This window comes from Pogona vitticeps, chromosome 4 (genome assembly GCF_051106095.1).
Source record: "Pogona vitticeps strain Pit_001003342236 chromosome 4, PviZW2.1, whole genome shotgun sequence".
Lineage (NCBI taxonomy): Eukaryota > Metazoa > Chordata > Lepidosauria > Squamata > Agamidae > Pogona > Pogona vitticeps.
Window position 1 is genome coordinate 127,025,423 of NC_135786.1, and position 70,206 is coordinate 127,095,628.

At 42.2% G+C, this 70,206-nt stretch overlaps 2 protein-coding genes and 2 long non-coding RNA genes across 7 annotated transcripts; 1 reads left to right on the forward strand and 3 right to left on the reverse strand.

The window, feature by feature from the left end:
• The first annotated feature begins 5,448 nt into the window (after positions 1 to 5,448).
• On the forward strand, positions 5,449 to 29,974 carry ALDH9A1 (aldehyde dehydrogenase 9 family member A1). 4 transcript variants are annotated; one of them, XM_072998307.2, is made up of 12 exons: positions 5,449 to 5,601; positions 6,993 to 7,159; positions 10,281 to 10,426; positions 18,304 to 18,433; positions 22,539 to 22,673; positions 23,603 to 23,799; positions 24,485 to 24,625; positions 25,723 to 25,911; positions 26,998 to 27,085; positions 27,707 to 27,848; positions 28,173 to 28,285; positions 29,412 to 29,974. In XM_072998307.2, the coding sequence occupies exons 2-12, from the start codon at positions 7,045 to 7,047 to the stop codon at positions 29,504 to 29,506; spliced, it is 1,491 nt and encodes a 496-aa protein (XP_072854408.2). In that variant the 5' UTR covers positions 5,449 to 5,601; positions 6,993 to 7,044; the 3' UTR covers positions 29,507 to 29,974. The 4 variants fall into 4 exon arrangements, with proteins under 4 accessions (XP_072854408.2, XP_020668665.3, XP_020668667.3 ...); XM_020813006.3 differs by having other exon boundaries at positions 5,460 to 5,605; positions 6,956 to 7,159; XM_020813008.3 differs by having other exon boundaries at positions 5,472 to 5,605.
• LOC144588914 (uncharacterized) lies at positions 17,262 to 24,286 on the reverse strand. Its single transcript, XR_013544670.1, has 2 exons — positions 23,483 to 24,286; positions 17,262 to 19,097 (listed from the first exon to the last, which is right to left on the reverse strand). It is a non-coding gene; the product is annotated as an uncharacterized LOC144588914 (long non-coding RNA).
• A 2,165-nt stretch (positions 29,975 to 32,139) lies between the features above and the next one.
• LOC144588911 (uncharacterized) lies at positions 32,140 to 34,826 on the reverse strand. Its single transcript, XR_013544667.1, has 2 exons — positions 34,742 to 34,826; positions 32,140 to 32,267 (listed from the first exon to the last, which is right to left on the reverse strand). It is a non-coding gene; the product is annotated as an uncharacterized LOC144588911 (long non-coding RNA).
• Positions 34,827 to 36,272: 1,446 nt separating this feature from the next.
• CRIP1 (cysteine rich protein 1) lies at positions 36,273 to 44,311 on the reverse strand. Its single transcript, XM_020813010.3, has 5 exons — positions 44,139 to 44,311; positions 40,469 to 40,563; positions 39,171 to 39,228; positions 36,700 to 36,747; positions 36,273 to 36,574 (listed from the first exon to the last, which is right to left on the reverse strand). Exons 1-4 carry the CDS (start codon positions 44,176 to 44,178, stop codon positions 36,707 to 36,709), a joined length of 234 nt encoding a protein of 77 aa, XP_020668669.1. The 5' UTR covers positions 44,179 to 44,311; the 3' UTR covers positions 36,273 to 36,574; positions 36,700 to 36,706.
• Positions 44,312 to 70,206: the final 25,895 nt, after the last annotated feature.

The following is a 70,206-nucleotide window of genomic DNA, read 5'->3' on the forward strand; positions in this document are numbered from 1 at the left end:
ATGCTGTGCCCATGACAATTTTTTTTGGCTGAGAGACCTGACATTTAGGAGCAGCAAAGAGATCATAGGATTTAAGCATAATGGGAGTTTTTTAGGAATTATGTAACTGATTGCACAATTTAATCGATTTCTGATGGATCACCTTAAAGAATTTGGCAATCCCAGAAGTAGTAAGCAGTCATACTTATCACCAACCATCAATGAAGAAATTGTTCTTCTCGTGGCAAAATATATTATGAATTATATTGTAGTGGAACTGAAAACTAGCAAGTACTTCTCAGTTTCCACAGATTCAACACCAGACATGGTTCATGTTGGCCAGCTAATGTGTGATATGTTGTTTCTGGAAAACCAATAGAAAGATTTTAAATTTTGCTGCAGATTGCCTCTCACAAGGCTGAGGTTCTGGCCACATCTCTGCTAGAATTTCTCGGGGAAAAAGGTGTGATGATATTGAAGGAGAGTGGGACTTGTAGTCAATGAGGAGGTGAAAAAATGGAGTCAGTTAGGTTTTCAAAGTGAAAGGAGTTGAAGACATGGGAATGTGGTAAAGGCTGAGAGGCTGTTTTTCCTAATTTACAACCAGGCTGGTACAGAGTGAATCCTGATAAGAATGCAAGGTCAAAGAGGCCCCAGTGTGAAGACCTAACAAATTCCCATCTAATTGGAATGGAGATAACACACCTGCATCTCCATGAGAATTGGAGGCGGAGTGGACAGTTACCCCTCTTTGAGTTAATTGGTTTACGGCCATGAAGAGGGAGGTCCGAGGAATGTAGAAAAATGGACAATGGGTTATGTTTGAGAGGACTTTTTTCCTAAGAGAAGTTTGTGATGGATTGAGTTATGTAACTTGATGGATTGAAGGGTACAGGATGTAGCATAGTAAGAAAGAAGGAGGTGGGGCTAGCCCACCTTAGTTCAGCTTTGTAGTGCTTCTTATTTTAATGGGAAGTAGTTGTATTTAACTATGGTAATGCTTTTAACATGTCTTTATGCTAATACTTAAGCAAAAACAAACTGTTTCTATGAAACTGTATTTTCTTAATAAAAATAATTATAAAAATTCTAACTGAGGACTAGTCTCTTGAACCAGTAAGGTTTGGCTAAATTCCAGAAGAGTGGAAAAGGTCATTGATTAGCTACCATAGAGAAGTCCTATTTAAATTAGCTGTTGTGAGTTCTAAGGAATCACAAAGCCCATGTGGAAGTACTTGCAAAGTACTGAGTAAAGTAAAGTGTTCTTTAAGGGTCAGGCTTGTTCAAGACGCAGATGCTATGCACTGCTGGAGGTTGAGAACTTGCCTCAGCATAAAGTGGTAGATTTGTGGCCTGTGGAACTCCCTGCCCAAATGCCATATGCTCCTTAGGGAGACTTGAGCATCACAAAAGGTATTAATTTTGAAGACTAGAGAAGGCTGTCCAACAACAATGTAAGCAATATGTCCAGTAACTACACAGAAATGCAAGCCAGAGAGTAAGAATCCAGAAGCAGTTTTGATTCTCTGTGCTGCTCACTCATCAAATCTTTTGGTCAGTCTGCTGCCTCTTACTATGTTGAAGCTGTTAGTTATTTTGGTTTCATACAAAGATTTTGCTCCTTTTTTGTGCCTCAGTTCACAGATGGGTAATTCCAATTAAATCTCTTGAAAGAAATAAAAGAGTACTAACTGTGAAGTCCTTGTCAGACACTCATTGGTCAGCAAGAGCTAATGCTACTGAAGCTCTTGCAAATGTATGGAATTGCATTCAACATGCTCTCAGATATTGCACATGAGTTGGAGCAAAAACCTGAAGCAAGATATGAAGCTCAGACATTGGTAGAGAAAATGGATTGTTTTGAAACTGCTCTGATAGCCAAGATCTAAAACTTAATTCTTGAACAGTTTCAACAGAACACAAAAAGCTATTAAAGGAGTTGAAGTTGGACCTGAAGAAAGTGGTGGACCTAATTTATTCTCTGAATAAGCTTCTGAAATCACTTCAGAATAGGTGTGAAGAGCTGAACTGGAAGCCTGGAAACTCTGTGGCAACACAAGACTATTCAGCAACTACAGGGAGGCAAAGAAAGAGAAACAAACTTTATGATGTAACGCCAGGCTCAGGCGAAGTTGTCCTTTTCTCAAGAGAAGAATTCAGATGTGGAACTTTCAATGTCATTTTAGATCAGTTGCCTTGAAAAAACGCAGGGTAACATACCTATCGATGTATAACAGGAACAATGTCATAGTCAACTTATGCTGTCTACCTGATACAGTGATAAGAGCTGAAGCTGGGAAACCTATAAATGTTTTGCCCTGTGATTTCAGTAAGGTGTTTCTAGATGAAATTGTCCAGTTTGCAGCCTTTGCCGCTCAGATCATGTCTCACTTTGTCAGAAAGTTCTGGACAGCCTCTTTCAGGTTTTTCATGTATATGTGAAACAGTATGGGGAATCATGGAACCTTGAGACACTCCACAGGCTCATGGTCAAGGTGCTGAACGGGAGTCCCCCAGCACCACTGCCATTCACAAAGTGACATCATGCAAGGAAAATCCCAGAACCTGACTCCTTATTTCATCAGCTAACCAGTTCTTACCCAAACACAAAGCAACTGTCAGGGCTGTTTTTCAAGTTTGAATGGGAGTGAGCAGAAGAGGGTATACTGTAGACAAGGGGTCCCCAACCCCCAGTCTGCAACCTGGTGTCAGTCCGAGGCCTGGGCTGGCCTGGGCTGCAGAGACAAATCTCCCACCCACCCCACATGCACTCCCCCCTGCACAACCCCTTTGCACATGCACGCAAGTGTGTGTGTGCCCCTTGTGAGTGCCCCCCGCCCCTTTGCGCATGCACACGTGCCTGCGTGAGTACCCCCAAGCGCCTCTGCCCCTTCATGCATGCACGCAAGTGCCCCACACCCCTTTGCACATGCACGCAAGTGTGCACGCATCTGAGTGAGCCCCCCAACCCCTCATGCATGCACGTGAGTGCGGGGGTGCCCCAACTTCCCCGCACATGGACCCCATCCTCCCCCCGCTGTGACAAAAAGTTTGGGGACCACTGCTGTAGACCATCTTGACTATTGCCATTGGTGTTGTCAACATTCAGGCTGTCCTTTGCTATATAAAACTTGGCATCCATTTTCTTGCTGGCAACATGGGCACAAAACTGTCCAGTAATACTGCACTGGGCAATTTCCTGGCTTTTTGAATCATGGGTACAGAAGCGCAATATCCCACATTCATAAACCAGAGTAGTTTTTAAGAATTGAATTTTCTGGCTTTTAAAATCAGGGGTTTAAAATGTACACATGCTACCCATAGATTTGATCAGAAATTTCTTTCATATTGATTATAGAATTACCCAGTAGTAGAGGAGTCCAGAAGACGAGCATATGATCTGTACTATGACTACTGGGAGAAGGGAGAATTGCTTGGATGTGGCTGTAGTGTCAAAATATTCTGAAGGCCTGTTTTGGACTTAATGAAATGGTGAAGTAAAGGTGTGAGTAGGTACAACATATACAATGTAGAAACATACTTTTTAATTTCTCGGTCAAACTAAAGAAATGCAGACTGGAAAGCTATGTTCCCATTTCCAGTCCCTTTCTTTGAGTTACGCAAGCTGCAAAAGAAAAGCTGTATTAGACCAAAACCTCTATGGATATGTTGTGTACATGTTTTCCAAAATATGTCCCTTTGCTTTCTGAAATTTAGAAAAAAGAGAGAGAAGACTTTGGAAAAGTGGATGCTCAATCAAGTCAAGCCTGAAATCTCACTTGAGCAAAAATGAGTAATCTGAGTCTATCCTACCCAGCACATACAATAGAAACGCAAACTTTCTAAAGAACTGAACTATTTGCATCAGAATGTGTCTGGAGTTATGATATCTGTGTTGTAATCTATGATCACAAATGCAGTGTATGACTAGACATTGGTTTGGGGATGATCCTATGTAAAAATCAAGTGGATCCAAGAACTGCTGGGCAGCTGAATGGTGATTGGGAGTTCAATTCCTCTCTGTGCCTCCTTGTCAGGGGTTGGACTTGATGATCTATAGGGTCCCTTCCAGATCTGCAGTTCTAAAGTTGTTGTCCATACCCTGAATCAATGTTTTTGCACCAATGCAAAGCCATGCACTCAGGAACCCATGATTTCTGTGTTGTAATCTATGGGCACAAATGGGGCCTATAACTGGACAGCAGTCTGGGGTTGACCCTGCAGAAAAATCATGTGAATCTATGAGCACCTCTGATTTATGTTGCACCAGTAGAGGAACCATGATTTCTGTCTTGTAATGTGTGGTCATTGATGGTCCATATGACTGGACAGTGGTTTGGGGATGATTCTGCAGGAAAATCATATGGATCCATAAGGATCTGTTTCAGATCTGTTTTTGCATGACTGCAAAGCCATGCGCTATTTCACAGTGAATGGGTCTGACACCTTCTCTGTATTAGCTGTCTGGCTACTCCAGACACATTTCAATTGATCAGAGTGTTCTGCTATGCAAATACAGTGCTGTAGTTACTTTGGAATGCTTGGAAGTTTTTTAAAAGGAGTAATTTGAGGTGTTTTCTGGTTTTATAAGGACTAATTTAAAACTCTGAATTAAAGCCATGAATGGCTGAATTCCTGTGTATTAAAAAAAAGGCTAATTCTCCCTTGTTGGGAGAAATAGGTATGGGTCCTTTGTTGGGAGAAATGTGGCACATGAATAAACTAATAAAATAAGCATAATATGGTCTTATCAAAGTATTTTATCTCTTTTCCATCTACCCTAGCTGAAAGTTGTTTGTTTGTGAACAGTAAAACAGTGCTACCTTTTAAAAATACTGTATCGCAATTCAAAAATTCTTTGCCCAAATGTCCCCAAATTTGGCACAGAGCAAGAGCAGAACTTCTGGTACATGTGTGCCAAATTTGGTGCCGATCAGAGGTCCAGGTTCATAACTTATTGTTTGGGGCATCCCTATTTTTTATTTAACTTACAGAATGCTTTTTTTTGCTCGTAAGAGCAAAATATATGGCTGCACGATATTTTAAAACATAAATAAAAATTTCAAAATTGCAGGGCCATTTTTTAAAAAAACATTCTTTCACAATCATCATGACTCCTGGGAATAACAGCCTGCATTGGAATTGAAACACAAGTACTGTAAACATTTAAAAGAATTTTTTCCATAAGGAATGCAATTTGTGTGTTTAAAAACGCACTGTCTTGGTGTCACCTTCTTTTCTTGCCCGATATCTCCAATCATAGCCGCAGGCAGAGCAGTACCCTTTGGAATGTCTCCGCCAGCAAGTCCTGTTTAGTGTCTGCCGAGCGCCCGCGGCTGCCTCGCGGGCTGCTTCAGCCAATAGGGTGGGAGGCGGATTGCATCCTCGAAGTGGATTGGGCCCCGTAGCAGGTGGTGCGCCCCCTCTCCCTCCCGTGCGCTCGTTCTGCGTTGGCGAGAAAGGAGACGGGGGGGGGGGTTGTTCCTGCTTCTGCACGAGAGAGGCGGAGCGGCCGTCGGGAAGAGGGGCGGTTGGGGGGGGCGGGGCTCTTGCAAATTACCCCAAAGTCCGTTTAAGAGACTTAGCAGGACTCGACTTGGAGGAGCTCGGTGGGAGAGGCCGGCGAGTGAGTGTGGCGAGGGGCAGTTGCGGGCGCGAGCGGAGGGGCCGCCCCTGGAAGGGTCTCCGCTCCCGCACTCAGGAGGGGAGGTTGTCGGGGGGGGGGGGCGCGCGGGTCCCTTAAAATGGAGGCCTTACGGCTCAGTCCCCGGGGAATTGCGTCGTTCCCCCCCCCCCCCAGCGCTTTCCCTCTGCAGCCCTGAGCTGCACTTGCATGCCTTGCACGCAGGTCGGAGGGTTAAGGTGGCTCCTCGGCGACGACCTGCCCTGGAGGGGTGGCCCGTGCTTTCCCCGTGGAGGGTTTTGGGGCGCCGGCCGGGAGAGACGAAGTCCCTCTCCTTGCTCACTAAGGAGAGGGTCCCACCCACCTCTATGGAAAAGGACCTTTTCTTGCCGCTTGCCTTTCTCCTTCCCCCCAAACTTGGTATATACGAGGGAAGAGAGACGAGCTTGCCTCTTGCCTCGCCCGGCGCTTTCTCCTCTCTTTGCCCTGCTCTGTGAAAGGAAAAGGGCACGATATGCGAGGTGGTGGTGGTGGGGCTTCCCTCCTGTGTCCTCAGACTCCATGCTGTGCCTTGTGCCATATTTTGTAATATGTAATAACGTTCTATGATCGTTGCAGTCCCAAACTCTGAATTTGATCCTTGAATGGATTTACATTTACTTGCGGTGGCGATCGCGGCCCAGTTTTCCTTGCCCAGGGTGCCACTTGCTGCATAAGGCTAAGTAGCTGCACAGAGACCTTGTTTTCTTACATATTTGGAGTGTGTTCCTTTGCTCCCTCTTCCTCTCCAGACTTGAACGGGAGGATCACGGTGGGCCTGCTTCCTGGAACATGTAAGAAAAGGGCAGCAGAATAAGGAAAAAGAGACCAAAAACGTTTAGCAGCGTCTTGTTTGGAGCTTGTGGTCGTTTTGCATCACAAGTGTTATGCTTAGCAAAGAAAAAAAGTTCTTTATGTACAGTGGGAGTATGTGTCAAAGGTGCAAAATACTGTACATGGATTTTGTGCAGCACAGATCTAGGTAACAAGCTTACCAATTGTGTAAGACAGGAATGGGGAACTTGTAGCCCTGGAGATATTGTTGAAATCTAAGTACCATCAACCCCCAGCACAGTAGTCAGTGGGTGAAGATGATAGAAGCTGTAGTCCCATACCTGGAGGGCCATCCTCCCCGCTCCCAGTTAAGTAACTTAAAGGTTAATGAGTGGCTTTGACATCATGCAATACTGAGTGCTTTTTCTGGCTCAGATGGGCATGAATGTGTAAGATGTGTGTGTGTGTGTGTGTGTGTATCTGTCAGCTGTATCAGTAGATTCACGCAAGGACTATTGACAGGCATTGCTTTCTCTACAGACGTGTCCCTTTGTGCTAGCCCTCTGATGCTTCTTAGTTCCAGCTTGTTCCTTCTGCGTGGCTTCCCCCGCGGACTTCGTTGTACTGCAATGAGCACCGCCACTGGTACATTTCAACTTGACCAACCTCTCAACTACAGAGGGGGGACCCGTGTCCAGCCCGAAGATGGGGATCACACTGAGGTGATATATGAACCAGCAACTGGTAACTATAGTGTGATTTTTGTTTTATTTATTTTTGAAGTTTGAAGTTCAGAGACTACAGTTCAGCTCCAAAAATAGAGGACAGCTGCCCTTTCCTGTTATCAGAATTACAGCAAAAGCTGAATGGGAATCTGCTCTGGGACTTTGTGTTACATTACTCTGGTTTTATTGTTATATTGTTTAAGCAACCCAATTTCCTAACACCAGAAATGGAAGCTAAAATGAATCTCTGTTGGCCTTTGGAATAGTTTACTGATTTTTATGTTACATTATTGTTATCTTCTATTTATGATACAACCATAAACTTAAATCTGCTGAGATGAACAACTTGGCTAGGAGGGGCATGGAGGACATTGAACTAATGATGACAGTATATTTCTGAGAGTTGTCTAAGCACAGATATTTTTAAGGATGGTGTTTAAAAATGTTCACAGGCAGTTTAATAGATAGATAGAGAGATAGAGAGATAGATATAGATAGATAGATATAGATCGATATAGATTGATATAACTCTTTACTGCAGCAGTACATTCTAATTGTTTAATATGCTTTTTTTGTTGTTGTCTTCCAAGATGATAATCTTGCCGAGGCAGCTTGCAAGATAAAACATACGCAACATCAAACACTTTATTTAAAATACCATAACTATACATTTTTTGTAATAGCACATGAAAATTTACCTGCTTCTAAGTCATGTGGCTAGCAAGTGACAAAGAATTCAAGCTACAATGCCCAAAGATTGCTTGCCAATAATGTATTTTGGTTAACAAAACACAAGAACCACCATAGTACAGCGGCGGAGAAGCGCTGGAAGGCATCCAGAGGCACGATTGGCAGCCTAAGGACTGGAAGGGGGAGGCGGGGAAAGTGCCAAATTTGAATTTGGCGCTTTCCCTGCCTCCCCCTTCTGGTCCATGGGTCGATTCTCCAGCCGCAAGTCGATTTGAAATCTTGCGGCCGGAGAAGTCCATACCTCAAAAAGTATGCATGTCGAGCCGTGCATATGTCGAGTGTCCACTGTATTTTAAAAAGCTATTTGAGTGACAGGACTGTATGCTGCAAAATAAATTTTGTTTCACTTTGCGCATTTCTTCACTACAGTCAGGCTGATGATGCAGTTTTCTTAAAATGCAAAATATAGCATTGCTGTCGCCTCCGGCCAAATTAGTTTTAGACTTCTATTTTTACCAAGTTTTTGATTCTTAAACTTGAAGACTGCAGCAGTAGATAGAATGTAGATGCTGATCTCCTGGTAGATCTTAGAGAGAGATAAGGATTTTTGATTTCCAGTTGTTTTTCAGTAATAGCAATAAAATGATTTATTTCCCACATTAAGTAATACAATTGAAAGTAAGAAGATTTGGGATGAGGAGTGGATTTTTGTGTAGAAGGACACTGAACAGCCTTTTGGTCTGGTAACCAAGAAGTTCTTGGACTCGGGATAGTTTAATTGCAAGTGTATGGTTTTGACTATAGTTGGGTTTCTAGTACAGTGGTGCCTCGCACAACGATGTTAATTGGTTCCAAAAAATTCATCGCTGTGTGAAACATCGTTCTGCGAAACACCATTTCCCATAGAGATGCATTGAAAACCGGTTAATCCATTCCAGTTGGAACGGATTGCCATCGTTCAGTGAAAATCCCCATAGGAAACATCGTTGAGTGAAACAATGTTTCCTATATTGGAATGTATTGAAGCCGACTCAATACATTTCAATGGCATTCCAATGTCTCTTTTCCCTCATTTAAAAGTGCCTTAAACTGTTTGAAACCTGTTTTAAATGCTTGGCATCGATAGTCCAGCTTGTGAAAGGTATGCAAACTTAATTTGGTGTTGTTCTGAGTCTTCGTTCATTTTTGCTGATTTTTTTATTTTTCCTCATTGAAATGTATTGGACAATACATTTCAATGAGGAAAAATAAAAAAATCAGCAAAAATGAACGAAGACTCAGAACAACACCAAATTAAGTTTGCATGCCTTTCACAAGCTGGACTATCGATGCCAAGCATTTAAAACAGTTTCCTAACAGTTTAAGACACTTTTAAATGAGGGGAAAGGGACATCGTTATGTGAAAATCCCCCATAGGAAACATCGCTGTGTGAGGCAGCAAATTGATCAGAAAAAGACATCGTTATGTGAATTCATCGTTGTGTGAGGCACTCGTTGTGCGAGGCACCACTGTACAGCCAAAATAGATCCTAGAAGCCTGTATTTTGTCCATCTGCCCTATAGATTAAAGCTGGGGGTTTACTGATATATTCTGAAATACATTTTCTAAATGGATCTTGTTGGCTGGCTTTTGTTCCAGAAGGGAGGAGTGATATAAATAAATGCATGTCTTGATTGTTTCACCAAACAAAGGCTCACACCGTGAGCTGTTCAACTTCCCCCAGTTGTTCATAACAACTTTCAATGTTAATGGCAGAGTTCCAGACAACGTGTCATTTTATATAAAGTAGAAATAGTTTATTATAACAAACAAGAAAGGTTAAGCCAACATCGTTTGTTCTGAACTAAACAGTCCTTAATGGTCTTAATCGGTTCACTACACATCAGTACTTGCTTAGCAATGTCTCCCGCAAAAATCCAAATCCACCATCCACCTGACTCCTCCTCATTGCGAGAATCTTATATTTCGTGACTCCGCCTCTCCAGCACTCTCATTGGTACATGTGGATAGCATATTAATATTCATGACCTGGGTGGATGGCGCAGCATAAAATAAATAAATATGTGTTACAATTTTTGTTGCCAGAAGAACTATTGAGTAAAAATAAATTACTGAAAAGAGTAAATAATTATATAATACAAATTAGGGGAAATTAGTATAAATTAGTTTAATCTGCACAGGTTGAAGAATTCAACTTTCCTTGCTGAATAAGTGTTGTATAATTTTGAGCTGTTTTCAAGAATGCGTAGCCCTGGACACAACATCCTCTTTCCATTCTTCTTCTGAATAGCTTTCGGAATTAAGGTTGTGGCCATTCAGAGGTGCTGGAAATAAGGCAGAGGCAGGTGTCACAGTTGTGCTGTGGGCTTTCTGTATGTAATGAGCTTATTTTAACAGCTGAATTCCTGGCCAGCCTTTCAGTGTTTGAATTTAATTTTTTCTTCCTCAGGCCGGGTAATTGGCAAGTTTCTCTTCTCTGGGGAAAAGGAGGTGGATCTTGCTGTCCAAAGTGCACAGGCTGCCTTTAAAATATGGAGCCAGAAATCAGGCATGGAGCGGAGCAGTATCTTGCTGGAGGCTGCTAGGATTATCCGGGTATGTGACAAAAACAATATGGACTGGCTTAGCCTCTTCTGAGATAACATTATCAGCTGCCCACAAGACTGTCCTTGCAACCAGAAGAACCATAAATTTTGGCTTGGTTTAAGAGTTAACCATTGTTTGTGTTAGCAGCAAGCCGCCCCACTTCTCCACAGTGCTTAGAGGCAAACAGAGGAATTGGTTATGCAAAGGGGTGGCTGCTAGAGAAAGAGACAAAATTGCAACGAGCAGCCAAATATGTAGATAAGTCACTCGCTAACTTATTAACATCTCCAGATAAATACAAGTAACCTTTGCTCTGAACAGACAGTGAAAGCCTTGGAGTGTCTTTCCTAGTCCTGTCATGCTGCTTGAAGGCCATTTTCTATGACATGCTTTGCATGTGTTTTGAAGGCTTTGGATTACACACACACACAGAGAGAGAGAGAGAGGCAACAGCCTTCTCTCTTTGTTTCTCCTAAGCTGTTATCCATAGTGTATTACCTTTGAATCTAGAGATTTCTGTATAAGCCACTGTGGCTAGTACCCACTGATAGACTTAATCAGCACTAATTTGACTAATCTCCTTTACAAGCCATTTAAACTAGTGACCACCACAAAATACCGTATTTGCTGGTGTATAAGATGACTTTTTTGTCCTGAAAAACATGCCTCCAAGTGGGGGGGGTCGTCTTATACGCCAGGTGCACTTCAGTTGGGATAGACATAGCTGCCCATAGTGGCCTTCCGATGCTCGCCCGGTGCTCATAGTAGACTCCCAATGCCCGCCCACCTCATTCTACATACCGTCCGGTATCACGCGGTATCCAGCACAGCCGTGGCAAGCATCAGCAGCGAGACAGGGGTGTCAGCGTTTTCGATGTGACCGGCCCATTCTGATCAGTGGGAAGCAGCAGCGCTCCGGCCCGCCCCTTGTCTACGCAGAGCTTACACATGCGCACTTGCGCACTAATGCCGGTCACAGGGAGATGCAGGGGCAGGCGGGAGGCGCTGCAGCCGCACTGCGGCTGTACAATGGTGACAATGAATAGCACCTTTTATTTGGTGTGTGGAAGGTATACGGAAGAGGGGGTAGTCTTATACGGCAAGTATATAACAAACTCTATAATTTGACTGGAAATGTTGGGGGGGTCGTCTTATACGCCCAGTTGTTTTATACGCCAGCAAATATGGTATTTTAGGAGATATTCCATAAATTAAATTACACATTGTTGGAATAACTTTTTTCCTCCACTTTAGCATGTCATGCTAACATTTCAGTATCATATGAGAAGAACATGTCTCTTTTCCGACAGTAAATATGCATTAACTTTGTAAAACTGTCCCGTGTAGTGTGTCGTCATCCTAGATCACTTTTTATTTAAATAAAACAACAACAAACCTGTTAGCCCTTATTTATGGGTTGCTATGCACTACTGCTTTTAGTACTCACAAGCTGGGCAAGGATTCTCCTTACCTGCATTCTGTAACTCCTGACTGGGGTCAGTAACCAGGGGAAAAGTCAAGGGAATGATATCCAGGAAACAGGTGTCAACCTGATTTCCCATGGGAGCATGATCATGAGAAGGTTTTGGTAGTAGATGCCAGTCTGCTGTCCCCCAGCACTATTATGGTGCTGGCTATAGTGTTTGTCCACATCAAATATACGCAAGCCGTGTGCTGTGTCTGGCAGATCTGTTCTGTCACACCACTGGCAGATTATGGTGGATTTTCTACAGTTAACCCGCTTCCACAAGAATTTTATCAGCTTGCCCTGGCATAAGCACTGTTTCCTATGTGAATTGTTCCCTGCATATTGATCTGTTGTGGCTGAATGAGGAATTGTCTTCAAAATCCTCAACTGCCTAAGATGTTCTGTATTCTCTTATGCATTTGATTGGAAGGTATATGGCATAACAAGCTGTCTCCACCTAAGTTTCCTTCTATATATAGCAGGGGACATGGTGCATGTGCAACAGATGAAATCATAGCAACCAGAGGTCTGTGGCAGTTGTTGGCATCTGTTTCATCAAGTAAAGATGTGTTGTAAATCTGGCTGTGCAAATGGCTCAGTGTCAGTGCTCTCTGAGAACAGTAAAAGGCAACACCAGATTTTTCAACTCTTTATACAGAGAAAATGGGAGAGGAGGTTTAGATGCTACCAGGAGGAGGCAGCTCTATTCACTTGTAGGCAGTGCTGTCCAGGTTCACTTGGTGTGTCTCAGTTCTGATTACTGGCAGCAGATGTAGACGCTGATGCATCAAGTGGCCGGGAGTTCATCCAGAATTCTCCTGGTACTCAGTGAGGTAGTTGGCCCCAATGACCACTGACCTTATAGATGAGGAGCTATACTGATGGCTGTAAATTGGCACTCCCTGAAGCTGTTCCGTGGTATTCTGTATCTTGAAGCTGTTAATGATGACTTATAAAGCCCTAAACGGTTTAGGACCTCGATACATGGCGGAACGCCTTCTCCCACTTAGATCTACCCGAGTCACTCGTTTTACCCAGGAAAGATGGCTGAGGGGCTTAACACCGAGAGAGGCCTGGAAAGAAAGAACAAGAAACCCCGCCTTCTCAGCAGTGGCCCCTCAACTATGGAACACCTTGCCGTCGGAAATCAGCCTGGCACCCTCGCTGGGTGTTTTTAAGAGTCAGTTAAAGACTTGACTCTTTAGGCAGGCCTTCCCTACAGCCAACACTTGATTTTTTTTTCTTTAATTTTTCTTTTTCCCCATCTTGAACTTTTAAACTTGTTGATTTAATTATGTGATTGTTTTATGATGACTATTTTATGATGTTTTATAACTGCTTGTAAGCTGCCCCTCTAGACTCTGTCTAGAGGGACGTGGTAAAAATCGAATAATAAATAAAATAAAATATATAATGCTCACTCTTGTCAGCCTCCTCTAACACAGAAGCTTCAGTTTGTTAATAGTAGGTGCAGTGTCATGGAGCTGGATGAGTAGAACTGAATGTGGTAGACAGCCATAGCAACTGTGAATATGCATATACACTTGGGCAGGGGTGGGGGCTTCTACCTTAGAGGTGGAAGTAAGTTCTATATTTGTCTCCGTATAGTGACATCCAGTACAGTGGTGCCTTGAGTTGCAGAATTCGTTCCGGGATGATGGTTGTAACTCAAGTTGGTTGTAACTCAAAGCATCATTTCCCATAGGAATACATTGAAACGTGATTAATCCATTCCAGCCATTTTTAAAGGTTAAAAAAAGGGCAGGAAAGGAGGGAGAGGGAACAGTGGGGAAAAGAGGAAAGAAAGAAGGTCATCACTGGGGCACACAGACCCCTCAGACAAAGGTTTGTGCTTTTGGGCACAAAAAGAGGGAGGATAGAGAGAAGACAAGGGGGAGGAAGAGTTTGGAGTCTAAAACAAAACAAAAAAGCCCCCAACAAAACCCATTCCAGCAGGGACAAAAAACAGGGACTAATGCAAAAGCAGTTAATCTGTCCACTAGGGGGAGATTTTTTAAAAAAAAAAAACCTAAGATGACCTCTAAGGTTAAAAAACGGGCAGGAAAGGAGGGAGGGAGGGAACAATGGGGAAAAGAGGCCTCTTTTTCTGGTCGTATCTCAAAGCGCCGGTTGCAAGTCAAAGCAAAATGTTGTGACCGGAGTTGGTTTTAACTCGAATTGGTTGCAAGTGAAGACAGTTGTAAGTTGAGGCACCACTGTATTATCTATGGCAGGGGTCAGGGAACCTTTTTACCTTTTACCCCCCCAAAAATTTATATATGGCGACATTACCCCTTTGATTCGAAAGGAAGGAAATCATACATTATTTGAATTAAAAATATTATTGAATCTACACAGGCTATGTACTGAACTAGCAGGATGCACCAAATTTGATAAAGATGTGCCCTATTTTTGCTGGAACACATTGCACTCCAGCCATGGTGTGGTATAGGGAGTAGTAAGGTGTCCAACGTGCCTAGCAAGTTGCATTAAATTTTTGCTAGCTCGCAGAGGATTTAATCATCGTCAGTGGCTACCAGAGTGGTGCTAGCAATGACATGCTTGCTAGAGACAGCCAATGCAGAATTGGGGAGGGGGCTTTCCCTACCACTTTAATCGTTCTATGTGTGGTGTGCAAAAAGGAACAAACCAGGCTAAAGGCCATGTCACCCATCCTGGTGTCACAGCCCAATATCAAAGGACCAGTGTGCTTTTTTATCATCATCAATGGAAAACTCAGCAGTGGCCAGAGGACTGGAAAAGATCAGTCTACATCCCAATCCCAAAGAAGGGCAGTGCCAAAGAATGCTCCAATTACCGAACAATTGCACTCATTTCACACACTAGCAAGATTATGCTCAGAATCCTACAAGTTGGGCTTCTTGGAAGAAAAGCAATGATAAACCAAGACAGCACCTTAAAAAGCCACCCTTCCCCCCCTTAATTCAAGGTTTCTCTTTTTCTTGCCTGTTCTTTTTCATAGTTTTGAGTCAGTTTCTCTCACTCACTCTCCCCTTCACTTACACACAAACATACACACACACATCCATCCACCCACCCACCCTCCATTTCCTACTTCCATTTTCTACATACATTTAAATAAGCTTGATGAAGTCCTCGGTCTCTCGCACCTTTCTTCCCTCCTTCCCTTGCTTGCTCCTTGATCCTTTCCCTCCTGCTGCTTCTTTGCAGTTATTTCCGGAGGAAGCAGTCATTCAGAAGCCCCGGATTGATTAATTGATTGCCTGGGGCTAATCCACAGCTGCAACCAATCAAGGAGGCTTATCTCTGATCTCTGAACTAACGGAGGATTTACAAGTGCCCTGCTGCAACCAAGGAAGTAATAGGGAGAAATGGCTTACAATTTGAGATTTGGCTGTAGAGGGTGGGAGGGAGGGGAGTAGCACTCTGCTCATTACCCCCAGGATTTTCACTTTTACCCCATTTGGGGTAATTTACCCGTTCCCCGACCTATGATCTACGGAGTCTTATTTTAGTTTATATGTTTTGCTTAATTATGTAAACCACCCCAAGCAGTATCTCACTAAGTCAGGAGGTCTAGAAGCTCAATCACTCCATTCACCCTGAATAGACATAGTTTTCACAATTAGTAACTAATGATATCTTCCATAGTTCATCTAATCTCCTATTAATCTCCCATTTAAATTGGTGGCCAACAGCACATCTTGTGCTACTACAGCAGTGCCTCGACTTACGACCGTCCCTACTTATGACCATTTCGAGTTACAACCAACTCTGATGGCAAAATTTTGTTTCTACCTGTGACCAGAGCTTCTACTTACGAACAGAAAAGGCAGGGGGAAAGGGCGGGAAATTCAGATTGCTAACCTTAGGTGGCGACGAGGCTGCTACTTTGTAGCTCTTTTGCCCCAGCAGAGAATGTGCGTTGGAGGAGGCTTGGGACTGCCTCCTGCTTCTGAGTGAGCGTGTGTGTGTGTCTGCAGGGAGGCTTCGGGCTGCATTGTAAGGAAAGGTGCTGTTTTCTGCTTTTTAAAAACTGTTCTGGGTGGTTTTGCAGCATGGTTTTAACCGGGGGATTATGTTTCTGTGCTGTGATGGGTCTTGGGGGCTTGTTTTTTGGTTTCCCCCCATTTCCGATGGGTCTCGGGCGGTTGGTTGCTTTTTGGCTTTCCCCCCCATTTCCGATGGGTCTTGGGGGGTTTGGTTGCTTCTGATGGGTCCTGCATGGTTCCCATTCTTTTTCCTTTGTTTTCTTTGCATTTCTGACCTGCCCCATTTGTTCTCTGTGCATTTCCAATCTGCTCTGTTTGTTTTCTGTGCATTTCCAATGGGTCTTGCATGCTTGATTGCTTTTCTCCCGCCCCTCTTGGTCAGAAGGGATTAATCACATTTCCAATGAGTCTTGCAGTGATTTTTGGGGCGGTGATTTTTTTTTCTTTGGCCAGAACGGATTAATTGCATTTCAATGCATTCCTATGGGAAATGGTGCTTTGGTTTATGACCATTTCGAGTTACATCCATCTTCTGGAACGGATTATGGTCGTAAGTGGAGGCACCACTGTACTAGAAATTTCTACAGTTTATGTACCATGTGAAGCAGCATTCTCTACCCAGGAATGAGATTTACCGAGATGCCTTGGTTAAGCAGCTGGGTAACGGTAGAAGAAGGCTGCCCTTTTTAACATCTGCTCTTAAGTGGTCATCTGTGGGGCCCACATGGGTCATTACCTGACCAGAACCACTGTTTGGAGCTTTCTAGATACAGATATATTTTATGGTAACCCTGCTTCTCCAACCCATAGTGCACACTTTGGCTTGATGAACCAATAACATTTTAAGATGGCAATATTAATTTAATAAAAATTGTTTTCAAATGGCAATGCTAATAGCAACATGTAATTTTTCCAACTTATAAATTGTTGACAATCTTCCAAGCTAACAGAGACTGGCAAGGCCTCTGGAAGGCAAGCAAGCACCTGTGCTTTTTTGAACACTGCGGACAGAACAGCCTGAAGCACCGCTGTCCAATATGGCACTGAGTCAGCAGTACAGTGGTGCCTTGACTTACAAACGCCTTGACCTACGAACGTTTTGAGTTACGAACAGCTCCATTCACAAAATCTTGCTTTGACTTGCGAACGGAGCTTTGACTTATGAACAGAAAAAAGGCTGGGGAAAAGGGAGGGAAATTCAAATAGCTAACTGTAGGTGGCGACAAAGCTGCTTTTTTGTAGCTCTTTCGCCCGGGCAGTTAGAGAGTGTGAGATCTGAGGAGGCTGCCTGCTAAGGTAAGGTGCTGGTTTATACTTTTTAAAAACTGTTCTGGGTATTTTTGCAGTGTGATTTTCGGCTTGGGGGGTTATGTTTCCATGCTGTGATGGGTCTTGGGGGGTGTTTGTTTTTTTGGGTTTCTCCCCCCCATTTCCGATGGGGGGGTTAGTTCCTTTTTGGAGTGTTTTTTCCCATTTCTGATTGGTCTTGGGGAATTTTGTGGGTTTTTTTTTTGTTTCCTTCCATTTCCAATGGGTCTTGGGGGGTTTGGTTGCTTTTTGGGGGGTTTGCTCCCATTTTCGATGTGTCTTGCATGCTTTTTGCTTTGTTCTCTTTACATTTCTGATCTGCTCCATTTGTTTTTGCAATGGTCCCTGCATTCCCTTCCAAATCAGAAAAGTTTTTGCAAGGGTCTGTGCTGGCTTGGTTTTAAATGTGTTGGTGTAAAATGTGTGAGTTTAAAATGTGTTGGTTTAGCATGTGTTTTAGACTCCAAACTCTCTCCCTCCCTCGTTGTCTTCTCTCTCTCTGTCTCCCTCCTTTCCTGCCCTTTTTTTTAACCTAAGTCATTTTAGGTTAAAAAAAGAAAAATTCTCCCCCTAGTGGTAGAGGACAGATTAACCGGTTTTGCAGTAGTTCCTATGGGAACAAATGCTTTGATTTACAAACCATGCCTTGACATAAGAACAAAAAACAGCTAGATCAGATTAATTGAGTTTAAATGCATTCCTATGGGAAATGCTGCTTTGACTTAAGAATGTTTTGACTTAAGAACACCATTCCAATACGGATTAAGTTCATAAGTCAAGGCACCACTGTACAGGTCTTGTTAATCAGACAGTGGAAAGAGAAAGTCAGTCTGCCTATGCTCAGAGAATACTTTTATTATTTGGACATCTTGGATGATAACATGTGTTGGTAAAGGATTATGCAACTGTCTAGTCCAGCTAAAACACAAATTCCAAAAATGTGGGTACCTGAAAATCTGTGGAAAGTGTGCACAATATGCCATATATCTAATAACAATTCAAATTTTCTTTTCTTAGCAAAATTTTTCTTACGGTGTGCAAGTCACATAAAATCGATTAAGGCTGTGTAGAGCTTGTTCTAGGACCATAAGCTGATCCATACATTCAATAGAATGTATTCTGTCTTGGGCGTCTAGGAGCGGAGAGAAGAAATTGCTACTATGGAAACAATAAACAATGGGAAATCCATCCTTGAAGCCCGAGTGGACATTGACATATCTTGGCAGTGCTTGCAGTACTATGCTGGCCTAGCTGGCTCCCTAGCAGGTAAGTGGACTCTGTTTTGCAGTTCTGCGTTGTCCTGTAGCTTTCATACTCACCTAGTCTTCTGGATAGAGTCAATGTGGGCATCCAGCTTCCCAGCTATGAGAAGGTCCTCAGATAGGTGGCATTTTTAAAAATTCAAATAGTTTGGTTTTTCTTTTCAAATGTGTAGCATCCTTAGTTTATCTCCTGTTACTAATATTTCAGTCATGCAGTTTTCTTCTCTTTTCTTCCTGCTTATTGTGGAAAAACTAGAGAAACACTTCAGGGTTTGGCACCCTAAAGGCAGGGATCACTTTGGGAAGTTTCTGTGCTGTGCTCCTCTCCCAAACCTACTCCAAAGCAACAGAATGCACTAGATACAGACAACTCTCAGGGAGTTTACGAGTGGGATTACATGATTTCCTCTTGGTGCTGTGTAGTGTTGATAGGAGACAAATATTGCAACTGTCCGTTTCTGCTGAGGAAAGCCTAAATATCATTTCCAAATCTTGTGAAATACTAGGATTAGTACTCCCCTCTATTTGACACCGCTTATGCCTCATCTTGAGTACTACATCCAATTCTGGACACTGCACTTTAAGAAGGATGCCAGCAAATTGGAGCAAGTTCAGAGAAGGGCACAAAGATGATCAGGGGACTGGAAACCAAGCCCTGTGAGGAAAAACTGAAGGAATTGGGTATGTTTAGTCTTGAGAAAAGAAGACTGAGAGGAGATATGATAGCACTTTTCAAATACTTGAAAGGTTTTCATTCACAGGTAGGGTAGGATCTGTTATACATCATCCCAGAGTGCAGGGTATGTAATAATAGACACGAGTTACAAGAATACAGATTCCAGTTGAAGTTAGGAAAAACATCCTAACCTTTAGAGCTCTACAAGAATGGAACCAGTTAACCTTAGACATAAGACATAAGACATAAGAAATTTATTTGTCATTACGCTCACAAGTGGGTGCAACGAAATGAGGTGCTCTTCCCCAAGGTAGAACTGGACAACACTACAAAAAAAAGTTAAAATATACACAACTTTCACCATCCAAATATAGATACCCCGTTTTCTCTCAGCAATTAAAATCCACCAAAAACCTATGGCCCCACATTTAAACTCAATACTGCACTTGGGTAAAAACTGTTCTTGAATCTGCTTGTCCTTGCTTTCAATACCCTGAATCTCCTTCCTGATGGTAATAGTTTAAAGAGCTGATATCCCGGATGAGAGGAGTCTTTCAGTATGTTAGATATCTTCCTCTTACATCTGTTCTTATACAATTCTTCCAAAGAGGGGAGTGAACAGCCAATGATGTTTTGGGCCGTCTTAATCACCCTTTGAATTGCCTTTTTCTCTGCCACTGTGCAGCTCGTGAACCATACACAGAGACAGTAGGATAATATGCTCTCAATCGAACTCCGATAGAAGGTGATTAACAAACTCTCAGTCAATTGTTGCTTTCTAAGAATCCTTAGAAAATACAACCGTTGTTGTGCCTTCCTGATTAACGCAGCGGTGTTTGCACTCCAAGTCAGGTCATTTGTTATGATAGTCCCAAGAAACTTACATTCAACCACCTGTTCCACACAAACTCCATCTATATACAGTGGCTGAATGTCTGCTCTTTTTTTCCTATAGTCCACTATGAATTCCTTGGTTTTTTGGATGTTAAATAAAAGATTGTTTTTTTTGCACCAGCGGGATAGCTGTAATACCTCGTCCCGATACGCAGACTCATCATCCCCAGAGATAAGTCCTACTAGTGTAGTATCGTCTGCAAATTTGATAATCCTATTACTGGGATGGTTATTGGTGCAATCCGATGAATAAATGGAGAACAGTAGTGGACTAAGGACACAGCCTTGTGGAGTGCCAGTGCTGAGTATCTTGTCAGTAGAGATGTAGTCATTCAGTTTAACCCTTTGTGGACGATTTGTTAAAAAATCCAAAATCCACAGACAGATAGAATCTGGAAAATCAAGATCTTTAAGTTTGTCTATTAATCTGTGGGGTATAATGGTGTTAAAAGCAGAGCTAAAGTCCGCGAACAGCATTCTTACATAATTCCCTTGTGTTTCCAAGTGGGATAAAGCCATATAAAGCACAGTATTGATCGCATCCTCGGTTGATCTATTTTCTTTATAAGCAAACTGAAGCCCATCAAAGGGATGAGGAAGGCAGGAGATAATATATTTCCGAACTAACTGCTCAAAGCACTTCATTAAGATTGAAGTTAGTGCCACCGGCCTGTAGTCATTCGGACTGTTTGTAGGCAACTTTTTAGGCAGTGGAACGATGATGGAAGCCTTGAGACAGACGGGAACTGCGCATAGTGTCAGGGATCTATTAAAAATTACAGTCCATATCCCGGCTAGCTGATCAGCACAGTCTTTTACCACCCGACCAGGAATTAAGTCGGGTCCAGCTGCTTTTCTGGAGTTAACCACTTTCATAGTCTGTCTCACATCCTGCTCATTCACAATGAAGGGGGGATTCTGCTGAGTAAATGATGGCAAACGAACAGTTTCAGTTTGATCGATCTCGAATCGAGCAAAAAAGTTGTTCAACTCCTCAGCCACCTCCACACCTCCGCCTGAGGAAACCTTTTTTGCTTTGTAGTTTGTTAGTTGTTGAACCCCCTGCCAAACTTGCCTCATGTTATTGCTGAGAAAGCAGTCTTCAATTCTCCTCTTGTATTCGGCCTTAGCTTGCTTAATGCCTCTCCTCAAATTCGTTCTTGCTGCACTGTAGTCTAGATCATCCCCAGACTTAAAAGCCTTATTTCTAGCATACAACAGGCGTCTAACCTTCCCGGTCATCCAAGGTTTTTGATTGGGATAAACCCGGATACGTTTATCCACTGTGACCGTGTCAATACAGTGTGCCATATACCCTAACACTGCAGCTGTATGTTCTTCCAGATCAGGATGGTCAAAAATTTCCCAATTTGTTTGTTCAAAACAGTCCTTTAACTGCTCCATTGCTCCCTCCGGCCAGCTTTTCACTGTCTTGACTATTGGCCCTGACTGTTTTCTCAGAGGAATATACTCCGGAGCTAAAAACAGGGACATATGGTCAGACTGGCCCAAGTGTGGCAATTGTAATATCCTGTATCCATTTGCAATATTCGTGTAGACCTTATCTAAGGTGTTCAGCCCCCTAGTAGCACACCTTACATGTTGATGGAATTTGGGGAGGACTGCACGTAGATCTACATGATTGAAGTCTCCTGCAATAATGTATACAGCATCCGGAAATTTACTTTGCAAGTTGCCAATTTCATCGCCCAGATGACCCAGCGCCAAATCCGCATTTGCATCCGGCGGAATATAAACAACAAGAATAATAACAACGCTGAATTCCCGTGGAAGGTAAAAAGGTCTGCATTTAACAGACAGATATTCCAGCTCCAAAGAGCTATGACGTGTTATAATCTCTGAGTTTGTGCACCAGCTCTCTCTAACAAACACGCACAATCCTCCTCCTCTGCACTTCCCCACATTCCTGTCTCTGTCCAAACGATGTAATAAAAAACCTTCCATATCAATAACAGTGTTTGGAATAGTGGGGTTCAGCCAGGTTTCAGTGATTAACAGCACGCAACTTAGGAGACAGTGAGTGCTCCAACACTGGAGGCTTACAAGAGACTATTCGACAACCGCCTGTCAGCTATGCTATGATTTGAATTCCTCCATTGATCAGGGGGGTTGGACTCGATGGCCTTATAGTCCCCTTCCAACTCTATTGTTCTGTGTTATGATTTATCATGCCCTGTAAGCTTTCTTCCTTTTTCATATTTGTTTCTATGTGCTGTCATTTTTCCTATTGATGAAAGCTTTCTCTTGAGTTCTGGCTAGTTGCATAAGCAGCAGTGCTTCCACCTGTACGAATGTGTTTTAACAACTTGCTTGGTAGCCATGGTTAATTAAGAACTTCATGCAAGCAAGGAGATAGAATTCCACAGAAGAAAGGAAGTATCACTCTTTCCTCCTGTCTGCTAGATGGAAGTGTTTTGTTTTTTAAGTAGACCGTTTGTTAGCTAATCATGTTTATGGGCTTACTTGCAATCTTGTTTTACACTACTCGTGGTTACCTCTGTTTTCCTCTGTGGTCCAGGTCAGCACATCCAACTCCCTGGAGGATCCTTTGCTTACACCAGAAGAGAACCTCTTGGAGTATGCGCTGGGATAGGGGCTTGGAACTACCCTTTCCAGATTGCTTGCTGGAAGTCAGCCCCTGCCTTAGCCTGTGGTAAGGAGTGCTTTATTTCAGGATTAAGTGACTATTGGTCCTGGGACTTTTGACCAGTCTTTCTGGGATTCTAGTGCCATCCATTACTTTCACTAGCCATGTGAAAGAAAAGAAATGAAGCTCCAGTATAGCAATGGATACTGCTTGATAGAGCAAGTTGCTAATCTGCTAAAACCCTGGTTGGGAGTTCAATTCCACACCATGCCTCCTTAATGTGCTGGACTTGGTGATCCATAGGGTCCCTTCGATTTCTGCTGTTCTTATGATATTATTATAGTGCATTAGCATTCTAATGATATAGTGCTCTGTCAGATCTGCTTTGGATTCCTGCATTGAGCAAGGAGTTGGACCCTATGGCCTTGCAAACCCCATCCAACTCAATTATTATACGATTCTATACAGGCACTCCTCACTTAACAATCTACCTGACCACTTGGATTTACGACCTTTACAACCCTCGTAAATCCATGCTTGCTTCTTCACCATGCCCTTTCTCAACGGCATGTGGTTTATTACTCCTTTATACACTATTAATGTTCCTCGATTATCAACCAGTAAGAATGCACAACTGGCATTAAGTGAGGAGTATCTGTACTTTTCTGTGTAGACAGAGTGCCATCTAGTGGGCATTTTACATTTTTCTACATTGTGCATTTCACATATTACAAGCCAGTCCAGCATACATTTTCTACCTGTGTATCAATATTTAAACACTTTTACATATGCAATATTTAAAACCTTGAGTTTATCATGAGCAGCTTTGGGAGCCAGAGTAAAATGTAAGAGACAGATTATGGATCCTTACTAACCTTTTGTGATGAAGCGGGACATTTTTTCATTTCTGTTTCTGAACCTAGTTCTCTTTGGGCAGAGATGATAAGCGCTGTCTTCTTCCTATTTCCCTTATACATGTGAATTTCATTGCCTAGGAAATGCCATGGTCTTCAAGCCTTCTCCCTTCACCCCCATCTCCGTTGTGATGCTGGCAGAGATCTACCATGAGGCTGGTGTTCCCAAAGGACTGTTCAACGTTGTGCAAGGTGGAGCTGCCACTGGCCAGTTCCTGTGTCAGCACCCAAATGTAGCCAAGGTCTCTTTCACCGGGAGTGTGCCTACAGGCATGAAGGTACAAGGCAGTAGCACTAGCTTACTAAAGGATCTCTTTGCCTCTAGGTGCTAGTGTTTGACTTGCCCAGTGCTCTTCAGGAACATAAACATGCTATGCTCAGGCTACTTGGGGAGCAACTTTGTGCCCTTGACAGGCTCCATGGGGGCTTTTCTTCCCGAGGCACCAGAGCTTAGATTTTATAAGGTTTGCTTGTCTCTTTTGCTAGTTGCTGCAATCCAGTTTTGGGAATTTGATGTCCAGGTCTGGGTTCTTGAGTTGTTAGAGGAAAGTGGGTTTCAGCTAGCTGAAGCAAGGGAAAATAAATGCCTGTAAAGTATGTCCACGCTAGACTTGCACTCGGTGCTTGAGTGAGATAGCTTCTCAAGGAGCAGAAATTCCTTAATAATAGTTCTGTATCCTGCCTTTGAAATGCATATTGTTGGAGAATTCCTCAGCAGTCCCAAGATAAAAGTTCAGTCTTCATCTGTGTACCTAGAATGTCTCTGTGCAAGGAAGAGAAGAGGAGTTGTGTTTATGTGAAGGCGAAAAAGAACTTCCTGTGGTTTAGCTGAATTTTGATTGATTCACTCAAAGCTTGCTGTGTCTAAAGAACTGTTGCAGTCTGTAGTAAGAATGAATCCTTATCTTTCTCTAGAGATGCTCTTGTTGTTCACTTCCTTTGTCCTGTTTTCTGCTTCTGCAGATTATGGAGATGGCAGCCAAAGGGATTAAACCAGTAACTCTGGAGTTAGGGGGCAAGTCTCCTCTCATCATCTTTTCTGACTGTGTCCTGGAGAATGCTGTGAAAGGAGCCCTCATGGCCAATTTTCTTACCCAAGGCGAGGTAAGTCCTCTTCTGGGAGAGGAAGCTGGGAACTTGTTTATGTTGCCAAAATCCACTTTGGAATTTAATGTCAATGTTCTTCTGTTGCTGGAGAAAGAAGGCTTGTGCCTTGTGCAAGATACAGCAGACTAGAAGTAGTACATTGTTTTTTTAGATGATGACATTGTAATCTTGCTAAGAGGACAAAACATGGTGTAAGCATCTCTCAGCATTGTGGGGATATGGCTTGTCCCTCTTGCTCTGGTAGTAACTTAAGTAATTTAGTGTCATGAGGACTTGCTTGTCCTTTTGGAAGACGGTAGCATTCGATGTGATAGTCAGTCTGATTCTGATCCTGGAACTCACTGCAGAAAGAGGCAGGGCACTCCCTGATGAGGCTGCATCAGGAAATCTTAACTTTTTTGCTCTGTGAAATCAAGACTAGCCTCTCTACATGCCATTAAGAAGTGAGACGTCTTCTGTTGAGCTTGGTGATGAGGAATATGTAGCCCTCTAGCCTGCAGTTCCCATTTCCCTGAACCTGATAATACAAGCAGAGGAGAATTGTTATCCAAAAACGTCTGAAAGGCTACATGTTCCCTATATCTAGCTTTTGATCATGTTTTTACTACTGTGGGGAAAGATGCCACCTGGATTTTCAGCCTTAGGTATAAAAAATTCTCCCTCCATCTGCCTTGCTTCATAGTTTGGTCTGCTTTATAAGTACAAAATTTTGATTATTGTTTGTAATTTCTACATGCAATGGCACTAAGCATCTTCTGTTTCCTTGCTGCTCAGCAACCCTTTTCCTCCTCTTCTCTTTGGTGACAGGACAGTTCCAGCTCCTGTTTTCATTCTGTGCTAGGGTAAACTTTCCCATTGCTCCATGGACATGTAAGGTGATTCTTCAGGATGTTCTCACTTTCTGACGTTGGATTATTATTCCAAAAAAAGTGCATGAACAGATCAGTCTCTATGTAGGGGGCTGACGCATGGGCGCCTCCTGGTAAACTCCATTCCCAGGGAGATATTAAATAGTAAAGAAAGGTTTGGTCATGTTTGTGCTGCCAGAAGTGGGAAAGCGTAGCTGACATGCCTTTTCTTTCTTTCTGCCTCAGGTTTGCTGCAATGGCACTCGGGTATTTGTGCAGCGTGAGATCCTGCATGCTTTCACCAAGGAAGTTGTGAAAGCAACACAGAAAATAAAAGTTGGTGACCCACTTCTGGAAGATACAAGGATGGGAGCACTTATCAACAAACCCCACCTGGAGAAGGTGTTGAGCTTTGTTAAACAAGCAAAGGAACAGGTAAGAGTACTGGGTTAGATAAAATAGGAAAGACTAAGCTATTAGCAGTGGCTCATCCCCCCACACAGAACTTCATCAGTTGCTGTATTCTTTGATAGCAGTAGTGAAGGCTACACTTGGCATAGAAGATGTCAAAAATAGAGCTGCAGTTTTTTTACATAAAGCAAGTAAAGTGTTGTCTCTTTAATTTAATTTCAGTTGGCTTGGACCTAGTTCAGAGGACAGGTGATCAGAAGAAGCTTCTTTTTAGGCCTTGGGGAGGGATAAATGAAATAAATAATGGCAGCGATTATGGTAAATGGCTAAAAAGCCACTGATTATAGGTGAAGCTAACAGAACATTAGAACACAAGCCCCAAAAATGTTGCCCCAAAAAGGCAGACTAAAAGAGGAACAGACCCTTTGATAAATCATGAGTGCCTTCTTCCCTTACTCCATCCTGAGCCCTCTATAGCAGGGGTCACTAAACCCCGGTCTGCAGTCCAATACTGGGCTGTGGTCTTGGCAGGACCAGGCCGCGGAGACACATCTGTCTCCCACATGCACACTTCCCATATGCGGCCCACCCACATGCACTGGTGTACTGCCCATCCCTGCATGTGCCCCGCCCACCTGTGTGTGTGTGTGCACCCCACCCACAAGCACCACCTGCCCACTTGTGTGTGGGTGCCCCGCCCCACCACACACGGACCCCACCCACCCCAACCGGTCCATGATCTAGAAAAGGTTGGTGACTACTGCCCTACAGGGTACTGCTTTTTCCTAGAAATTTAGTAATTTCTCTGTCCTGGGTAGCAAATTCAATCTCTGGGGGCTGGTGTCTCAATTGTAAGCTGCTTAGGAAGTAAACATTCAAAATCAGGTCATCTTTATTATGTGGCGTCATCACAGCTGCTTGGGTATGTGCAATGCCTGGCACGACAGCAATGGAAAAAAAGCGGAATAATAGTATCTAGTAAAATGTTGTTAGTATGCATTTCTTCTAAATGCCTTATATTTCAGAACTGAACAAAGTCCCACAAGCCTTTGTGGCTACCACCTTCCATAGGCCCTTCTGTCATTGCCTTCCTTTGTGTTGCATTTTCAGGGTGCACAGGTGCTGTGTGGAGGGGAAGAATATGTGCCAGATGATCCCAAGCTGAGCAATGGCTTCTACATGAGTCCCTGTGTACTAGGTATGGCTACCCTTGTCATTTGACTCTAAAAATGCTCAGTTGTGGTCCAGCCCTAGATTCTGTTCTGATGGAGGGAGGGTTAAACAGGCTGGTTCATTTTGCTCACATTTGTATGAATGTTGGTGAGAAAACAGTGCCATTTTCGTAGTTAAAAAAATTGCCTCCTTATAGTCTTCCTGAGATTGAGCAGATATGGTGGCTCCTTTCATTAAAGGCAGTATCATTCATTGGTTTTTTGACACTAAGAACAGAAGTATGTGGCCAGAAGGACAGTGTGTGATTCAAATGTTGCATGTTTGAAGGCTCCCTCATATAAAGAAGCTACTGCATTAATAAAAGTTACAGGCTAAAGCTTAGGATCCTTTCTCCTAATTTGACAGTTTTCTCCGTGTAGAAGTTTCATATTTTGCAAGCATTCAGTAAACATGCCTCTATTTAGATTTCATTAGTCAAGTTATTTAGGCAGATAATTCTGCAATTCTCTCTAATTCTAAGATAACCATGTCTGCTGCATACTATTTTTTGTTCACTAGTTCTGAATTCAAGATAGATAGTTTTCCATTGACTCTTGCATATTCATTCTCACATAAAGTAAATAATAAATAAATATGTTGCCCACAGGAGACTGTATGGACAATATGACATGTGTAAAAGAAGAGATTTTTGGACCTGTTATGTCAATTCTGCCTTTTGACACAGAAGAGGAAGTGCTAGAGAGAGCAAACAACACCCGATTTGGTCTGGCAGGAGGTGTCTTTACCAGGTACCACTGAGAAAGGGGGTAGGTTTCCGGAGTTGGGATAGGATATGATCAGGCGACAACTTGCATTTTCGACAGAGTGCAGAATCTGTGAATGTGGGAGTAGCAAGTCACAGAGAGAATGGGGGAGATTGCTTTGCTGCATCATTGCTTTTGTTTGATTAGACATGAGTGTCTTCTTTATCTACTGGCATCTTTTCAGAGTGCCAGAAATGCCTGGTTGTGTTCACCTCACTCCACCTTGCCCCAGATGAGTTTAGAATGCCACAGGATGTCTGGACAGGGAAGGAGAGCACAATGCCTAACTCCCATCCTTCTGTTTCACAGGGATATCCAGCGGGCTCACAGAATTGCGGCTGGTCTTCAGGCTGGGATGTGTTTCATCAACAATTATAATATCAGCCCCGTGGAACTTCCCTTTGGAGGATACAAAATGTCAGGTAACCCACTTATTTGGTTCCCATAGTATGGAGCTATCAATTCTCTGCTGTTGCACATTGCCAAAAACGAATTCTGGAATATTAGCCAAGTTTGATTAGTATTCTAAATGAGCTGCAGCAGTCTGGAGATACAATGAAAGGAAGCTCAGCTCAAGAAACCTGATACCGTTTCATTTCTCTCTTAGGTAATTTGGAGCTTTGGTCAGGGGCTCCATTTTAAAAAAACAACATATGAAGTTGGAATTTTTAATGAAAATAGGACAGATTTACCTAACCAAAGTGTACTGCTTCTGGGAAGAATTTAAAACCATGAGTGTTATCACCAGCAGAAGAGCCCCCCCCCCCCCCCCGGTTATACTCCAGATCTGCTCCAGAGAGTTTTAGGGTCCTCTCTGTAGGGAGGAGGGGAAGGAAATTCACACTCCTGAATGGAGTACTGAATGTGATGTTGGATTTGAGCTTTACCCCTGGTGTGAGGAGTGGATCCCTTGTAAGGACCAGGAGAAACTGGATGAGGCTTAAAGTTCTTTTATGGTGTATGTAGATACACATACTCTAAAAATGTAGAACTGCTGTGGAAGTGCATTGACTTTCTTTTAATTATTGTTCCTTTCAAGGGTAAGTTTAGGTGGAACTACCATTGTATATTGAAGTATTTCCTCCTATTTCTTATTATTTTACATCATTTATCCTCCAAAGCACTAATAGCAATGCTTCTTGGTTACAGTATATAAGATAGTACCTATTGTGGAACTCTTTTTATTTTGTAACTGTTTTGGAAAATGACAAACAGGTTCAAAGATTTTTCGGTTTGCCCTTTTGATTCATTATATTCACAGTGTTAGCCAGCTCTATATCTTTTTATTTGATTTATTTCACCTTCCATCCATTCCCAAAATATTTATTTTCTCGTTTAAAAGCTAGAACTTTCATCTGGAAGAGTTGGAACTTTTGAAAGCAAGCACAGGTTTTAAAGAGCAGGACAGTTACACAGTCCACAGTATTAGGTGCCCCGTGGTCCATTCTGTAACGTGATCACTGCTATACAAGCTTTACTGGTGCACTTCTCACTGAAGAGAGAGCAGGATATTGGTTGAATCTGGTCATTCTTGTCTTTCTCTTCCAGGATTTGGACGAGAGAATGGCGAAGCAGCCATTGAATATTACTCGCAACTGAAGACTGTCTGTGTGGAGATGGGCAATGTGGAGTCTGTATTTTAATGGCCCTGCTCTGACCCGTTGTTTCCAGCTAACAGTCAGTTGACGTACAGTATGGATCATTATAATGACCTAGAGGTGTAACAACATTGGTGTCTTCCTACTGCTTTGAACTCTCTCACTTTCTTATCTCAAAATACCTCTCGGGGAGAAAAGGAGAAATGACTCATACACTAGGAAGCCTCCTGCCACCAACACAACTCTCACAATTACTCCTGCCCAGTTTTCTTAAGAACAGGAAGGTAAAGTTTCAGTGAGGCGTGCCAAAGCAGCCTGCTACCCGTTACAGGTGACTGAAATTGAATCTTCCTGCTGGTTCTTCCTGTGTTCCAACACTTGACTTGACACCTTGCTGCCTTGGGCCTGTAACTCAGTATCTGGCCCTGGTTGGTTGGTTATGTCTCTGGTGCCTTTTCTAGGGGGTATTTCTGTACATGTATCCTGACCCAATAAAGCTTTTGGGGTTGACTATTTCTTGTATAAAATCTTGCATTGTGGACATGAGCAATCCGTGGAATTGCCTTCGCAAATATGGAGGCTTAAGCCTGACAGCTGTGGTGGGGTTTCTGGTTTGAGTAAGGATAGGGTTAGGGAACCAAGGAGGTGCCTGTATGCCTAATGTAGGAAACCTTAAAGCTAGGCAGGTTATGGGGTTTTTCCCCTGTTTTTAAGAGGGGGTGTGGCCCCTTTGAGGCAGAGGGATAGGGACTCTTTAAAATTGTAGCTTGAACTGAGCAGATTCACATCTCCCTGATAGACGTTCCAGCACTTCTTTAGAACAGTGGGGGTCACTCTCTAAATTCAAAGCACCACTCTGACTCTGATTAACACTTGGGTTGTACCTGAAGTGCTCTTTTTTCTTTTTCTCAACCTGTCAGGAAGCTTGAACTAGCAAGTATAAAGAGTTTTGGTTCTTGTACTGCCTCGCTCTGAAATCTTCCTCTGCTTCTGTTTTCCTTTGCTTCTCAACCCTTGGGGGATTTTCTCTGCAGTAAAGGGGACTTTTGGAGACATCAGAAATCCCAGCGAAGTGAAAAACTTGGCTAAAATAGCATATATTATATATGGATTAGGTAATTGTCTGATGCAGTTGGAGGACTGATAAACTGAAGGGCAATCCTTTAGATAAAAATGTATACATTTTCATCAGACCGAAGCAATGAACAGACTTATGATTGCTACGGAATTATTTCAGTTCTGTATGCCTGCAAAACAAAGGGAGTACCCCAATCTAATTTAAGTCATAAACTTCTAGAAAGGGCAGCTCATCCGCCATTCACTGGAGCATCTTTTGCCCTCAAGTGACAATATCACATGGTGCCCGCCTTGACATTCTAGTTTATTAATTATTTAATTTTTACCCCACCAATCTAGTGACTAGGTCGTTACTCTAAGCGGCTCAAAATATCACAGCATTGTTGTGTGAGAATTCAATAGACGCTGATCCACATGTGCAAAGTGGCTGGCAAGGACGCCTGCAGAATTTGAGTAACGCTTGGTTGGCTATAGAGTAAGTGGCTTGGATGTGGGCTGATTTAACAACCTGCGACACACTGGAATTCTCACTAGAAGCAAGGCAATGCTTCAGAAATCAATTTGTTTTGTGTATGAGGATGAGGAAGGCATGTTGACTGAACAGAAGATTCAGCAGAAAGGAAGAGTAGGCCAGGTAGCAGAGCCATTGCCAAAGACAGTTTTGCTTTTTAATCTTACTTGGCTTGTTCTCTTATAGTATTAGTAAAATCTGCCAGTCTTTTGTGTAAGACCTTGTTAGAAACATCTTTTATAAAGAAATACATCTTAGCACCTGAATTGGACTGCTTAAATTATGATAGAAACTTTGAATATCCAAGCAACCGGAGTAGAACAGAAATCCGAGTCACTCCAACTCAGGTTACAGCTGTAGGATCAAGCATTTAAGGCATCTGAAAGTAGAACTTGAACCATTCTCTTTAGGTAAAGCCATCGGTCTTATTTACAGTGGTGCCCCACTTGATGATGAACCCACTTGATGATGAACCCGCTTTACAATGAGTTTTTTACAATCGCTATTTCAATCACAAAACAATGAGTTTTTTTCAAATGAGTTTTTTTGCTTAACGATGATTGGTTCCCTGCTTTGGAAACCGATTTTTCACATAACAATGTTTTTAAAACAGCTGATCAGTGGGTCGCAAAATGGCCACCCACTGTGCAAAATGGCTCCCCTCTGTGTTTAGGACGGATTCCTCGCTTTACAGGCACCAGAAAATGGCCGCCCTATGTAGGATCTTTGCTGGGCGATGAGGTATTTTCCCCATTAGAACGCATTAACCGGTTTTTAATGTATTCTAATGGTTTTTTTACTTTCGCTTGACGACAATTTCGCTCTACAGCGATTTCGCTGGAACAGATTATTGTCGTCAAGCGGGGCACCACTCTATATGCAAATATTGGTGTCCAGATCTTACAAGAATTGCCATAGATCTCTCAACACCAGGAAAGTTCATTTGTAGCAATGAGAATCTGCTTTCCTTTGCAATGTATCATCTTTGCATTAAAAAGTGTATGGGTTCAGTGTGTGTGTGTGATGGAGCAAAAAAAAAAAGCCATCCATTCAGGAATGCTAGGAAGCATACCCAAAACTCCCAGAGATGTTCTTTCATAGAAATTTATTGTGTATGTCTCAAAGCAAGAATTTCTTGCCTAAAGTGCAACTGGCTTTTCCAAGGGAGTGTTCCAACGCATGTCACCATGGCTGTGCATCAAAGGCGCTGGAAATCAACTGGAACATGCAGGAGAGATTTAAGCATCATCTTACCATTTACTGGGAAAGAAGATCTCAATAGAACATAAAGAACAAAATGGAAATTCTTTCATAGTTCTTAGATTTAGTCAATTCATTTTCTTAAAGCCCTAATTGTCATGTGCCATAAATTCTGACTTACTGTGACCCTTTTCAGAGTTTTCTAGGTACAGAATTTTCTTGGCATGTCAGAAGTGGTCTACTCCTCTATTCTGTGGGCCGCCTGAGACTGAGCAGCTTTCCCAGGGCCACACAGGCTGACTCTATTCACAGAAGACAAAGTTGGGAATCAGACTCCCAACATCTGGCTCCACAACCAGATATTTAACTCAATGAACTATCTAGCCAGCTATGAAAGCCCTAGATAGCAATAATACATTTCTGGTAAAAAGAGCTTCTGTTGCTATTTTTGCCAAGCTCTGAAGACCTCTGACTGATCTCAGTGTTTTTCCCAGCTTCCTCTAAAATCTTGTGATATATTTATAATGATGTTCTATAGTTCCCAAGTCCTCAAGTCTTGACATAAAACTGTCTACACTTAATGTGTCCTGTTTTGGTAAATATGAAACATAAAATATGAATGGAATGTGCTCTGCCTGGGTTGAGCCTTTGGGACAAGCAGCATCTAATTTAGGATCTGATTTTCCACAGAGAACAGATGTTAAAATGTTCAGTCCCAGGCTATTCATTGTGTAACAAAGCCAGAAATCAAATCAAAAGTATTGTAGCTCTTTCAAGACCAAGAGATTTAGTTCAGCATGAACTTTCATGAGCTTATTCTTTCTCGAACTGAATTCAACTAAGAGGGCAAGTTTGTGATTTTACATATCGGCATTAGGAACCTTGGAGGAAGGCAGGAGTCACATCCTTTCAGAGCCTTAACATGGCTCAAAACAGCCCTAGCAGGATCCCGTCCAATCTCCTTTTTAAAGCCTCTGAAGTAACAAGGTTCCAGTTTAGTCATGAATTAGTTTTACTGCTCACTGGCAACTTAGAAAGCATGCCTCTTTTTATGTACTAGCTGTAATTTCCTTGTATCCACAGGAGAAACTAAGCATGTTTCATTACAAGTGGCCTTGTACTTGGGCTTGTTCAATGGGCATAAATGGACTTTGGTTAGCAGCACAACATAGAGAGCTGTTGCTTTTTCTAGCAGCAGCTTCAATCATGGGGGGAAAACTCAATCCATGACTATCCTTTGCTGAACTATCCTGTTGGTTTCTAATTTCTGAGAAGTCAGTGCTGGCTAAAGTAATTTCAGTCCTCACTCAGCTTAATAAACTTCCAGTATGAAAATAAAATCTGTGTTGCTGAAATGTACATGCATAATTTTATTTCATTCTGAATGTATTCTTGCAGTAACTGGCTCAAACAACAGCAAAAGGCAAAAAAAGCACAGGAGGAACTGAAATGCATCTTTATTCACATATCTGAAAACCCCAAAGATGTGTACTGCGAGCCAAGAAGTGTAAATCTCTACTCCACTAGGCTACTTTGGACATGATATAATTTCCAGCATCCATTTGAAAAATGACAAGTACTGCTCAAAATGATGAGGGCCTGGCGTGCTCTGGTCCATGGAGTCACAAAGAGTTAGACATGACTTAACGACTAAACAATAACAACTGCTCAACTTTACAGGGTTGTTACTGGGATATTATTTCTCTGTGTTATTCTATAGGGGAAATACAGCTATTTACAGAGATGAAGGAGGAAAATAAAAAGCAACACAAGCGTCACTTATAAACTCACCTTGCATATTAAAGATAATTTGCAATGTGTTTATAAAAATTTTTGAATACCTTTTGAATTAGGGTCAAGCTCCACATTGCAGTTTATGTGGAGCTACACCTTGTTTTGCATTATTTAAATACAATCACAGGACCATATAGCTCACCTCTCCAGCCACAATCTCCAATCGCTGCAGTCATGTAAGTGACTGGTTTTCAAGTTAGTTGCAGCAAGTGAAGGAAGGTATGACTCCTTCCTTCACCCACTCCACTACTGATGAAGGTTCTCCAGCCTCATGGCAATAATTACATTTTAAAAGCAAAACTACATTGTATAGAACAGAACCTATGGAGTGCAGAAAAACCCCTTAGGGAGAACTGCATGCTACCTATTAAGTATACTTATAGCCACACTTTTCAAGTACAGTAGTTAAGACACGTGGCTAATTCACTGGCCTTGTCCAGCACCTTTCTCCGGTCTTCCCCATACACCCCATGCCCAGGTTATGGCCCTCAAAACATTCTAGACCAGGCAGGCCAAGGATATAATTGCCAAGCAGTGATGCCTGAAATAGCGTTTAGCAATTGAGATCATTACCCAAGTCTACAATCATACTTGGGAAGAGTCATTTTTAATTCTCTTTTAATATGAAATCACTACGTTTAAGCTTCGGGGGGAAAAAGAACTAAAGTATATTCATGTTGAACTTTTTTTCTTCTTACCTTAAAAACAGAGTTTGGATGATGATTAAATATGTATGATCTCCTCTAGATAGGATCAACCAAAACAGAACAATTAGTAAACACTCTTAACCTCATTTTTTTTTTGTTCTCATATTTCTTGGTCTATATATCCGTTGCAAAAGCTGCCAGCTTCCCGTTTGACTCTTTCCGCTCGTTATCTGTACTGTATGTTTTTACCCACACCCACTGTAACAGATTGTTTTTCACTTTGACGACTAAATGTTTATAGCAACCGGAATTTCCACAAAACCACTGAAATAATGACACACAACATGCTTCCTTTTCATGTTCTCTGTGTCAGATTCTTTGCCAGACTGGCATGTCAGAAATTTGGATTCTTTGAAAATAAGCTGCCAATTCTGATGTGCCGTATTCAGCCTAGCTCACCAGGGTGGGCTTCAGTCTTTCTTTTAATCATCAATGCTATAGTATAAACTTTCTGAAAGATCTCTACCGAGGCTATCAACCTACTTCAAGAAACCATAGCTGACTGAGACTGTCATCGTAAATAAAGAAGTAAGTTCCACTGAAAACAATAGTATGTTAATATGTATGTAATAAGAAATACTCTAAAAACAAATATGCTTTTAACTTGTGGCCCCATTGATTGAAAGTGGCTCCCAAATGTTAATAACCATTTTGTTGATAATTTTGCCAGTTACTAATTAATTTGGCAATTAAAACTGAACCCTAAACTTTTAAATTAGATACCCAATGTGGTGTAAGTAGATGGAGGGATTAGGAATCAAGAGACCTGGGTTCAAATCCCTGGTTCGAATGGACACGATCTAGTGAGAGCCTATCTATTCAAAGTGATAGGACCCCATGAAAAAAATGAAGGAGGATTCATTCTTTAACTGAAGTCTGGGTCCTGAACACTACAAAAAGCATCTGTTTGCATCTCCCTCATCCACCACAATCTTGCTCCTCATACATTCATTTATTGCAGTGAGATCTGCAAGGATATAGAATAATACTGTATAGTCTTATCTGATGTAGCACCCATATTAAGAAACACGCCTTCACTGAGATATTCTGTTAGCATCTTCCTTAAGACTTACCATGCACCATGGCCCTTTGGTAAAGTGAAGAAAAGTACGAGAAGCAACAATAGCATGTGAGACAGATTATGAATGTTTACGCAGACCAAATAGATTATGAATGTTTTTTTGCAGACCAAATAGAACACCATATTTACACCGTCTCATAATTAGACAAAAAGCAGGACCTCCAACAATTAAGGTTGAAGAAGCAGTTCAGCTCAGCACAGGGTGAAAATTCAGTTCACATTAAGGCCTGGGTACCTCAACTGGGCCAAGACATGTGCTCAGTTACATGGTTTTGCATATTATTCAGTACTAGTACAGTATTTCCAAGGAAGACTCAGGGAGCGCAATTGATTCTATTCATTACACACGATATTCCTCGGCTTTGTTGCACTCTCCAAGTAATAACAATTTTTCAAAACATCTTTATCAAACACGAACAAACATGCTCTTGACAAAAAACCTTTTTAATTCAAACTTTTATTACAGGGACAAAATCATCAGGATCCAAAGCAGGGTTCGTTCTCTTTTTTTAAGCTGGAACTTACTGCCGGCAAGCTCTCAGCGTTGCCTATGATTAGCAAAATTTCTTGCTTTCCACTCCACAACTTCACAATGGAAATGAAGCAGAAAATATCTTGGCCATTTAGAATTATATACCTTCAGAGAACATTTATAATATGCTAGCTCAGTACAAGTGGAACACGTTGTGGTTATGCTACTTTCAGAGCGGCCATGATTCACAGCAAACCACATCTTTCAAACCCTAAAGAGAAAAAGACGACACAGTGAACATAAAAAATCCAGGCAGCCGGACTATCTCACATCAGGCTCTGCTATTAAGGAAAGTAAAGAAGTCTCCGTCTCAGATATTCAAAGAAGTTCTGTTACCTGAGCTTCATTTGAAGGTGTGGCTCTCAGCACCTCCACGGCCAAACCCTGAAAGCAAACCAAAGTCATGAAGAACAGATCTTTATTTATTTATTTTTTTATTTCTTTCTATCTCTCCTCTCTCCCCAAAAAGACCCAGGGTGGCTTACATCATTAAATTGTATATAAAAGATAAAAACAGTAAGCATACAAATATTAAAAAGGAATTAAACAAGTATATTAAAACGGGAACTAAGATCAATATTAAAACAGACTTGAAACAACAGAGCACAACAATCCATCTAAAAGCCCTCTCAGAACCACCAGTCATTAAGGAAAAGGCTGCCTGAAGAGAAAGGTCTTCGCTTGCCTGCAGAAGGACAGCACGGATGGGGCCAGCCTGGCCTCCTGTGTGGAGTTCCCCTGATTATCTCAATGCCCAGGCAGGCTCATAGAGCATATTTTAGATCACTTGGGACCCAAGCCGTTTAGGGCTTTATGGCTTAAAACCAGCTCTTTGAATTGTGCCCAGAAATGGATTGGCAACCAGTGGAGCTGCTGTAACAGGGGCGTTATACGTTCCCTGTAACCGGCCACAGTTAACCATCTGGCTGCACCATTTTGGACCCTTTGAGGTTTCTGAACACTTTCCAAAAGCAGACCAACACAGAGCACGTTACAGTAATCCAGATGAGATATAATTACGGCATGTGTCAGACCTCTCAAGAACGGGCACAGCTGGCGCATTAATTTCAACTGTGCAAAGGCACTCCTGGCCACCACTGAAACCTGGGCATCCAGGCTGAGAGATGAATCCAGGAACAACCCCAAGCTGCATGCCTTTGTTTTCAGAGGGAGTGGAAGTTTTCAGAGGGAGGCTGCACCTTGTGTTCCTTGACCTGGTTTTGAACTGACAAGGAGCACCTTTGTCTTGTCTGGAATAAGTTTCGGTTTATTCGCCTTCATCCAGCCCATTACGGACGCCAGACACTGACTCAGTACTAAGACAACTTCCGTGGATTTAGATGGAAAGGAGAGACAGAGTTGGGGGTCATCAGCATACTGGTGACACCGAACCCCAAAACTCCGGACAACCTCTCCTAGTGGTTTCATGTAAATGTTAAATAGCACAGGAGACAAAACAGAACCCTGAAGGATATCACAGGCCCTTGGCCAGGGGGTTCAACAAGAGTTCCCCAGCACCACCCTCTGAGTTCTCTCCTCCAGGAAGGCCTGGAGCCACGATGAAACAGGGCGCCCAAGTTCCATCTCTGACAGATGGACGAGAAGGATACCATGGTGAATGGTATCAAAGCAGACAAGGGTCTAAGGAGACAAGCGATAGCCTGCACCTCTCCAAGGACCCTGCCCACATCATCAGGCTGCAAAAACTGAAACTCATTCATCCACAGAGGAGAAGCAGGAGCCATAGTTACATCTACAGGACATGTTTTAACTGCAGCATCTAAGTCAGGGCGGATCTGCAGCCAGATATCTACGTAGCTCACTGAGCTATCCAGTCAGCTCAAAGATAATCTGCCATCAAGTCAATTCTGACTTAGGGCAACCATTTCTATCTATATAGTGTTACCAAAAGCACTTTTCAAGTGAGGCACCTTAGGATATGTGCAATGGCTGTATGAGATGTGATCACTGCATGTCTAGTGTTAGTGGCACAGAATTAAGTAGTTTTTTGTTTCTTTACTGTAGCTACAACAAAGCCCCATGTACAGAAGAGTTTAACAAAACAGATGTTGCATCCAACAATAGGAGCACCAGCTGTAGCATCTTTGCAGGAAATGCTCAGATGAGCAGGAAAATAAAGAGGGGCAGATTTTTCCAGTTGAATCATCCTGTTAGATTGTGCTTGATCCACAAAGCGATACAAACAGGAAGGAACCAGACACAGCATTCTATTGACTTAACGGGCTTTACAGGCAGTGTCCAGCACCACAATAGCAAATAAACTAAGACAGAACTACTGCTGACCTAGGGCTAAATCCAGCCTTAGTTCTACCTTGAGTAAGACATTGAAATCATTAAGAGAAGGGTGATTAAAATCTCCCATTCATGTGAGTCTACGATTTGCCCCAAGGACAGAGGTCATATGCCCTCCTGGGGACAGCCCTCCGCGCTTCTTCTCTATTAAAGGAGATTTTTTGCTATAGATTTTGTTAGGATCAAATGACACCCTTAATAAGCATAAATCCTTAGCCTTAGGAAAACAGTAAGGCTAGACAACAACAACAAAACTTATGTGACTCCTGACTTACCATTCTTGCATTGGTTCAATCAGATTTTAAAAGAACTAAGGCATTATTTGTCATAAAACATTCTAGACAGAAGTACACATGTGAAGAGATGTAACTATACGAGGCCACTGTACTTGAGGATATTATAATATTTGATCATGTTTCTGGATAAAAATATCCTACGGGAAATAAGTGCTGTTTAATGCCCAACATTTTGCTCCCTCCCTCCCGGAATCCTACCTTTGGGTCCAAACAGTGCAGCGTAGCATGGGTGGTTGCAATAAGGCTTCCCATCGTGCTGCAGAGACAACACAAACATTTCAGTGGAAATACTAACAAGATATCTGGTTGCTTCTACTCAGTGTTCTTGGGATTATATGATGAGTAATATCACACACCATAGGGGTGGGCACAGCATTTCATGCCTACTGGTTTCTTCATGCCCAGGGCTAAAAAAGACTGGGGTCATGTGCTCTGGCACAACATACAGTTCAGAAGTTACATTCAAAGCAGCTGTCCTCTGCTTTCCAGGTCTTCCACACAGGAGAAGAGCACATAGGTATCCATGGTAGCTACAAGCAACCAAAAATCTCCCACAGAAAAACAATTCCTGTGCTCCTTTCCCCCCTTCACTTACACAAAAAGTATGCTCTTTTGTAAGAGGTAATTAGTGGAACTATAGAGAAACAAAAATGCCAAAGACTGATAGCCTGTCCACATTGGTATATAGATATATGTATCGCTGAGGGCACAGTTTGGATCAGGAAAAAAAAGATCCACAGGTATTTCTCCTTAGAACAAACCATCCTTCCCCTTTAAGGGCTGTTGTGCACATTTCTGGCCCAGTGATAGGGCATGCATCCTTTTTTCTCTTCTTTTTTGGCATGCTCATTGTTTATAGCCTGTTTAGCCAAGAGTTACCAGCCTCAGCTTTCACTGCCATCTTTGCTGCAGATTCTGAGCAAGACTGGAGGGAGAAAAAGGGAAGGGAAGCGGGGGGGGGGAACCCCTCTCCTGACCCTCCACAGAGTATAACGGGAAGTGCTTAATTGACAGCTGATCAGGCTACAAGGAGTCATTTGCAGTTCACATAGGAGAAGCATATCAAATGGCACCTCACTCCTCCCCCTGCCACCCTCAACAAAGGGTGGCCTAATCCACCCCCATAACCCAAAAATGGCCAGTCTGGGCAGGCCGTCAGTATGCTGTAAATGCTGCCAGGGACTGAAAAGAGAAAAGGACTTCTTGTTAGGAAAACATCAGCAACTTTTCATAAATCAATTAAAGACACCGTTGTTGCCCCTCCAAATGAGATACATGCAGCCAGGGAACGAATAAAATTAGGGAAGTTCAGTTAGTCAGGAATTCTTGATGCTAGTCTGGCTCACAATGATTCTGCAAAAAACCAGGGACATCTTTCTGATGAATGAGGCACCTACAATTCATTTTAAACTGTACAAAGTAGGGGGTGTTACTAAGTGGGGATATATGAAAAGTTAAATAAATAAGTAAGTAAATCAACCGCCTCAAGCTCTTACCTCCGCATGACCACCTGAAGTAAGGGTCTTGTTGCATTTTTCACACTTCAAACATGGCCGATGCCAGTCCTTCCCCAGAGAGGTGACTTTCTCAGCTACCATTGGACACAAATGAACAACAATGATGGAAATAATCAAAGATGTTCCTTCCCCCAGCACCATCCTGTCTGTGTTCCCAGTCACTCTCTTCATGCAAGCCAGGAGAACGGGACAGAGGGGCTCTCAACGGACATGGTCTCCCTGACAGATTTCCTATACCAGCGACGTGATGGTGACTGCTTTGGATTAGATCCTGTGTGAACACAGCTGATACGAAGGCAAACCAGAGATGCATCTAGCCCAGCATCCCCTGCCTCTTCTTCTTGCCCCACTTCTTCCCCTCAGTTTGGTTACACGGATGGGCTTTCTTCAAAGCCCAATTTTAGTGCAAGGGAACAATTGGGGACAGGGTATGGGGGGGGCAGGGCAGATCATACTGACTCTCCATGCCCCATCCTCCCCTTGTGCTGCAGTTAGGCTTTAAAAAGTCTTCCACTGGTCTAAACGGAAGGCTTGAACCACAATACCCACTGGGTAAGGAAAATCCTCCTTTTTTTTCCTTTTAAATTTTTTTTGGTAAGTTACTTCCACTTCTGGCATTTGGCTCCTTCATGAGTTTCCTCAACCGAAAAGGATCCATCACTCTGATCCATCCTGACAGGCAGCAGCTCTCCTGTGACTTTGGCAAAGGTTTTTCCCAGCCTTGCCAACCTGCCTCCTTCCAAAAGCCGGACATGGGGGTAATAGCCAGACTCTTCTGCATTCAAACGCTAGTTTTCCCTATTTTTTGTCTACCTTTTTCGGTTTACTATGCAAGGGCCCAGTGAAGGATTTTGGATTTTTTTGTGACATACTTCTTCAAATACTAATTTACTTGCTTCTGAAGGCATGCCTGCATGTGCTTGAACATACCTGACACTGGAAACCTTTTAAATAATTCTGAAGGCAGAGGCAACAGCTATGATTTGAAACATAATCCTTTTCACAAAGGAAACTTTAAAGCTGGCACAAAGGGTGTGATTTTGATGAGATCCTCCTAACAGCTACGGTTCACAAATATTTACTAAGGGAGAAGAGTTTGCCTTCCCCCAACACCTGAAACATATTCAATGTGCTTGGAATAAACGTAAGAAATGAGTAAAGACAAGTAGATCCAACAGCAAACGATCACAGGCCTCCCTGCCTCAGTCACTTTTGTAACCTAGTGTAACTGCCTTTCCAGAGTGGGATACCCTTGTCATGGGAAAAATGCTGCCCAGTAAGAAGACAGCTGGGCTGACGTTTGTTGACAAATGCACATACTTCCAAAGAATTATAACACTAAACAAAAACCAACCAACTAAATAAATGAAACATACAACAGCTGAAGGAAGAGCAGTCAGGTTAGAGTCCTGCACTGTAAAAAGGAAAAGATGGTTACATGCCTGCTTTCTAAATTTGAGAATACAGGTTATTAAAAAGTCAGAACACTTCAGGAATGGAAGACTGGCAATTCCACCGCTGTTTTTATTGTTACAGAAATTACATCCAAGATTTTGTCCAGCACACAAAAAACCAAATTATGTGGAAAGAACCAAAAGTGTTGCTGAGTCACATCCACACAAGGGCTGCACAGCCCCACACACTCTACCTATTTGTTTATATATATATATAAAAAGAGGTGTCCTTGTAGATTTAAAGTTGTTTCCATGGACTTTTGAATGTTGACCACACATTCCTATTTGTCAGGTCCCATTGTTTGCAAAATAAAACTAAAATAAGCTAAATGACACAGTTTTCTAAATAGAGCATATGCTGCTATCTGGCAGCTGTGGCATCACAGGAAGAAGGTTGGGTGTGGCTGCTCTGTTATGAAGAAAAGAATATGCAATATATTGCACATATTTATAGCTACCATTCCCACTTTCCAAGACTGGGCCCTAGGGACACCTATTTCAAATCAAACCTGCTTGTGGCCAGCTAGCTACCTTTGCATACAGTGGGGTCTTGACTTGAGAACTTAATCCGTATTGGAAGGCGGTTCTCAAGTCAAAAAGTCTGTAAGTCAAGTCTCCATTGACCTACAGTGCATTGAAAACCAATTAATCCCGTAACAGGCTGTTTTTGTTCCATTTTGGTTTTTTTCTGGTCTGTAAGTCAAATCTCAGTCTGCAAGTCAAACCTAAATTTTGCGGCCAGAGAAGTCTGTAACTCAAAAAGTCTGTAAGTCAAGCCGTCTGTAAGTCAAGGGTCCACTGTATTCTGTTCTTGCATATTCTGTTACAGGAACACTGAATTATGAGAGCTGAATATAATGTATGTACAGAACGCCAATGGTTTCCTCAGATTGGGCATACTGCATCACTCCCCTGAGCCCCACATAAGTTTGTCACACACCCAAAGAGAGAGAGAGAGAGTGCGATTCCCAGGTGAAAGACTGGAGGATTTATTGAGGGTTTTTAGTTTCTTTTAGATCCTTTGTTAAATATCCTTATATTCTGTACTCAAAATCAGATCTGGTAATATGGAATGTGCAAATTATATAAGAGTGGATATCATCTCCTCCCTGTCCCTGGTAACCTAAGGTCAGTTCTATGCACTCTGTAGTCTGCCAGCTTAGCTCACACAATTACAGTCTCCTGATAATTAGCATGCTTGCCCTTCCCTTTTGCTGCCTGAACGAACCAAAGGAACGCCTGATGTTTCCTGACTCTCTCTTTCTCAGGGGAGGTCTGGGCAGCTGTTAAGAAAAATAACTGTTCTGCTCTCACATTGCCTTCCATCAGCTTTGGCAAGTTTTATAACATCTAGGCATTGTCCCCTAAGTTGCAACTCATGCACGAGAAAGCTGGAGCAAATATAAGGAAATAAGTTTGCACAAAGTTCCTTACACATGATCTATAATTTATTCTCAACTTTCTTATCATGGTGCCCATCCCTGCAGCCTCCATGCCCTCTACAAATAAGCAAACTGTGCATACTGCCCTGTCACTGTCTAGAAATGTCAGCATGGTGCCAAACTAAAGTGCTGATAGTAACATCTTAAGAAAAGAATCCAGATTTTTTTTAAATGTAATGGCTCTTAACGTACTCTAATGCTCGAATTCTCTACAGAAGAAAAAAGGTGAAGTATGCAATGGTTTGATGTTCGTCAAACTTTCAAAAGTTGACTTCATGTGAGAACTGCTCTTATTAGTAGCCACCTAAAACTTGTGAGGTGCTGAAGCATCTGTCTTAGCGGTACTTTCCGTGTGCAATTTTATTTCATACGGGCACACTTCTCCTGCAAGGCGCTCGCCAGGGTTTGGGATTCTGACCTGGACTTTGCCACCAGCCCTCCACGTGGCTCACCGTTGGGGGCCAGCAGAGGGGCCTCAAAGGTTGCCTCCGAATGGGGCGTTACGCCCCACTCCTGGAGCACAGAAGCCGGGTCCCCCCCCCCGGCCTTGCAGATTGTGGCGGCGTCCCCTCTACACCGCCGAGCCCTAGTCTAGGGGGAGAGTCTAGATGGGCCCCTCTTTTCTTGGCTCTCCCTCTACCGCGCCCCCCCTCCGCCACAAAGGGTCCCCCTAATCCGGAATGCAGCCACTCTCCCTGTAACCCCCTCCCTCCGCTGGCTTGGGTGGAAGGGGTGCGGGCGCCTCAGCCTTACCGAAGTAGACCTCCTTCTGGCAGCGGGGACACTTGGGCATGGTGGTGCTCTCGTCGCGCGCTCGGTCCGGGGTGGAGGGAAGCCGCCCAGGGGGGGCCGTTATATGGGGCTGGGCTCAGCCGGGGGCGACGCCGACCTCGCTTCGCCGCCTGCGGCCACGCCTGCCTGCCTGCCTGCCTCGGCCGAAGGGCGGGAAAGATGCTGGCCGCGCCCTCGGGGCTCTCGCGGCTGAGCCCTCGTCGCGAAGCCGCCCCGCTACTGTTGGTGGGCTTGGGGGGGGGGCGGCTGCCTGCTCAGGAGGAGGGCTTGGCAAAGAAAGCCCGCAATCAAGAGGAAGCCCAGGCACCCCCTGGGCAAGAGGGACGAGGCTCCCTGCCTCCCGTCGGCCAAACCCTAGGAGACCAGCAGGACCCCTGGCAAAGCCGCCTCCGCCGCCTCCGCCGCCGCGTTTTATTGCCTGGGGCAGAGCAGCACAGGCGTCCTTCCCCAGTACAAATGCAAAGCTCGCCTAGTTATGATCTTAACAGAAGAGGCAGGAAATCCCCCAAGTGCTTCTCGGCGTCTGTTACTAAAACTGCAGAAGCAACGTGTAGCTACACTAACCGTTTCCTGCCCTTTGGGGGACACCTCAGGTCTGCTGCCTGAGACGGTTACGTGGCCCTCCTGCAGCCCGACGTGATGGCAGCAGTCCGAAGATCTCAAGAAATGAGGGGAACTGTAAAGGTGGTTCAAATAAAGCAGGGAGTGGATCCTGACTGGAAACAGAAATGGGCCACAAGAAATGAAAGGAGATGCTTCTGATATTTTTGTTTCTGCTTTATTATTTAAAATACTAGTCTTGATCCTCGCTTTAATGTATTTTAAAATATTCTGGTCATAAAGGTTAAAACAGTTTAGTTTGCATGTTCAATTTTGTTAGTTTAGAATTTTGATTTCTAAGGCAGTTTTGATTTAACACTTAAATCTTCTACACTGCTAAGAAGGTGGTTATAGCTCTGTCAGTTGGAAGTATCTGGTGGTGAAACGAGGGGCTGGGAGTTCGGATGCCCAATGTTTCTCCTGGGAGAGATGGGATGGGATCATCCAGAGCATGTGGGGCCAGTGGGGGTTAATTTGCCCTGCCACCCCTGCAGCCTTCAGCAAATTGCATGGGCCAAGAGTGCCACCAGCAGGAGGGAAAGTGAATTGCTTCTGAGTAATTGATACCTGGTCCCACCTAGAGAATCTTGGGAGGGTATGATAAACTAAAGGACTAAATGTTGAAAGTTTGAACCCTTAAAATATGTCATTACTTGCTAACCCAAAGGATGAACCTGGGGAGGATTTCCCAAAGGGAAGACCGGAACCCTCACAGCAGTATGCTGTAAGCCTGCAAGACAAGTTTGCAAGGCAGTTCAAATGTAAAGCTGCTTATATACATCATGATGTACAGTATGCCGTCATTAATGCTATTCCAGTGGGTGGAAGTCTCTAGGATATCATTATGCCCCGTTACATGGGGCTTGAACATGTGAATGGATGACTTATTTAGGTGTTATTTATTTAGCCCACCACTAAAGTGCTTGAGCACTACTTATGAGAGGGTGGCTGTTGGCCCAGGGCAAGAATCAGTAGCTGTGGTGGAGAGGAATGGAGAAGAGAAGGGGAAAGGCAAGTGGAGTGAGTCTCTGGAGTGGCCAGAGGGCCCATGATGCCTAAAGTTCCTCTAGCATTATGGATATATAGACCTCACCCCAAAATGTCCTTCCCTGATTTCCAACAACTGTCAGAAACACTATGATTGGGCAAAACAACTGTTGGACCAACCAGACGCTGAGTATATGGGGAGGGTGGAGTGGGCCCCCTTCAGAGGCGTCTAACCCAGCCCAACCTGCAGTAATCCTGATGCCAGTGCAACTCCCACACTGGTGGTGGAAACAACTCAAAAGACTATGGTTGTTCAAGCAAGTCACCCACACCAAAGAGAAAGAGCAAGGACACTAAAGGACTGCTGTGAAGAAAACCAACCAGAGTGCTTGAGACTGGCATAGCAGGGGGTGATGCTCAACCAACCTCCACAAGCAAAAAAGATCTGGGGAAGTTGAGGGTCCAGAATGGAAAGCAACAGACAAGACCAACTGTTCTACTGTACATAGTTCAAGAACAAACTTCTACATTTGCTTTGCCAACTGCTGTCCTGCTCCTATGTCATCCCCTTGCCCATTAAGGGTCTGGGCCCCCCACACAGTTACAAATATTAAAACACAATTACATTTGTTTTCATGTTAAAACAATGTAATTAAACACCATATTAAAACATCTCGGATTTAAGTAATTAGTTACATTTACAGTTATCTAAATTCATTTCAGTCTGACTTCAGTTCAGTGTATGAGATTGAAACAACTTTGTTCTACTTGGCAAATAGCCTGCACTGGGAACTGGATAGGGGACTGTGCCTACTGGATCTATTGGTAGTTTTTTATACCATTGACTAGGGCATTCTCCTAATTCATCTCTCTGGGATAAGATCTGGAAGCATTATTTTGGAGACAAGTTCAGAGGTATTATTGGGGACTTCTGTTTTGATACTCTGGCCATGGGCTTGTTCGATTCCCCTCATCCTCTTGTACCCATAATATGTGGCATATACATGGAGCTGCTGGGAGTGCTGTCTCTGCTTTTAACTGTGAACTTGGTATTTTATGTTTTGCATACTACTCAGAACACTTCTGTTATGGAATTGTTTTAAAGTACAATCTATCAATCAAGAGGCTCGCTAGCGCAAGAAAAAATTGGGGGGGGAAGCACCACCATGTGGTCCTTACACAATCCAAAGGCAAGGGGAGATTGTACTTTTATTAGATCACCAAACAATCACACCTAAATAAATAAATAAATAAATAAATAGATATGCTAACTTTCAATCCATACAAGTCTTCATCAGGCTAGACACCACTGCACTGTGGATAGTGCAGAAAAAAACATATATTGTACTGTAGTTTAAAAAACCATGGCAAATAAACATGCTAGGCTCACCTATATTTGCAGCCTGCACGTGGAACTCACTTTTAACAAACCAACATGACACAAGTTACTAAGTATCAGATCCAGGGCTCTGGTGCTTCTTCTCTCAGTCCTTGGCAAGAATGAGAACCTTATGTATATACAGAGACAGAGAGATGGAGAGAGAGAGAGAGAGAGAGAGCTGATGCATATTCCATTGAAGTTCAGGAACAAACAATACAGTACATCACTTATAGTATTCTCACTTATTTCATCAGGCTGCTCAAATAGCAAAATACCAATCCTTTTTCCTTCAGTTTACATGTATTCACGATTACCAACTTGAATATTGGATCTTTCATCGAGGTTTATAAAAAAAAAAATTGTTGTATATAATTACTGGTGTATCCTGAGTCAATGATCCGGCAATTTGATTTCTGTTCAGAGTTATGGGCCATGTGTGTCTTCTGTTTAAATCCCTTTCCAGCCTTTCCTTTTGCCTCTTAGAATCAGTGTCTACATATTTTCTGAAATTCCATTGTTATTTTGATTTAAAACTAGTACTGGCTGAGGAATCTCTTAAAAATGGGTAATCCTTTGCAATGTGACCTAACCTCCCACAGCTCCAGCAGGCTGTGAGGTGTGACCTTCTTATTGTCCTTTGCTCTTAGCATGAAATTTGGATCACTTTAGGTTGAGGCGTCCGGGGAGCCTTTTTGGTCTATGCACTCTTACCTCAGACAATGCAGACACTGTTTGCAAAACAAGATGGATACAAAGCATGAAAACATTTACCCAGTAATGCTGTGAAAAATTCCACTTTCTATCAGTCAGTTCAAAGCCAGTTAAACTTAAATTGTCAAACACTGTTAATAGAATAGAAATGTTCCTTTCCCAATCTTATTTATTGTTAAGATGGCGTAATTCAATTTCTTTAATAAAAGTAAAGATAAAGATTCCCCTTGACGTTTAGTCCAGTCGTGTCCGACTGTAGAGCGTGGTGCTCATCTCCGTTTCCAACCCATAGAGCCAGTGTTTGTCCGAAGACAGTTTCTGTGGTCACATGGCCTGCGTGACTAGACATGGAATGCTGTTACCTTCCCACCATGGTGGTACCTATTTATCTACTTGCATTTTTACATGCTTTCAAACTGCTAGGTTGGCAGGAGCTGGGACAAGTGACAGGAGCTCACTCCATCACATGGATTTGATCTTACAACTGCTGGTCTTCTGACACTGCAGCACAGAGGCTTCTGCAGTTTAACCCACAGCGCCACCACATCCCTTTCTTTAATAAAAGTTGCCTCTAATTTAAAGCTGGAAAAACCATTGGTTCTCTCAAGTGCTTCTAGAATCTCTTTGGTAGTTTTGTAGCTGCAATATACATCTGTTTATCTTCCTTAACTTCCTTCTTTCCTTCCTTCTCCTATAGAGAAGACGTTGTCTAGAGGGGCGGGGTAAAAATCGAATAAATAAATAAATAAATAAATAAATACATAAATACATAAATAAATACATAAATAAATAAATAAATACATAAATACATAAATAAATAGAATCCTCATCTTCGACGGCATTTAGCTTTGACCTGTGCTTCTGTTAGTCTCTGTCTTTGTAAACAGCCATGCACAATTAAACCTCTGAGGTTTAAAAAATCTAATAAATAACCCTCTTTTTCCACTGAGAGAAATTCAGACTTAACTCTCACCATTTTTTTAAAAATGCCTTGCTGTGATCAAGATCCATATTTTCTGATTCTCTTTCTGAGCACATTTGGTTAGGAATTTCAAAAAAAGAAACAACAATTCTTTCTCTTCAGCCAATTATAAGGTTGGTTTTTTTTTTGTTAAAAACGTGGGTTGTGGGGGGAGAAGAAAACATTGCAAACACTTTGAAGAACAACAAAACCTGTAAAATACTTGTTTGCTGTCTGTTTTTCTGGTCTCTGGGCCCATAACCTGCTGCAGAGTTTTGTATTTGTGGTAAAATTCTTTTTGGTACACAGCAGAAGTACAGATATCCACAGAGAAGAGCTACACAGTTCCCTAGAGACCAGCCTTTTCTGGGCATTAAAAGTCTCAGTAAATCATTCTGAGACATTTATAGGAGAAAGATTTTTAAAAGTTTATTTCCTTACAACTGCTTGAAATTACAGACTTGTTTATACTTCGTTCCTTAATGAGCACATACTAGTAACTAACTGAACAGATCAACAGCAAAAAAACAAAAACAAAAACAAAAAAACAACTGGCACCAAGTGGCAAAAGAGAGGGATAGAACATTCAGCAGAGATGTGGGGCTGTCTTTGAATTCCAAAAGCTGGAAGGAACGATTGGTTAGCGCTGGATACATAGACAATCACACATAGACAATCACCCCAGCCCAGAAAAGTCCCTCTAAGTCACTCAAACTATAGACAGCATACAAGGTTGTAAATAAAACTCCAGTACTGTCTCCCTGAAGAATTTCAAGATCTGAACACCTTTACTTTTGTGAATTAATGAAGGCAAGAACTTTACAAGGTGTTACATGAGATGTCTTCTTGATATGTAACTTCTCCAAGGGTCAGCTACACTGACATATCATACAGAAAATTTATCAGTTTCCTTCTCACTCCCTCTGTGGGCTGTGAATGGGAATTTATCTAGGGAAACCCAACTTCCTAAGAATGACTTCACAGTGAGTCAACTCACATTTTTCTTGCTGTGTAGTCACACCCTAAGTCAGGAGACATCTCATTGCGTAGATCTCAGGGCACTTGGACCTTCTTAGTCCAGAGTCCTTTCAGCTCCTTTGCCTCGTCAACTCTCCTCACCAGCAGCTCCTGCTGCTAAGGAATGGGTTTGTTAATTTTTAAACCAATGTATATAAGTTCTTCTGTGGAATTCTCTGTACAGTAGATATATATTTCCTTTTGCCTGCACACCTTGTCTGTTGTGTGTTAAGGTGAACTCCCCTGCAATATAATCTCAACAGTCTTTAGTCTCTCCTTTCTCTAGATTTTGCAGGTTTCCACAGTGCTCGGTGCTCCACTAATGCTTCTCCATGTTGTTAATTTTTGTTTTCCATTCTCTTTTGCCTCCTCTGATTCACTTCTGAAGTCACTTTGTATTCCTTTCCTGTATCTTTATCCTATTGAGTTTCCCATTAGCGGATACACTCAGGTCGAATATTGAAAATGAGGTTCTTTATCCCCACTATTTGTGCCAGTAAGATTATGGAGAATTACTGTGAAGCCAAAACCACACCAAAAATTAATTCAAGATGAAATTTATTCAAATAACAGGCACAATAGTGAAAATGTATAGATGTTCATAAAAAGAAGAAAACCACAAGATGTATGTCATTAATGGTAATAGTAACGTTTACAGCATAACAAATAAAGCAAATTTAATGAGACTATAATAAAAGTCACAGTTCCCAGTGTGGTATAGAAATTACAGTGATGGACAATCCAGAGAACAGGGCTTGAATCTTCCCTCAGTCATGGAAACTCAGTGAGGGAGTGGAACTGGTAAAACCAATCCTAAAATATCTCACTTACCAGTTACAGTCATTATAAGTCAGCTCTGACTTGACAGTGTGTAACAACAAATAATAAAAGTCAATGATAAAATAATAAATGAAGTATAAAAGTTAAGAGCTTTAACTAACTAAAATATGACAAATGAAATACCAAAGCATTTCTGTTAAACATTAAACACATTTTGGTCTAACATCCTCTCAGTCCAGCTACCTTAATCATTCTAAATTTCCAGTTATAGAAGAAATATCTGCCAATATAAAGACCAAGATTCTTACATAGTTTCAATAAAATTATCTTAATAGTCTGAAAGTATTTTTTTTTTAAAAAAATTTCTAGGGAAAAGCATTTTTTAGAAAGTTCAAAAACCATTTCTAAAAACTGGGAGAATTAAAGAAAACAAGAGAACAAATTTATGGTTATATGTCATCAAGTCACTTCCAACCTATGGCAACTGTATTAATGAGCAATCTCCTATCCTCGACAGTCCTACTCAGCTCTTGTAAACACAAGCCTGTGGCTTCCTTTAGAGAGTTAATCCATCTTATATTTGGTATTCCTCTCTTTCTACTGCCTTCGACTTTTCCTAGCATTATTGTCTTTTCCAGAGAATCTTGCCTTCTCATTATGTGCCCAAAGTGGAACAGCCTCAGTTTTGACCTTTTTTCCTCCAAATACAGGCTTGATTTGGTCTGGGACTCATTTATTCACCTTTTTGGCAATCCAGGGTCTCTTCAAAACTCTCCTCCAGCATCACATTTCAAATGAATCTAATTTTTTCCTGCCAGTTTTCTTCACTGTCCAGCTTTTACACATGGGCACATAGTGATCAGGTATACAAGAGTGTAGATGGTCTTGGTTTTGGTCTCCTGTGACACATCCTTACACAGACTTCATCTGATTTTTTTGTCAGTGGTCTCCATTTGCACTTGTACCAAGGTATACAAAATCTTTAACAATTTCAGTATCTTCATTGTCAACTGTTCAATTTGTTAGTTCTTCTGTAGTCATGATTTTTCTTTTCTTCATGTTCAACTGCAATTCTCCTTTGGTATTTTTATTTTACTTTCAACAAAAGTCATTTCAAGTTATTTCTCCTTTTTGCCAGTAAGATGGTATCATCTGCATATCTTAAACTATTGATGCTTCTTCAACCAATTTCACCCGTCCTTTCATCTGAATCTAGTCCAACTTTCCATATGATGTGTTCTACATACAGAGTGAACAGATAGGGAGATAAAATGCTCCCCTTGTCTGACACCTTTGCCTCTAGGAAATGATTCTATCTCACCTTATTCTGCCATAACTGTAGCTTCTTGTTCAAAATATATGAGGACAATCAAGTGCTAAGGCACACCCATTTCTTTCAGAGCAACCCATAATTTATCATGATCCAAACAGTCAAAGGCTTTGCTGTAGTCTATAAAGTTGGACTGATCTTCTGAAATTCTTTACTGCTCTCCAGTTACCAACAGATATTTGCAATGAGACCTCAAGTGCCTCTTCCTTTTTGAAATCCAGCTTGGATATTGAGCATTTCTCATTCCCTATAAGGTAGAAGCTTTTGTTGCAATACCTTGAGCATCTCTTTGTATGAGAAATTAAAGCAATTATCCTATAGTTACTGCACTTCTTGGCATCTCCTTTTTTGGGTGCTGGAACGTGTATTGAATATTTTCATTCTGCTGCTTTGTTTTCCCTATTTGTTGACATGATAGGTTTTTGACAGATTCCATCTCTTTGGCTTGAAATAGTTCTACTGGTGTTCCATATAACCTTTGGTGTTTGACTTCTTCCCCAGGCTTTCAGAGCAATTTTCACTGAACTTTCTAAAACTGCACGTTCTTCATCATAGGATTAGTCCTTCAAGGAATCTGTCATACTTTTACCTCTTCTGTACAGGTACTCAGTATTCTGTTCCCACATTCTCCTTATTTTCTTCTAGTCAGATAGTGTGCTTCCCTGTTGGTCTTTCAGCATTCCTAATCTAGGCTTAAATTACCCTTTGATTTCTTGGATCTTTTGGACGATATCTCTCATTTTTCCCCTTTTGTTATTCTATATTTCTTTGCACTGGTTATTGTAATCGTTCTCTTTGTCTCAATGTGACATTCACTGGCAAAACTGCATACAGGGTTCTGACCCTATTTCTGTCACCTTTTACTTTTGCTTCTCATCTGTCCTTGACAATTTTAGGTGTTTCTTCTCTCATCCATCTAGGTTTTTCTTTTCTTTTTACTACAAGAATTGTCTTTCTCCGTCCTTGTTTAATGGTATCTCTGGTTTCAATAAACAGTCCTCCTAGTTCATAGTCAACTGAGTTTAGTACAGTAATTCAAAACTGTTTTATGTGGTCTTTAAATTCCTCAAGAATGTTGTTTAAATTAGATTTTGGCACTAGGATTTTTTTTTCTTAATTTGCGTGTGTGTGTGCGCGTGCTCTTCTTCAGCTTTACTCTAATGTTTGATATTAACACTTCCCAGTCAGTACCACAGTCTGCTCCTGATCTTGCTTTACCAATACAGCTTCTTCATCTCCTGCTTCCAATTACATTGTCTATTTCCACATTGACCATCTGGTGAAACCCATGTGTACAGTTATCTGTTCAGTTGCTTAAAGCATGTATTTGTGATAAACAGATTGTTGGCTTTGTCAGGAGAGTGGGTTGGGAGATTTGACCTGGAGCCAATCCTTTCTCAACTGGAGAAGAAAAAACATCTGTCTCTCTTTCCATTCCAGAGCAATACTGAAAATTTCCTTACTTCCCAAGATAGCTGCCAGCAACTTCCTCCTGGAATACAGTATATCACAGAAGTGAGTACAGCCCCCTCCCATTTCATAAATATTTTAGCATATCTTTTCATGTGACAACAATGAAGAAATGACACTTGGCTACAATGTGAAGCAGATGAGTATACAGCTTGTATAACAGTGTAAATGTGCTGTCTCCTCAAAATAACACAACACACAGCCATTAATGTCTAAACTGCTGGCAACAAAAGTGAGTACACCCCTAAGTGACAATGTCCAAATTGGGCCCAAGTTTTCCCTCCTTGGTGTCCTGAGACCCTTTGGTGTCGCAAGTCTCAGGTGTGAAGGGGGGGGCAGTGAAAATACTTACAAAAGAATGAAAGGCATAAGTTTCAAACAGATACATTTCAGATCTTCAGGCAAAGCATAAAATCAGGCTTCAGACAATTATAGATAAGATTTTGGCTATTTGACCTAACTAAGATTGAGAACAGTCATGAAGGCATCTCACAAGGACCCTACTTACTTCAAAGATCCATATTCTTCTCTCTCTGGTTACATCTCTGTCTCCCCTATCTGTCTCTCCCCCTCTGACTCTCTCTGTCTCCATTTCAGCCAGTTAAGTATTTGAGCTCTTTCTTTGTCTTTAGGACTGCCTTTTAGTTTGTGCATTTTGTGGTAATCTAGGAAAAGGTGCTTCAAAAAGCCTTTCCCTGGACTTGATATAATCTGCTCTCCAGGCAGTAGCTGACTCTGTGTAGTTAGCACTTCAATGGGGATAACTTCAACTTGTGAATTGCCTTCACTTCTCTTTTATCCTGCCCATCTTCCTGGATCTGTGATTTCCTGATAACTTATCTTTGTGTAACTGTTATGATCATCTAGCCCTGGCTCCCCTCTGTGTGTGCACCTAAAGCTGATACCACTACAGGCATCACAAAACTCTAAAAGTCCTGCTTGGTTTCTGACCCTCTAGGTCAAATTCTTCACCAACATTTGGTTCTGCTTTGTTTCCTACTTTTGCATTCCAGTCACCTATGGTTATAAGCATGTCTTGTTTTGGTTTGTGAGCAATTTCCTCTTGAATGCTTGCATAAAACATTTCCATTTCATCTTCTTCAGCATCTGTAGTTGAAGCATAGACTTGAATGATGGTTACGTTGATGGATTTTCCCAGGAGTCTGATTGATATTATTCAGTCAGACCTTGCATTATAGCCCTTTACTGCCTGTGCTGTATCTTTTTCTCAATATTAAGAGCGACTCCATTTCTTCTGAGTTTGTCCTTACAGTAAAACACTTGCAGTTTTTTTGACTGAAAATGATCCAGTCCAGTCCACTTTAGTTCACTGACACCAAGCACTGCAATATTTAGCATTCCATTTCTTGCTTTATGATTTACAATTTATCTTGATTCATACTTTTCGCATTTCATATTCTAATTGTACTGTATGTGTTGTGCAGCACTGGGCTTTCCTTTCACTTCTGTGCACATCAGCCACTAGACATCCTTTCAGTTTTAATCTAGTTGCACTCTTCGTACTTATCCTTAGCTCTTCCCCAGTCCCTGATTGACCATCTGAGGATGTGCATATGGACAGTCATCTTTCAGCACTCTCGTTTCATATTAGGACTGTCTCATCATAGAGTTTTCAAGGTGAGAAAGCTTCAGCAGTAATTTGCCATTGCCTTCTCCTGCTCAATAAAGTTAGCTTGAGCATCGCTGCCATTGTCTGTGCCATTGTCTGTAAAAGATCCTCCACCAGTGTCACCTTCAGCTACCGCTGCTGCTCAGTAGCTGCCCTCCAGAGGTTTCTTTGCCAGCGTCACCATTGGAATTATTCATTATTTTCTGCTGATGTGGCCATTACTCTTGATGAGGGTGGATGCACCTTAGTCTGGTGCCTCAGCTCTGAACATTCCCCCTTGGGTGGCCCGGCTAAGAGTTCAGGCTTGTAATGGAGACTAGACTATTGATGCCCCTCACCTTCTCTGGCACATGCAAACCCCCTCACCTCCTTAAGATGCAAATAATTTGACAGCAAAGCTGCAGTTTAAGCAGTTCTTAATTAGATTACCTTTCCCTCCATCTTAAGAGAAGGCCACAGGCAGCCACCTAAAGTCTGAAGGACAGAACAAAGATATAGCCAGTACTAAATGGTCTAGTGGCTAAACGGTCCAGTACTAAATAGACTCTAGCCCCAATAACTATCCCTTGTCTCAAGCAAAGATACACAGAAACCACTTGCTTGTGGTAGCTCCCCAAAACATGTATCTATCCTGCTTGGGTGTTTTGCTCCACTTCCCCATCAAAACTGACTCTACAGTATAGCCAATGTCCTATTGCTAGCCTTAAATAAGAGTAGACCAATTGAATTAACAGCTGAACAATACATTAACGTTTATATAAATTCACTGAGTCAATGGGTCTCCCCTTGCAGGAACTAGCAATAGATAGTGGCCTATAATGGGTAAATATTGGACCAAAATTTTAGTAACTTGTTTGATTGCTGTTCTTAATTTTGGGCCTATCCTTCAACTTCCTTGTTGAAATTCAAGGGTCAAAAATGTAAGTATTCCAAATATCAGTTTTGGTATCAGGTGAAAATACTCAACACTCTATCCATTACCATAAACTTGTCATCCTATCTTTAATGAAATTCTGATAACTAAACCAAAATAATAAATATCATTACTAAGACCCAAGCCACTTGGCAAGAACTGAAAAATAAGATAAACTAAAATACATTTGTGATGGTGGAGAATCAGTTCTGGGGTCTTGACAGCTTGGTGGCTTATAAAGAATGTTCAAATATCTGAGAAGATACTACACAAAAGTTTCTAATATTGATTGTGTGAAGACAAGGCAAGAACTGATATGAACAGTTCCATGTGTATCAGCATAAAACATCTGAAAATATTTGGCTGCCTATGCTGTGTTTTTTTAAAACTGCATTTTATTGAATTTCACATAAGAGACCAAGAAAAGAAAAGAAAGAGGGGAAGGGAGTTCATAAGGGAGGCAAACCAGTTTTACATTTTCTTCACTCTGTTCTGGATCTTCTCACAATTCATTAATCATTCTTACAATTACTTCTTAACTTCTTTGTAAGTATCATCACAGTATTTGCTGCATAAATGAATGTCCATACCCAAAGTTTATCCAAGACTCTAGGATTCAAAACTGTATGTCATTAATTTCTTTCTCTCTCTCTTTGTCTAGCAAAAAGTCCAATAAAGGTTTCCAAGGTTGTTTTAAAGTTCGGTAAGGATTTCTCTTTGATAAGGTCCAACAGTTTTGCCATTTCAGCCATGTCCAGCAACTTAAGCAACCGTTCTTCTTGTATGTGGTGCCACCGCCCAGAGTAGACAAACCGCCTAGAGTAGACATGTTCTAGATGGCCAGTATATAAGTCTAATAAAATAAAAATAATAAATAATGATATTTCCAACATTGCGCATAAGAACGTTTTGCCACTATTGTCATATATCTCTGTGTTACTTTATGGCTAGTCAATTCAAATAAAAGTTCCTATTTCATTATTTTTAATCTAATTTAGAATTTTTTAATTAATAAATCATTTTTTTATTTTTTATTTCCCAAGCCAAGGTACTACCTTCAAAGAGTATCCATTAGTTCCAGGCAGTGCACTTTTGTTCACAATACCAAAGAGTGTGTGTCTGTAGTTTTTAATAATATCCTGTAGAAATTCAGGATGTTCATCATGGAGTTTGTGAATCAAATTTTCAGCTCACAGGATATACGGCCCTTTTCCAGATCTTCCATGTCCACAGCATACTGGGCACAGAACTGAGGCTGCGGCCACACCTACAAAATGTTTCCTAGTTACTCCTCATGAATATCAAGCTTGTTTTTGTTCAGATGACACACGGCCATTACTGAATCTTTTGCTCCCTCTTCATGCTATATCTGTATCAAATCCATCCTGCTAGGAGGCTTCTGGTGTATTTGTTCCACGTTTCATCGCACATTACATCCGAAATTCCATTGTGTGTGCATTAGTAAACCAGTTATTTCTCATTAAATCTGGCATGCGGTCAAACCACCCACCCCGGTCGTCATTAGAGTCCCTTTCTTTCTTTCTTTCTTTCTTTCTTTCTTTCTTTCTTTCTTTCTTTCTTTCTTTCTTTCTTTCTTTCTTTCTTTCTTTATTTATTTATTTATTTATTTATTTATTTATTTATTTATTTATTTATTTATTTAGAGCCAGAGTGTTAGCACATTGGTCTGCTTGTGTCAAAAGGGCTGTAGGTTCTCCCCCATTGTGGGTGACGCAGTGCGGAAACAGGAGAAAATGCCCCAAATCAGTGCTCGGCCAGCAAGGGCGTTTTGTTTTTTCAGAAGGATGAATTGATACTGGGCTCTGTTTTTTGGCATCTGAGCCACAATCTGGTATGAATTCACAAAGCAAAATCTCCTGTTAGAATGACTATTCCTGAATATTCCAGCACTCCAACGTCCTTATATAATTCAAGTTCTGGAATGCATTATTATTTGATTATATGTTTCCAGTGCCCTATTAATATTTGATAAAATGCTCATAATTCTGAAATATGTTAACTGTATTTTGACATTCCATTTTCTGCTGGTGCCTTTCTATTGTTTCACTGGGTTTGCATCTCCAGCCCTCTTCAGAGAAGTCCACTCCTGGCGGTATACAGAGGTTAGGAGTGGGAATCGACCCCCAGCAGTCATTCGCATGGTCTGCAAGGCCATTGCTCTCCTTGGCTACAGATCGTCTTGAGCCAGGAGACACCCCAAACAGCAACGTCGCTTTTGCCACTTCGTTTTGCCAGGAATCACATTCAGCTTTATGCTATATTTCCTTCGGTTTTATGTGTCAGATTCCCCCAATAACACTGGCTATGGGAAATATCTGCAAATTTGGTACAGTCTGCAAGCAATCAAGCAGTTGAACCAAGAATAAAGGGAAACGGCTTGGCAGGCACAATTTTAACTGTCTGAAAGACTAGTTTTTCCGCAAGAGTCTGCTAGCACTAGTGCCAGCAGAAGCCAAGCCTCTGCCCAATCTGGCAGACAACCAGAGTGTGTTTGCAAATCTCTGGGTTACTTTGGTAACCATAACAGAAGAACAAAGATCGGGTGTGGCATTGAAGTTGGCAGGAATGGAACAGGAATTAATCAGGGCAAGAGGAACACTCAGATTCTATATCCTGCTTCCCAGTGATGGTGTTTGTTCTTTTACTTCAAAAACCTTATAAGTCATTTTTCTATCCAATGCCACTCAAAGCGACTTGTAATTCAAAACTCTTCAAAAGGGTTTAGAATATAAACCTTAACCCTTTGAATGCAATAAAAGCAGCCAATATACCCCAAGATTATTTAGGGTGTAACCAGACATGTGCTTTTTCTGCTGTTAGGCCTGTGTTCCCCACTGATCCATTTCACTAGGAGGGCTCTGTTGCATCTCATTGCACATCCAGGAAGTGCTGCGTCCTAGCTGCTAACTGGAGGGACACATGCTCTTCTCAGTTTAACAGGGGTAATCAGACAGTAGAGACTTTTTTTTCTCTGCTGCCCCTCTCCTATACTTCATTGAGATTTTAAATCTAAAATGACTGTGAGGTGGTTTTAAAATTGTGGCCCAGGAAGAGAGGACAAAAAGACTAATTGTGAACAACTGGATCCACAGAAGGTGTAATTGGGAAAGGACTGGTTTCTTGGATCATGGTTTTCACTTCCCTGAAAAAGGATTCCCAGCAATCAATAGGAAAAGGTGAGCTGTAAGGGTTGGGGAGAACATGTTTTCTAGGAGCCCTCCAACTCTGGTCCATCAAGATTAGTCTGGGTCAGAGAGGTCCACATTAACCACTGAGCCACACTGCCCCAGCTTTCCTGGTGTGGGTAAGTTTCAGACAGAACAAAAGTATTGATGGTGGGGGAAAATCTTTCTGCTTCAGTATCCCACCCAATACCACTCTGACTACTCAGTATTCCTGTGAGTTACCAAAATCCACAAGGTCAAGTGCATTTAAGATTTATGCCAAACTTGAAAAATAGGAATACCAAAATACACATAAAATGTAAAGGCATCCAGTACATGATTGAGGTAATGCCTTTCTTTAGTATCAGCAACACTCCTCCCCCCAAAATAGTCAAGCTGCTGTAAAATTCTGTATTTTATTAAATATGTTGAAGTGGAAAAATAGTTTCCAAACAGTTTCAAAAGTCACACAAAAATAGTCAATGTTGTGAAGCAAATGAGCATTCAAAAAGGTTTGAGACAAGAACACTTGCAGAACAATTCCCACAAGAAAATAAGAAAGCTAGCTATCCTAGGCTATTACTTGCATATTGACAGAATGTCAAAATAGTTCCAGAGCATATAGAGCATGCGGCCCAGGTCAGCTCATTATGCAGCCCAGTGCAATTTATTTATTTTTAAAGAAATTCATAAGTTTCAAGTTACACTGCCGGTGCTTGCGGCCGGAATGTGGCCGGGGCATGTCACAACAGTAGAGGGGGAGAGAGGGAAGGAAGGAAGGAGTGGGAGGGGAGGGAACAGAGGGGGCTGCGTGACTGCATTGTGCCATCCCTGTCAATAGGTGGACCCCCTCCCAGCCCCATAAAACCGCCAGAGTCGAAGCTGGCAGCCTCTGCTGTCTGAGATCGCAGCTGCCGGTAAGCGCACTTGGAGTGCGGCTGCAGAGGACGGCTAGGGCTGCCCCCCCATGTGGCCCAAACCAAATGTATGTGCGGCCCAAACTAAATTTTCATCTTCTAATGTGGCCCAGGGAAGGTGAAAGGTTGGACACCCCTGATATAGAGTGTTCAAGTCAAGCCATAAGGCAACAGATGAGTGTGGCAGTCTCCTGAGAGTTACTAGGCTAAAACTAAATAGCTAAATAACTTCCCTATTATTTTTATACTTATCATTCCACTTTCTGGACTCTTCAAAGGGATGTTTTAATTAGGTGTCAAATCACCCTGAGCCTTCTTGAAGAATAGAATAACTTCTCAAAAGTAGCTCCTCTCCCCTCCTTTCTCTTCAGCTTAAACAATTTTTGCTCATTAGTTCTGTACCAATGAGTGAGCTGCAGCCTTGGAGATTCCTTTCTCACTGTGATAAGGGACAGATTGTATGGCCTCCCAATTAATGAACATTTTCTCCCACCTCTCCTGCCATGCTCATCCCAGGCATAAATTAACAGACCTGTGTTTCAAAATGACAACTGAAACCACAATTCCTTATTTTCTGATTTCTTTACATGGTCAAAGTTTCAAATTGAATGTGTTCCTGAAGGCTTTCACTGCTGGGATCTGGGGGTTGTTGTGGGTTTTTTGGGCTGTTTGAATCAACATTCAATTCAAATTGAATCCTGAGAGATAAGGAGATAATACTCCGGGGGTCAGGCAGAGACACCAAGTACAGTGGAGATAAAGCACCAGTGACACACCAGAAACTGTGATGGTAGTGAAGGAAAGAGCTAATAAAGGGGAATGACAATAAAAAAGCAGCTGGAGGGAATAGGCCATGTTTCAGATGTTTCTAAAGTAGTGCACAGAGGATGGAAAACAAACAAGAAGAGTTTGAACTCTTAACACAGGAAGACAAATATGATTAAATAGGCATTACAGAAACAGATGTCATAACAAAGGGCAGCTTTTTGGACGTTATCCTTGCCAATAATTATCAAAAATAAATGGTTGATAAATGGTTGAAGAATTTATCAACAATGTGGAACTGGAGGGAACCTTGCGTGGAAGTGGCCATATACTGAGCAATGTGCAGCTGAACATAGTATGGTATGCATTATAGACTTTAAGAAAGCTGATTTCAATAAGTGGAAGAAAATAAAGAACGAGCCATAGGTATTCAAAGGTAAGGGAGTTAACAACAGGTGGGAGTTTTCCAAAAGCGATGTACTGATGTCATAATGGCAAACAATTCCTTGAAGAAAGAGAAGCAGCAGGTTTCTAAGGAAATGGAGCGATTACACAAAGAGCTTTCAAAGGGGGCATGTAGAAGAAATGGAAGAAAACTTTATAAGTTTGGACTTCCTGGGCAGGAGGTATTGTGAAGCTAACCTAACCCCATCTATCTGTAAATAACCCTATAGACTAGAGCTAATTTCCTGGGAAGAATACAATGACATGACTAAGATAAGGTATGAACAGTTTTGAACAAAAATTTTCTGGTTGAAAGCTGTTTCTTCAGGGTGATGGATGACACTGGGGTGTCTTTCATGGTCCTTATATTTTTGGATAAGGTATATCTCATCACAGAGAGTCTCCAACATTCCGAAATGATTTCTTTTAAATTTTGATGTGAGTTTAAAGACACTTAGGGAGCTATTGGTCTATTAGAATGAAATTCTCCTGTCTCCTTATGCTAATGAACAAACGTTAAACTTGTGTGTGCTGTTTTGCTCCATCTGAAGCTTCACGGAGTAGGTGATTTTAGATCAACTATCTTTGGATGCCCCTGACATGTGTGGCATAACATTCATTTACAGGCTAGAGTTCTTGACCCCAGTTGCTTCTCTCACTCAAGAGAGATCGCCTACTTATGCTCTTGGGTAACTTCCATGGGGCTACTGCTGCTTTTGAAGATTTATGGGAATCTTAAGTTGTTCTAAAATACTGTTTGGGCTGATTTCATCTCAAGAGTGAATTTGTAACCTTTCTGGCACAGAATCTAGTCATCTAAAACAACATGTAAACTGATGTGAATCTGCTGGCATGTTGAGATCATCTTCTGAGTTGATTCTGCAGGTTCGCCACCACCACCATCTGTGTTTGGGCAGGTAGGAACAGGAGAGAGGACCTTCTCACTTGGAGCCCCCTGCTTGTGGAATGGTCTCCTCAGAGGGGCTTTTCTGACTTCAACTTGGATGTCCTTTCGACACAACCTTCCTTACTGAATTGGTATTTTGTATCATCTTGCTCTCATTCAATCCTAGCTGAAATTCGTACAGGCTCAGACATGCTATCTCTGTTGCTTATTTGCTTACACTGTTTTTAATGCTATAACATTTATCTTCAGAATTCTTATGTTATTCTAATCTGAGCTGTTTAAAAGGTTATACTGTACACCTCAGATAAAAACAGGAGCAAAAACGTTACTGAAATTCTTTAAAGAATAAAAGCCTCCTCTCACCCAGTTTGGTTTGGCTTTCTCCTAATCTTTCCAAAAAGCGATTTGTGTGGGGAGTGGAGTGGAATGACATCATTTCTCCAAGTGTAGGAGAAGAAATGCAGACAGAGACAATAATTACTTATGCCACATCCAAATGTCATGGATTCTAGTTTCCATGGAAATCCAACTGAAGCAAACACACGGGTGACAGTGCTCGGGGTGGGGGTGGTTATTGCCCTTAAGTGTCTGGGAAAACGACTGTGGCTGAAAGATTAAACAAACAACAACAACTAAAAAAAACCCCCTGAGTTCCAAGTCAGCTGTTGGAAGAAAATGACCTTTTGTATGCATTGTTTTGCCAATGAATTTTTCACATTTCACTGCTTTCTTTAAAATCTGCCCTCTGCCAGGCTGAATAGCTATAGATGTTAGTGGTTAAGTATCCAGAATCTGTGGTTGCATTTTTTTTTCATCACTGGAAACTTTTTTGGTTTCAGATTTACAAACTTATTTTCTTTGCAGAAAGCTCTCAGGACATTTTAGTCTAGCGCAGCACATCCAGTGGCCTTGTTCTGTGCTGCCGTTACAGCCCCATCATGCCACATACTAATTTTAGCCTTGATATTTAGTTTGCAGCTCAGATGAGGACAAAAACTAGACATCGAGTACAATAATGGGCCTTTAATCAGAGTCTCTGGTTGCATGGAATAGTTCTGCTGGCAGTCAAGCAAACACAAATTGAACCCGATTTCAGACTGAACATTGCACGGGTCTGAGTGAAAGAGGTCAGGGATGGCATGTTGACAATGTTGTGCATATGGTGAGGGTACATGTTATGTTTGCGGTCCTGCTCTCCTGTTGAGTGTAACCTACCGTCTTATCACACACACAGAACTGTTAGCCAAAAAACTGATTAGCAGCACTTTGAAATAACACATTACAAGTAACAGCATTACTTGCAACACATTGTCTTTTGATGCAATGAAAGCACAACATTGATTTTGCAAGATAATGATTTTAGAAAAATAGCAATCTTGCCTGCACTAACAGCAGGTATCAGTGGGAGGGAGTTTGCAACTCAAAGGCATTGCTCTTTGCCACTAACTTAGTTGGCAATGTTTTCCCCACCAATGTCATGCTTGGGAGTCCTTTTGTTTGTTTGATTGCCTTCTGCTTCTCTGACCTCCATTGGAGAGGCAGCCATCCAAGAGCTTCTGCAGGCTGGAAATTCCATTTTTACCCTTTGGTCTGCAACTACAGATGATAAATGCGAGTGAACTGACTTTTTCCACTTAAAGATGAATCTAGAGTGACTCTGTACTACAGAAAGAGCTAGATTTGTGTGTTAAAGAAGGGCTGGCGGGGGGGGGGGGGTCTGCCTTGAGCTCTATGAACGAAAAGAACAACCAAATTTCTAATGTAAAACCCTTTTACCAAACGTTCACAATGAATAAAGTGTGAAGGAAAGCAGGAGGCGAGCCGTCCTCATCAAAAGGGGAAAGAGGAGTCAGTAAGGGTGATATAAGAGAGACAAAAAGGACCTTAGTAGAGGAGAAAAGGAGTGTAGAGTTTTGCCTGGTAGAGGAAGGAGAAGGAAGCAAAGGGGAGGAGCTGAAACTCTCTATGTGGGAGGAGTATATAAAAGAAGGGGGAGAGAGGAGTTTTGGGAGTAGACTGGAAAAAGAGGGAAAGGAGAATAAAGCTGAGATGGAGAAGGAAAAGAACGACTCAGAATATGAGAAAGTGTAGGATCTTTTGAAGGATTTTCCAAATCTAAGAGTGGGAGACTTGCTGCCTGATCCAGAGACAAAAAGAGGAGAGACCACATTTGAAATACAAGAATGGACAGTCATTGTCTTTCCACGAGGCCAAAGTCGCGGGAGGAAAGTGATACGCCCAGATTCAACCTACCTCACCGAAGGAGGGCAATTGGGCATGTCACCCATGCTGTGGAATGGTTTGCGCGATGCGGAGTGCTCCCCTACGCAAGATTATGGATCGAGAGTGGTTTGGTCCAGCCCCGCAGTGAATCATCCCCGCGTGCAGGAACAATCAATATTGTCAAGTTATGGACAGATGCGAGATCTGTCATGTTTTGACCCCGTTGGTGTCACGGTTGAAATTATTAAAGTTGAAATTGAGAATAGTTTTTAAAAGTCTCCGTCCCTTCCTCCTGCCAAAAAGGAGGAACTGCCACAACCTTCAAAAGAACCCAATCACATAAAGTGACTGCTATTTCTTGTAATAATTAGCAATTTTTAAAATATATTTTAGACACATTGCTTGTGTGATAAGAAGCATTGCCTCCACTGCTGCGCCTTCTATGGAGCTTGCTTCCCCCTTGACCTTTTTTCTTCCCTTCCTCTCCCTGCTGGCCTTACCAAGAGAGGTCCTCTGCCACTCGTCACCTTCCCTTCTCCCCTCTTCCCACTTTGCTTTCTGCCATTAATAATAATAGAGAGGCCGTTTTTATTCCTTGCTGCTTCTGCTCACCTGCCAACCCCCAGGCTGTGTTGCAGCTATAAAGCAGTGTGAACTGGTGTATAGCAAAAAAAAAAAATTAAAAATTCCAGATGTGTATAAGGATCAGATCGCAGTGTGTAAAGCACCAACAGCCAGCGCTGCCTTACACAGGCCTACCTTTTCTCCAGGTGAGTACCTTTTCTGAGTAGTCTGTATCATTAAGTGATTTTTTTAAATGGAACAAAGACCCTGTGTCCAATAGTTGCATCTTCAATACTTCTTTTGCAGTTGTCCACTCCCCAGTCAAAATCTCGTGGCAATGTGCTATTCTACAAAAGGGGAGGGGGAGGGCAGAAGAAAGTGAACAGATGAAGAATAGGAATATAGTGAAGCAACAGAACACTTGACCAGAAGAAATTGAAAAGATTTGACACAGCCGTGATAACGCTGTGATAACAGAGATGTGGGTGGATGGTGGGGTGGGCAGGTGGCCTAAGAGGAGCTGGGGAAACTGAGTTGAGCGAGGGCAGAGAGAACAGGATGGAGCTCTTGAAGTTTGAGGGAGATTTCTTGTGGGGAGGAGGGGATAAGATGTACTGGTATACCCCCCCCCAGTACAGCCAGCAACACAAAGCTGCCCATATCTGGACACAATCACCAAGATAACCTATTCCAAATAGCAAGAATCAGCATTTAGAGAAACAAAAACCATCCGTAGGATGAGGACAATGTCACGGTGTGGACAAGCCTAGTTTTAGATTAGGAATGTAAGGTAAAATCCAGAATAGGCTGTAATTGTGATTTATGGCCACTAGGTGGCTCCAGAAGCCTGCATTGCTAGTTACATGCAGCTTCTCTGGTGAGCAGCAAGGAAGGCCTTGACAGCTTCTGCAGCTGCAGATGTAGCCCCCTGGTGGAATTCACAAGAACCACAAGAGTAAAAATATAACATTCCTCAGCACAGAAGAAATCTGATGCCCCATGTCTCACCTTGAAACCTGTTAGGGCCCCAGAATTATCAGCGGAGAGATCTGTTGGCATCTGGAACCTCCCAGAACTTTTTTGACCACACCACCATCCACAGCTGAACATTGAGGACTGAATGCTGTGCCAAAGGCCCTGTTGTTGATCTATATCAGCTGTAATTCAGGCTAATGAGAACATGAGGTGAGCAAAAACAGTAGGTAAGCGGACTATCTGGTTCTCTCGCTTGCTGGGGAACAGTAAGATGGAAATGTATTCGCGAAGGCTTTCACGGCCGGGATCTAATGGTTGTTGTGGGTTTTTCGGGCTCTTTGGCCATGTTCTGAAGGTTGTTCTTCCTGACGTTTCGCCAGTCTCTGTGGCCGGCATCTTCAGAGGACAGGAATCAGAAATCTGTCTGTGCTCTGATAAGAGTTCTGACTCCAGTCCTCTGAAGATGCCGACCACAGAGACTGGTGAAACGTCAGGAACAACAACCTTCAGAACACGGCCAAAGAGCCCGAAAAACCCACAACAACCATAAGATGGAAACATCATCAGGCAATCTAGCAGGAGGGTCGAGAGGCTGGCTACTCAATATTTGTGGAATTCTTCCATCTAATTATGGCATAGTTTGGGCTTTTAGATTATGCAATTTTAAAAAAGATGCTAAATTGAAACTTATTTGGTAATGCTGTGAGGTCCATTAAATGTGGCATGGCGTAGGTGCCCTAGTATGTCTCGGTGGGCTCATGTTTGTAGGAAATGGAGAACACACACACGGTGGCCGGAGTCTTTTTCCACTTGCTGTTTGGCAGATTGGAACAGCTTTTTAACTGGAAGCCTTCAAATACATCGCTGGTGAAAGACTGAGAAAGAAGATAAAGTGAGCAGGAGAGAGTCCTATGCCCACCTATCAGCAGCATCATCCATCATCATTATTGTTGTAGAAAAATGGAATAAGAGCGAGAGATGGTTCCATATCCATGTGCCATGTACGTTTGAACCATAGCAACCTGGTGAAGTGCAAAGTATCCGATTGTTACAGGACAATGCATGGCCACAAATGTGATCTGTGAGTTGATAATTGTTTTAAAGGCATTTTACTTAAATATTTCATGAGGATCTGTGCCATATTACCACTTTGTGAATGTGTGCATATCATGGTAATACCAGAGACATTATTCCATGTTACAGTTGTCTCAGAGGGGATTTGGAATTTGGTAGTGCAGTGGTACCTCGCTAGACGATGACCTTGTAAAATGACGAATCCGCATGACAATGAGGTTTTGTGATCGCTATAGCGATTTGCAAAACAGTCATTCCAATGGGGGATTTTCGCTGGACAATGATTTGGTCCGTGCTTCGCGGACTCTTTGTTCGCAAGACGATTTTTACAGCTGATCAGTGGCTCCGCAAATGGCTTCCCTGTGTTTTCAGGACCCATGCTTCACAGGACAGCCATTTTAACAGCTGATCAGCACTCGCAAAATGGCTCCCCTATGGGCGATCTTCGTAGGACGAGGTATTTTCCCCATTAAATGCATTAAACAGGTTTCAATGCATTCCAATGGGGAAATGGATTTCGTATGACGATGATTTCGCTAAACAGCAATTTCTATGGAACGGATTATCATCATGCGGGGCACCACTGTAGTTTGGATGCTGGCTGGATAGATCAGTGATTTAGGCATCTGGCTACAGAGCAGAGGTTGGGAGTTCAGCTTCCCACTGTGCCTGTCAGAGGAGCCAGTCTGTGTCGCCTTTAGCAAGCTGTAAAGTCCCAGAATGTCCTCAGAAGGAGGGCACCGTAAACAATGTCTGTGTATTCTCTACCTAGAAAACACTGGAAAGTGTTGCCATAAGTCAGAATTGACTCAATGGTACATGATTACTATTTAGGTAAAAATGAAGACAAAAACGCTGTGCACCTGAAAGACCAACTCAGACATAAGAGTGGGACTACATGGCGAATATATACCAATATTTATTTTTAAATATTTTGGTACTTGTCCATGAAAGCTCACATTAAAATATAGGAGTTAGTCTTTAAGCTGCCACAATGTTTTTGTCTTCTTTATTTTTTATTTTGTCTTCTTTTTTATTTTTGCTTTGTTTCTGCCTGGACATATGCTAGGATGGTCTAACACAGCTACCTCTTCGAAAATTGTTGTTTAGCGGTTTGGAGCAAAAATGCCACATAGAAATCATGTGACTTCTTAGAAATTTATTTCCCCAGACCCAGTTTATGCACCATAGTGGTGATGTGAAACACTAGAGTTGTGATGGACTGGTAATTTGATAGTGATTTGGAGGAGAAACAAAGTTTAAAATGCAGAGGATCCATGACCTACAATCAATGTTCTCTCTAAATTTCTGTCCCGCTGTGCGGGAGCCATGTTCCATGTTCACGGGGCTGGACAGGACTTCGTTCAAAAAGGGAAGTAAACAAACCGGCTGTCGAGTGTGCACATGTGTAGCTTAGAATGAACATTGCCTGCAATGAGCCATGTTTTTGCTCCACCGGAAATGTGCATCATACTGTGATTGGCTCTATGGCTTGAAGAGAGGGATGAGCGCCGCCCCCTAGAGTCGGACACGACTGGACAAAAATTGTCAAGGGGAACCTTTACCTTTACCTTATGTTGTGTAGTGTTTCCATCTAATCCTACTCAAATAAATTTTCTTTTAAAAAATAAAATAAAATTGCTGCTTGGGCAGTGGGACTGATAATGTCTCTGTAAATGATTCTGGATGGTGCATCTCAAGATTTTGGCTAGGAAAAAAAAAAAAGCTTTAACAAGCAAAAGGATGACGATTAGTCCACTAATCTGGATGAAGGAAATACTATGGTTATGAACACAAAGATAATAATAAAAAGGTACATTAAATAGCTGGGAAGCATCAAAATACGATATCATTTAGACCTTGAGAGTATGACCAAAAAAGTACAGTTGTAGCAATAACAGAAGAATTCACACGTCCGTTAGTAATCAGGTGCCCCAGACAGAAAAGAGGAGCCAAAAAGGCGATGCCGTTGCTGTGGGGAAGGCGGCCGTTCCAAAAGAAAAGGGCAGGTGTGTCAGTGATGGGTTTCTGTGCTGGACTGCAGAGCGGCCACAACTGCCAGCCCAGAAGAGCCAGCTGGCCGGCAACCATTCTGCAGCCAGCATCCCCAGCTGGCTCAATGGCAGCTGGTGTCCGTCCCCCCCCCGCCCTGCCCTGAGCTGAAACACAATACAAAAATTATATGCTCTAGGAAGAACTAATCCACTAGCATGGCAATTAAGATGCAAAGAGGCCCTACACTTGTTTCCAAAGACAGTATTTTAGAAGGGGAGACTAGGGTTTTCTTTTTTTGGGGGGGGGAGAAACGACATCTGGACTGAAGAATCCGCAGGCCGCCAGTGCCTCTGCTATAACACCATGGTCCTAGAAAGGATGGCAAGGTTTGTCTGCCACAGTGATTCCCAGCCTCGGGTCCCCAGATGTTTTGGATTGAAACACCCGGAGGTTGTGCTGGCATTATAGGCCAAGAACATCTGGGGACCCAAGGTTGGGAGCCACTGGCCTAGGGCATCATAGACTCTTCTAAGCGGTGTGAGCAAAAAGGCTACCAAATAAGAGTTAGCTTGAACAAGCATGGAAGGTAGTGGCATGTAGGGGAGCAGATGCCAGAGCAGAAAGGTTGGGCAGAAAGGGAGAAACGTACACACTAGCAATTCTGGGACAAAGTTTTCCCCTTAATCCTTTAGTTGTGGGTTCATCCTTTATGTAGTGGGTTCAAAATATGTATAGCATTTCACATGCATGAAAGCAGAAGCGATTTTTTCCCCTTCTCCACCCCTCTTTTGGTGCTGAGACTTTTAACAGCCTAATAACAGCGGGGGGGGGCGTTTGGCAGGGGGCTCTGCTGGGGGAGGAGAAATGACTGAGTTCCCCAAAGCTGTGAAATTCTCCCCAGAATCACCCTTCCTAATAGCAAAGTAGACTTTTAAAAATGTAACTGCAATGTGTGTGAACAGTGATGCTGCTGGGGAGGGAAGAGCTAAGCTTCCCAAACATTGTCCTTTCATGCTGCAATGAGGGTCTGTTTTTAAAAAAGCCTCCCCTGGTGTCAACAGAAGCTTTTTAAATATCTCATGGCAGTGAGTAAGGGAATGTGGGGCAGAGGCGGAATCTTAAAAGGGTCCAACTATATGGTGAGATGGGGCTGCAGCAGATGGCACTCAGCCCTTGACATGCTTTGCCCCAAACCCACAT

Excerpts from the sequence above, each read along its gene's own strand:
- ALDH9A1 (XM_020813006.3), top strand. The coding sequence starts at position 6,982 with ATGCTTCTTAGTTCCAGCTTGTTCCTTCTGCGTGGCTTCCCCCGCGGA. Across the intron at positions 23,800-24,484 it reads GTGTGCCTACAGGCATGAAG|ATTATGGAGATGGCAGCCAA; the intron begins GTACAAGGCAGT and ends CTGCTTCTGCAG. Across the intron at positions 28,286-29,411 it reads TGGAGGATACAAAATGTCAG|GATTTGGACGAGAGAATGGC; the intron begins GTAACCCACTTA and ends TTTCTCTTCCAG.
- CRIP1 (XM_020813010.3), bottom strand. The coding sequence starts at position 44,178 with ATGCCCAAGTGTCCCCGCTGCCAGAAGGAGGTCTACTTCG. Across the intron at positions 40,564-44,138 it reads CCAGAAGGAGGTCTACTTCG|CTGAGAAAGTCACCTCTCTG; the intron begins GTAAGGCTGAGG and ends GTCCAATGGTAG. Across the intron at positions 36,748-39,170 it reads TGCACTGTTTGGACCCAAAG|GGTTTGGCCGTGGAGGTGCT; the intron begins GTAGGATTCCGG and ends GTTTGCTTTCAG.